This window comes from Arvicola amphibius, chromosome 5, assembly GCF_903992535.2.
Source record: "Arvicola amphibius chromosome 5, mArvAmp1.2, whole genome shotgun sequence".
NCBI classification, from domain to species: Eukaryota; Metazoa; Chordata; class Mammalia; order Rodentia; family Cricetidae; genus Arvicola; species Arvicola amphibius.
Window position 1 is genome coordinate 37,850,922 of NC_052051.1, and position 72,089 is coordinate 37,923,010.

General features: G+C 40.8%; 1 protein-coding gene across 2 annotated transcripts; it reads right to left on the reverse strand.

Annotated features, from left to right (window-relative positions):
• Nucleotides 1–7,207: 7,207 nt before the first annotated feature.
• Nucleotides 7,208–37,325, reverse strand: Btbd3 (BTB domain containing 3). Of its 2 annotated transcripts, XM_038330137.1 has the most exons (5): nt 37,160–37,325; nt 15,372–15,669; nt 14,797–14,887; nt 14,135–14,253; nt 7,208–11,193 (listed from the first exon to the last, which is right to left on the reverse strand). In XM_038330137.1, the coding sequence occupies exons 2-5, from the start codon at nt 15,512–15,514 to the stop codon at nt 10,161–10,163; spliced, it is 1,386 nt and encodes a 461-aa protein (XP_038186065.1). In that variant the 5' UTR covers nt 15,515–15,669; nt 37,160–37,325; the 3' UTR covers nt 7,208–10,160. The 2 variants fall into 2 exon arrangements, with proteins under 2 accessions (XP_038186065.1, XP_038186064.1); XM_038330136.1 differs by lacking the exon at nt 37,160–37,325 and having other exon boundaries at nt 15,372–16,102.
• Between the last annotated feature and the right edge of the window lie 34,764 nt (nt 37,326–72,089).

Consider the following 72,089-nt stretch of genomic DNA (forward strand, 5'->3'; position numbering starts at 1 on the left):
AGAGCTGGAGGTCAGAGGTGGCTTGAGATGAAATCACCAAGGGAAAGTAATAATAAAAGATGTGGAGACACAAAAGGACATCTGGCTTCCTATGTGAGGCTGACTTCACTCAGCCTGGGGCAGAGTGTGTTGCAGGCAGTAAGGCTATTTCTCAGATCTTTTGGCCTCAGGGTTTGTTGGAGGCTGTCAGGGGCAAGACCTGACTCTTCCTGTTGAATGTTGAAGCTCACGTACTTTTTCAGCCTCAATAGGTCTCCAGGGCAGTGTTGTTGGAACTTGTCCGAAATTACCTAATTCCTTGCCTCATTTCTTGCCCCTGAATGGGTCAGGGGCCTGACTTGCACTTTAGGCTCCCTTTGGAAGCCCCGAAGGTGAAAAACACCAAGCAAGTCCTGAAAAGGTCATCGACCTCTAAGCAAAAAGCTTGGCAAATCCACAAAAAAATTCTTACAGGATCTGGGTGCCAGGACAAGAAGACCTAATAGAGCCACTTCTGCTGACCTTCAGAGCAGGGCACTATGCCATACCCCTCCCTCTCTGCCCCCAAAGGAGGCCAAGACTTTTCTTTCATGCTTCCAAGGAGGAAACTGTGTGCCATGCCATCTGACCTCTTCCCCAATTCCACTTTCTGCTCCTTTTCACTTTTCCTGATCTACACTTTGCATTAGTCTCCTAGAGATATACCTACTCATTTTTGGAACTTTGCTGCATCAGAGGCCAAAAAAAAGTTGCTTCTATGAATGACTTGAATACACGGAACTAGTGATCGTTTACCTGGAAAAGTGGCATTTCTTTTGAGCTCTGTACCGTTCTTGGGTATCCTGCCTCAAAAATGAAACATTAAAGAACGGAGAGAAAACCCACTACAAGTGATTAAACAAATCAATCACCCTTAAGTAGCTTTCTTGTACGTCTAAGTAATTTGCATATTGGAATATTAGCATACCCATTAGAGCCTGGTGTATGGGGGCATGCCTTTAATTCCAGCACTCAGGAGGCAGAGGCAGGCTGGTCTACATACTGAGTTCCAGGACAGTAAGATTTACATAGTGAGACCCTGCCTTCAAATAATAAATAAATAAATAGTATCTATGATATGAATAGATGTAGCTTCCTCTGCTTGACTAGACTTTTTTTTTTTTTTGAGGCATTGTCTTTCTAGAGAGACATTTTCTTCCTGTGCAGAGAACAAGGGGGAAAAGGAGATAGGCGCTTTAACATTCTTCAACTAGGAAGAAGTTCAACCTGGAAGGTGTTCACCTCAGCCCCAGATTTTCTGTCACCAGTGAATAACTTTAGGAAGTCACTGGCTATGTGGCTCTCATTCACACCAAATGCTATTACCAACCTAAATAACACCTACAGCCATGGACTTCTAACAAAGAGCAACAGCACTAATTAAACATGGACACCCTTTAACTGTATCTTCACTGTTACATTTTGGTGTGGAATATGACCCTAAATACCTAACCACTGAGCTTTCCATGTTGGACACTGTGAGTCAGGCAGGGCATCCTTAGGAAATAAAGAGCTAAGTGCAAGAAGCCCTAGATAAGTATCAATCCAAGGTTTCTTGGCAACTAGAGTCCCTAACATCTCTCTCCCCACGCCAACACTTTACCCACTCCCTCTTACAGAAACGACTAAGTGGGCTGTTAGACTGAAGCACAATATTTTTCCGATTCCGACTCTCGGAGTCAGAACTCAGTGTGTCCCTGTCATCCTGCACCTGGACCATCTAAGGTCTTCAGGGAACAACGCTATAAATAAAAATGGACAGAAACGCAAACACTTATTTGTCTTCACAACGCCTTGCTTTGCTAGGGTCTGGCTTCTTGAGTAAGACTGAACGGTGAGGTCAACAGGGTCACACTTGAAAGTGAAGTGGTGACTAGAAAAAAAAAATTAATACCTCTAAAGTGTGCACTGACTCCTGGGAAAACAGGGATCTGACTGCGGAAAACTTCACCTGAAGAGCAAGGGCCGAGAAGAGTCTCTTCTTAGCCATGTAGAGGAAAACATGCCACACTGGGATTTGGGGAACTGATGTCATGAGTGTGGTGGAAACATCACCTTTCCCCCCTCAGTTCTTCAGGATTACTGAAAATTTTAGTGCAAATAATGTCTGTGTAGGTAATTCTGTGTGGCTATTAGTTCTGGGACCAGAAGGACTATCAAATCCACTGAAAGGCTTATGACCTAGGTCAAATGCTGTATCCCCCATGGCCCAACAGGTCAGCCTGTTCTTTTTTTTTCGTTTTTTTTTTTTTGTTTTTTTCGAGACAGGGTTTCCCTGTAGTTTCTAGAGCCTGTCCTGGAACTAGCTCTTGTAGACTAGGCTGGCCTCGAACTCAGAGATCCGCCTGCCTCTGCCTCTCGAGTGCTGGGATTAAAGGTGTGCGCCACCACCGCCCGGCTAGGTCAGCCTGTTCTTAATCCACAACCCTGGTCTCTTCTCTCTGAGGCATTCAGCAGTAAGGGGTAAGGTGCTTAATTCCCCACATGCATCTGAATGGCCGTGTGAGCAGCTCTGACCAGTGGAATGCTGGGTGATGGAGCACAAGCTGTGACCCACGTTTTGAAATATCAGGCATGCTTCTTGTTGTTGTGTCTCATTTTCTTGGGCCACGAGAATGAGCCCGGTGGGATGCAAGAGGATGAGAAAGAAAGCAGAGCTGCCTCAGCACAATCAGGCCCCTCTCAGCTTGCCAGGAGCTTTGGAATTCTGACTACTCCTCTCAGTACCCCATAAATCAGAACCCCTTTCCACTACCTAATGCAAATCTCTGTAGAATGAATTCCTTAGAGGATCCTTCTACAAAAGAGCAGAGAATCTAATCCTTGAGGCACAAAACGGGGAGAGGGATTCACTTGCAGATCTTAGTGCCCCTGGGAAAGAGGTCCTGGCACTGGCTGAGGGCCAGCTGAGATGTAGAAGGATGGAGGCAATCCCGAGCAAGGCAGAGGTGATTGCCAACAACTGTGGGGCCAGGCTAGAAGCACCAGTACCACCAGGACACCAGGGTTTACCTAAAATGTAACCCACCATTCAAACATTCCCCATACAATTCACATCACTCAGAGTAACACACTTGCTGCCAACAACCACTTCGATGCTAAAACTAGTTTTAATCATAAAACATTTGCAGGAGGTACATCCTAAATCACCTAAGACCACCATACAATAAGAAGTTATTTTAACATTGAAATTAATAGATTTTTTTCAAAATCCTTCAAAATGATGGACTTCTGTTGGAAAAATGTCTGAAGAATCTTTATTGCATCCTCCTCCAGTTTTTAGTCATCTGAAAAATCCTGCAGTGAAGGCATCTGATGTGCCAGAAACATCCAGACCATAATAAATCATTTCTGTATCTCATTAACATGATAAAATTAAATCTCTTATTAGAAATCTAATTAAAGTATGACAATTCCTCAACAATACAGGCCTTTGTAGCTTTACAAACTAGATGGCTATTGAGTGTGAGGACGTAAAAGAACAGCACCAAGGCCTTCTCCCACTGTCTCCATTGACAACTTGCTACAGAATGTGTAAGTTGAAAGTACATATGCTCAGGTGAGGAACGTTTATGGTTTACTTGGTGATTCTCCATCTCTGTTCCGCTTAGCACTTATAGGGGCATTTTCTGTTCTCCAAGCATTGTCATAAGTGCTTTGGAATATTAATTGTTGTCACCTAACTTCTAGAAAGGCATTTTCACCTCTTCCCTGGAAAATGGGAGGTTCAGAGGCAAAGCAACTTGCTTTGGGTCTCACGAAGATTGAATCAAGGTTTAAAAGTAGCTGGCAGGCCAGCTCCAGGTTGAGCCATTAGCCACTGTGTCTATATTTTATTTTAGCTTATTCTTTAAAGAAAGCAAAGGGAGAATCTTGAAGGGTTTCTATAACACAACTACTTAGGTCAGACAAAACTCCCTAAAAATCAAGAGAAAGGCGAGAGGTTTCGCCATCTTTGCTAAAACCCTTTAAGATGGGGTATTTCAAAACTCAACCATACTCTGGGGATCTCCTCTCTCCACTTCTATAATCTGCATCCTTTTAAGCATTTCTGAGCTGCATTAGTCTCCCAACCCAATGTTCTCTCGGCCTCCAGCCTGATCCAGCCTATTCTGCCCAGAGGTCAGTATTTAAAACACAAATTTGTCTTGTCTGTTCTGAAATCCCTTATGTGTGACTGCCTTATTTTGTGCTTAAAAGCCAGATAAATGAGCCTGATACATGGAATACTTGCTTCCTGTTCCTGCTAAGTCAGTATTCTATTCTAAACCCAGCACACAGGATGCGTCTTCATTCTACATGGACCCCTTACTGGGGCCATACTGGGATGTCTCCATCTATTTGTTCTGGGATTTTCTTCTGGGCTCCACACTATGATCTGCCCATCTATGCCAGCAATCATTCATCTCCCCTCTTGAAGCTGATGTACACATTGCTAACGATCTACCAGAAGCGCTAGCCTTCCTCTTCTACCTTTCAGCTCTGCAGATTTGTATCCGAAGCCTTTTCTTCTACACTTTCTGGGTCAGTGATACTGTGTGATCTGCAGACAGCAGCACTGACTCACGAGGAAGTCTGTTGGATATAGTTACTAGGCTCCATTTAAGACCTACACCAGAACTTCTGGGCAACAGGGCTCAGTCACTTATGATTGATTCTTCTGTATCTAACATTAAAGCATCCTGGACCTTGGCCACAATCTCCCAAAACTATAGCATACATCTTCCTGGCCTGTCTCCCAGCACCTCTGACTGCTCGTGATGAAGCACAGCACCAATGAAAGATCAATGAATGAACGAGCAGTGGGTTAATCCTCTGAATGACTCATTAAACCTTCTGCGTCATGCTGGAGTCAGACATTGATCTCCATCCACTACTATCTAGAAATATTCTTAGAAATGCAATTTTTCTTTAAGAGTAAAGATTGATGGCAACTTTCAATTTTGAATTAGTTAAGGGTTCATGCAGTTTCAACAATGTAGTAAGAGATGCTGAAGAAATTTAAAATTTAGTTTGGAAGGCACTAAAATGAGAATTCTCTAAGATGCACAGAATGTCTCCAAACATTTTCATGCATTCTACAGGGTAAGGTAGTACTCACTACTTCAAGCTTTGAAATATTATTCATGGGCTTTTAAATAGTCATTACCATTCTTTTGATAGGAAAGAAAATGCAAATTGTACAGTCCCGGTGAAGAGGGCCACATACAAAAACATCTCAGATTATTCTGTTTCACACAAAACATCTTCATGTTAAAATTAACAAGGTCACTCATATGACTTGTTCTTATTAGCTTTTGTCTGGCATAATCTCTCTTCTATAATAACAAATGAAATAATGGGCATAAAAGAAACAGTCTATTAAGTACAAAACAGCTCCCAATGTAATAAAAACCAAGTATGTCCTTCTTTAGGTAACTTTTTATACTGCTATGGCCTTAGTGAAGACTGCCTCACAGAAACCTTTAACGTACAACCACTCTGTCTGTCACCAGCAGCTTAAAGGGGTGTGTAATGAGTAACTAATAGTCCTGCAGACGGACTTACCTTGAGGTTAGGGGCTTTTAAGACATTAAGAGTATAAAATAGTATCTGCTAGCAAAAATGCTTTCCTCTGAACATTTCAGCAGACAGGCAACTAAACCGTAATTGTAAGGACAGAACTGCATAATGGAAACCACCTCTGCTGCCCTAGGAAAGTATAGAAGACAAGAGGGGGGAAAGGTTGATGGGAAGAAAATGTGACTAAACATTCCTCAGAAGCCAGACGATGGCAGCCAGAGTCACATGCTCGGCACTGTGACGTCCTCAGTGGCAGCTATCCCTTCCCACAAACATTTTCATCTCACCCGATGCTGGCAAATTCTCAACTGGGAAACTTCCCACCCACCAATGTTAATGAAACTAAATGTATAAATTCTATTTTGAAAGAAAATTCTCCAGAAGTGGTTTTGTTAGAATATGTATTTAAAAAAAAGTAGAGGGTAAAGTTTAGAACAAGAAAAAGAACTGGTCAGTAAGTGGAAGGCACTCCCTGTGGTAAGAACGTATCACCTGGGAATTCTACGGAAGCTTCTTCAAGACTCAACAGACACTTTCAGCACACGTACTTCTTGGGGCCCCCCACATTTTATACCAGTTGGTTTCCACTTTCCAGTTTTCTCTGAAGTTTTGGTCCACAGTCTTCACAGGCAAGCCAGTCAACCAGGAAGGTATAACTTCTGTGAGATGCTAATCTTTGGTTCCAACAAAGGAGTTGGATCATTCCCAACTGTCTTGGGATAATGAAAACAAACGTGCAGATTAACTGGAAATAGCAGCAAAGAAGAGATAAAAGCTGAGACCTTGGTGGATTAAAGATCTTTGCAATTCAGGTTCTATCTGTCCTTAGCTGATGAGGATATGGGTGGGGGGATTCCAGTTCTCATGCTTAGGAATAATTCCAGAAACCCTTTGAGCCAGTAAACAGTAGAGTCTGAAGCTAGATAGGTGAAATGGCTCAACAAACATACAGGATTCACAATAAAGTCTAGCAGAAAAGTATTGGAGAGGTGCAACGAAAAAGTATGTATGGATGCACAACTATATATGTATGATTATAAATACATGTTTATATTTATATTTATAAGTACATAGGTGTGTTATGTGCAATATGTACATGACACAGGGAGATACACCTGATTGTTATCCAAAAGACCAACAAGCAGGAACAGTGGGGAGCAGAATGGGAAATGAACTGATTATATAACAACTCCACTAAAATTCTTATTTGGCAGTTTATTTCTAGATCCAATTAAGATCTTGGGAAACAGCAATACAGGTCCCATCAGAACCCAGATGCTGTTCAGCGCAATACCCGCTTAGCACGGGGAGATAGACATTTAAACAACTATGGCAACTATAGCTTGGAATGCCAGCCAACCACAAATTCCATAACAGGAATATAAATGCATCCATTCACTCACTCTCATTAAGTGAACAGTCAGGCTTTGAACAATGCAACTGATTAACATACTCATTGTTCTCTTATGCTTTTACCTCAAATTTCATGATCTTCAGGAATGACAGATACTGAAAACTTCACGTATAAAGGCTCCTGTGAAATGACCACTGTAAAAGGCAGTGGGACCCAAAGTGACAAATTTCTTACCACTTCAAGGGAGAAACAAAAATGCTAAGAAAGCAAATCTATGAACCAGTTTTATTTTATTTGCATTTAACATGATTATACACATTCATGTGTCTAACAAGATCTGCACTGTTACATTAAAAATACAGTACAATAACATTCAACATGAGGTACTTCATATTTATATATTTTCCTTCATAAATAATGCTGTAAGCTGCTAAAGTCAAGCACACTGATGCACAGTGGCCTACAGTGTACTGAATTAGCTAGCTTATTTAAACACCTTAAAAAAAAAGACAGTTCAGTGCAATAATTATGTAGAAATGAGACCGTTTACTTAAATACTATCTTACGATAGGGTTAAAGAATGCTGCATTAGAACTGCTAGCCTAGTTACCCTTATCCCCAGTATGAACAATGATGAAGACTTCCAGGTATGCAGGGAAAAGCATCTACAGCGTTTTCAGCTTAATAAAGTTGTGTTTTACACTACAGCTGCCAGCCCTGTCAGAACAATGGTTCCTATTTTTACAAACTACAGAGTTCAAAATTACCAAAGCAAACCAAAGCAAGCACAATATCTTTCATTTTGCTGAAAATGCAGGTAAGAGAACAGGCTCTGAACATAAAATTTCTTAGTTTAGGTCCAGCTTTCCAATCTTACTCACAGTTCTTAGCAGAGGTCAGAAAAGTGGACATGTCCTTTTTTGAAACATAAAAATAACTAATATAAAGTTATGTTCTCCCATCCTCAGTGAACTGCATTTGCCAAGCTACATGGAGGGCAGCTAAGTCACAGTAAGAGTTGGGGTGGATGCTGCCCCTTTAAGGCTATCACACCCAGCCCGACTGTCTGACAGGACTCGATTAGATTAGTGCTAAACAAAAATCCTTCTCCTCTGGCTTAACAGTAAGTGCCTTCTGGTCAGGCTTACCAATTTGTATGGTAGCTATGAGTTACTGAAATGTTTAACCCTAATTTTTAAAACAAAAGCCTTTGTAGAAGTAATTTTAATTGACAATGTACCTTTATTTTATTGATGCTTTGCCAAAACTACTACCTGTCATCTCTTTATTAGGAAGCCATTGAGAGATCATTCGTAAAGTAGTCCTAGGAATATTCATCTTGTCACCAATAACAGCTTTTGGCCACCTATGTCAACAGATGTAAGTAATGGCAACATGATTAAAACATTTCCCATAATCCATTGCTCTCCTCCACCAGGGAAGCTGGCCAAAGGCCACAAGCCCATATCTACAGGGAAGAAGTGGCCCAGAAGCACAGTGAGTGGGTCAGTCACTCATTGGGCCTTGCTGGCACCAGCAGGGGGGGTGGGAGGCATTTCTGACACACCCACCACCAGCCAGGCAGGGAGGAGGCAGTTCCTGAGTTGGCAAGCACTCTTTCATGTGCATATTGCATGCGCAGACAGACAGACACACACACCCCAGGACTAGCTCCTGCTCCAGGGAAGCCAACTTGGGCTTGCAGAGCAGGAGAAGGAGGCGGCCAGGGACCACACTCTGGGTGGCGGGGAGCCATCTCAGGATCACGCTGAGCAGAAAAGCTGCCCAGAGATACATGGACATTTCAGTTTCTCGTGACCACACTGGGCACTAACTACCAAGGTCACAGGCACTAAGCCAGCACAAGCCATCATGGGAGGAGAAGTTGTCTGTGAGCTCTTCCCTCTTTGCTGACGTTATCATGGACAAATAAGAGCGGCATGGGATGCTGATGAGGTGAGTACTCGGTATAACCCAGTGTCACTCCGAACCATTTTTCAAAAACCCTGCAGGCTTATATTGGCACTTTAAGATGGCCAGAGGCCAGGTTCTAGCAGTCCAGAAACTTCTCATAATCAACAAATAAGATCGTCTATGGTCAAAGATCAGAGAAAGAATGTTCCAATTTAAAAAAAAAAGCATAAAAAGCACTTCATCACATTGACAAGTAGTGCTACCATTACTCCATACCTCCACTGTTTGGTCCTCTTCTAACAAGGGAGGGAGCGGGGAGTAACGCAAGTCCTATGCAGTAAGACTTAACAAGCAGAGAGAGAGAGAGAGAGAGAGAGAGAGAGAGAGAGAGAAAGAGAGAGCACGCTGGGGGCTGTCGAAAACTACCAGGCAAGAGTGGCTTTTTCAAATTGTGTATGAGTCTCACTAAAAAATGGAACTATTCATTGTATAGGACAATTTCAGGCTTCCCTTTTACCCGTTGTAGTATAAATTAGCAGGTTTGCAACTTTTTTGTCTGTTGACAACAAAATTTTCTAACTCGATTAATTCTCAATGAAGTAGCTGCACTCTGATATCTTGTCTTCTAAACTGAAAAGAACATAAGTCTGCTTTGCAGCAGAAGTCAAGGCCTAAACAAAAGCCAATTCCTTATACCAAGAGTGGGAACTGCTTAGTATGAAACACATATATGAACTTAACATATAAAGAATATAAAAGCAAGGACCAGAAGCAACAAATGTAAAAGAACAGAGTCAAACATGACTATTGGCCTGTTTACTTTCTAAGTTTACTTGTTATAAAGCAAATATTCTTTCAAAATTGTACACTGAGGTTACCTGTTTTTTTTTGTTTTTTTGTTTTATTTATTTTGAGAGGAAGGGAAGGGTTTCGTTGAAAAATAACTTGATGATATTACTTTAGAATACATACTTCCACTCATCAATGGAAATTCAAGTCGGTCCAAAATCTTCTTGAGAGGTACAAAAGTGGAGGTTGGTGGGCACTTGGAGAAGCACATGATTTCTCTAGGCCTACAGACGCAACTAAGACCACAAAGCCTGAGGAAGAACTTGGCTCTTCTAAGCATATAGTTAAAAGCGGAATGTTGCATTTTAGCCTGTACATAATTAAAAGGTTCAAAGACATTAGAAACTGCCTACTGCTTCATTCATTACAAATTACCTGTGCTGACCACACATCTGGAGATGAGCTAAGCGTCAGGCAAGGAGGGCCCATGTGGGTGCCTCATGATGCGCAAGGAAAGGAAGGCTCAAGCATAGAATATGAGTTCGGGGATCTGCCCTCCCTGTACCCCAGTGCCGTTGGTGCTGTCTGAGGAGCACTGAAACTGGACAGTCACCTTGCCACACTGAACTTCCGTCATGCCTTCTTGTCCAAAGTAGCTGAGTTCGTTGCCATCCAGCACCACGCTGGCTGTGTAGAAGGTGTCTGGCTCAATCTGCACGGGATATTCAAACCACACAGGGAAGGTATTGCTGGATCCATCTGAGAAGTACTTGCTCAAGTTCTGACCCAGGACAACGCCCTGCCGTTTGAGTTCAATCTTGGCGCTGTACTCTGCAGAGCCACAGCTGGAGCCATACAGCCCAAAGCCTGCGATGAACACCCTCTTATCAACTGCAAACTGGATGCTGTCACAGCGACCCCGATAGCGCCACTGGTTGCTCCGGTAGGCACATGACTGGAATCGGTGACAACGCTGGGGGACCAGGCCTTTGCGGGCTTTACTCACAAACTGCAGCTCCGGTTTTTTGGATGCAGTGTACCAGAGGAAGATGTCATTGGTCTCGTTGAGAGTTAATACCCCGGACTGCGCAGCACCATTTGCAAAGTCATCCAAGGCCATGGTGGGGATGCGGATCAAGTACAGAGCCTTTCCTAGGACCTTGCGTTTATTTTCAATGCTCAAGGCCAGATCTTGCCGCTGGCATTCTACTTCAGCCCAGTTTAGGGCTGCCTCAAAAACCACTATTTCTTTGGCATTCAGCGTTTCCCTGCGGAGGATACTTTCGAGTGTCTGGAAGTCGATGTCACAGAACCCCTCAGACTTGAGTGCTAACTCGGCTTGAGCATCAATCACCTCCCAGCAACGCTGTGTCAGGTCTGGCTCCTCAAACAGGCAGCTCTGAGACAGGAGCACACAGGCGTTCTTGGCGCTCAGGCTGGTCTCCAGGAAATTAACACAGGCTCTGGCAAGGTGAGGAACTATGTACTTTTTGGCAGCATACAGTGTGGCCAGCACTGTGTCCGCAGCCAAGTCAATTTCATCACAATAGATGTATCTGAAAGAAAGCATCCAACGTGTAAGCGGATTTCCACAGAATGAGCATGTGTGGTAAGGAAGGAAGCCTTCAAGCCTGTCCAAGAATAGGATTTCATGTGACAGCTACTACAAGCATGTTAGAAAGACATCTGAAACATATTCATAAGGTACTAATATTTCAGCTCAGCACTACGCTTATATAATCAAAGGGATTAACTCTGTTATCATTCATCCTCTATCCTATATATTTTCTGTATATTTTCAACAAAACAGGAGTTACTGCAATTATCTAAAGGTTGCCTATATATCAGATAAGATTATGAAAACAGCAAAATTCTATTATACTCTATTAAGTTAAAGCATTGCCATTCCCAATCCCACAGTTTAGCACAATATTTATTATATATTGTTGTATGTGCATGTGTGTATGTTTGTGCACCTCGATACTCCTGGAGACCAGAGGAGGGCACTGGATCCCCTGGAACTGGAGTTGTAGGCAGTTATGCGCTATCTGATAGGGTTCTAGAACCTGAACTCTGGTCCTCTGCAATAGTAGTACCCTTAACCTCAGAGTTATCAAGGTTTAAAGTATAACATATCTAGTTTTATTCCAACTGTTTTTTTGCGCATTCAAATAAAAACTTAGTCTTTTGGCACTAAGGTCAAAAATTACACTTGAAAGATGTTGGACTTTTCTAAAATATAAAATAAAATCTGATATTAAATATTTCTGAAGTGGTTCTAAGCTCAATGAATCATCAAATTCAAACTTCAATATTACCTTTTCAGTTAACGTCACAAAATCTTTTGAGTTCTAACTTTCTAAACACATGTCTCCCATATATTCCTCCTACTTTCAGAACTGAAAAATACATTGCTTTCACATGCATCTATTAAAAGTTAAAGCAAAGAGCTTCAATGTACATTAATTCTGTGATTTGGTGAGCTGTACCTATCTCAAGAGATGAAATACTTCTTGCTGTTTGGGGGATGGTAGCAGTTTCTCACAACAGTATGGAAAGGTGGAGACCACCTGCTATCTTGTGTTACAGGACAAAAACAAAATAGTCAATAAGAACTCTACCAGTGAACAACACTGAGAAAATTTATCCTTTTAAGTTTTCCACTAAAGCTTAGAATACTTTAACTGATGGGTTTTTGTGATAGTTATTTTATTTCATGTTTGTAAAACATACCTAAGTTAGGAAATCAAAAATAGCTTTTCCAAGAAAAAAATATAAACATACACACAGAAGCCAAAGTTTGCACAGTCACACACAGAAGGGCCTTTAGCTTCCAGGAAACGCTCTTCTCTAAACGGCTAAGCCGGTTACACTGGCAAGACCACTCAACAACACAGCTGTAGTACAGCTGCTTTGCCCAGAGGCTAGACTAGGGGAGATCCAGGAATTGGGCTGGATTTGCAGTCTCACCCTGGAATTCACAGGAGCTAACACACCTTTTCTAAACACACTGCTACTCACCCAGGATGCAGAAGGCGGAAACCTCAGTTACTGTCTCAACTACAGTACACCAGCAAGGCAAAGGGAGCCCACTGCAGTGCTATTCTGACCCTCCATCTGATCCCACAGATAATTTTTAAAAACTGTACTAGTACGACTTGGGGAAGATGCAACCTTCTGCCATTCTTGCTCATGTTTCCTGGATTGTGCACATGTCTAGGATACAACACTCTACTTGACTTCGGAGAGGCCAAAACGTTAACTAGGGCGGCATCCCACTCAACAACAGACTGGCACTGTCACATAGAGCTGACGTCACAGGCAGGTGAAGAGGCTCCTGGACGACTGTGTCTAATGGACTCCAAAGGCTAAAAGGTGATGGAGCAGTTACTGTTACTATACCTCACATACTCACTTGCCTTTAATCCCCCTGCTTCCCACTGCTAAAGTTCTAGTCCAATCAGATTTCAAGGCTATAACAGGACCAAGGAATGAAGTACCTACAGACACTAGAACTGACTGTAACTTATTTTTCAGCAGGCAGAAAATAATAAACACTAATTATGTTAACAGTTTGTGAGACTATTGTCAAACTGGTTGACCCTCTGAGCAACTTCTCTTCAAAAACTTTTTTAAAAAATTTATTCCAGTGAACTTAAATCCCCAGACCAGCAGATAACCTTGAACTCATTTTAGTGTGTTGAAAATACAGTTTGTTTTTTTTTTTTTAAAAAAAAAACCTTATAACTATAACTTCCAGTAACTGGGCTTAATCATATGGTAAACTATTCTATTGTCTAGCATCAAACATCGGTAAAGATGATTCTTAGTACCTGATTAAAATGCAAGAGTTTGCAAAGGACCTATAAAATACGGAACATTTTACGTAAATATGTAACTAGTCTACCTAATCCTTTTTAGACTGCTATATTACTAATTGAAGACTGCTTGAATAAATCTATAGGAAACTACCATTCAAAATTCTCTTCACCATAAACATGTCCAATTTTGTGTGTGAAATATGTGTGGGCAAAGATCAGTTAACAAGTTCCACTTCTGGCAGCACGAGACAGCTCAGCAGACATGCATCTCCCCAATGCTGCTAACCAAACAAGGTACATAATTTCTACAATTTTGAAGTGAAGGTATATTTCTCTAAAGCCTTCTTAACACACATTGCTTTCTGGAGAACACGCCTATTAAATAACGCCTGTACCAGAGAGCTGTGTTTCTTCTAAAATGTCGTTAAAGAGCAGTTCACTACATAAGCTATTTGCCCCTAGGCTCTAGGCTAAGACAAGACTCTAAATGCCTACAACACTCCATATGACTTCCGTGGAAAAATGAAGAGCAGTTTCCTCCAACCCATTTACAAGGCAAGCAGCACCCTCTCTCTTCAGACTCGTTCCTCTCCCGGAGAACTTCCATCTGACTTTGAAGCCAGCAGGGCACAAACAGCACAAGTAAACTCTTCCCAAACAGACAAACAATGCTTACTTCAGCATGGCGAGGAAAGCAGCAGGTTCGACGTCCGGTATTCGGATTTCATCTTTGTCCTCAGCAAGTTCTCCATAAAACATTGCATGGAACACTGAGCTCCCAACAGCTAAGACATACTGTGGAGAAAAGGAAATCTCATTTCACGCACTAAACTGAAAGCATTTTCAGCAAGTCAATCCCGAAAACAACTAGCAAATCAGGGGTGGGGGATGTAAAGTCCCTAACCTGCTTCTCTGCAGCAGCCAGGGTACGTGCACCCTGGCAGGGAGCATAAGATTGCCACACAGGAGGTGATCTCTATTAATATCTCAAAGCCTTGACATTAATAAACCCCGCACTGTGAAATAAGTAAAACCAAAGCTTATTTATCTGCTATCTATAGGAACAGCAAACAGCAAGCAGACTTTTCAAACCTGTTACAATGCTTCCTATCACTGGAGAGTGAAAAGGGCATGCTCTGTGTGATATATATAACCACACAGAAGGAAACAAAGACAAAATTAAGTGTGCCTAAAGCCCTTGGAAAGGGTCTGCTTTCTCTGTAATCCAGGGAAATGTGCATTGCCTGCCATCGGCAAGCTGCCCACACCAAGCTCCGGGCTGTGAGGGTCTCTCTACATAAATCTCAAGACTAAACCGGTAATGCAGCTGTTGCTTACTTTGTGTCCTGGCAACCGCTGAGTCCCACCTGGTGGTCCAACCACAAAATGTACATCTGCCATCAAGTCATTATTGAACATCACCGCATTTCTACAAACAGAGGCGATTCATTAATTCACAGCAGTCTGCATTCTTACCATCCCTTTCCCCAACATGCAAAACTTAAAGAAGCTACTCAAGCTAAGAACAACAGTTCAGTGACTTCACAGCAAAAAAGCAAATAAAGGGTCCAGCCGCACAACTGTCTGAGAACACCGCAGACACATAGGAAGTAACTAAAGTTTCAAAAGTTAGCCAAACTTTCACATGGCTTAGGACAAATGAAGGGTTTCTCTTCCGTGTTCCACAGACACACACCTGCTGCTTAAATGTTACAGCTTGCAAAAACATTTTTTATCTAAGAGGAAAACAGCTGTACTGTTTTGGAAAAGATACAAGGTGGCTTTCCATTACCAGCAAAGGTTCTGGGAAAAGAGGAAAACGGGGATTCATATTAAAATGCACTATAGGTCATGCAAAAGTAGAAACTTCAGCACTGGCAAACTTTGAAAGTAAACACCCGGCCAGCACTTACCTTTCTCTGATGGTGGGATAAAGACCCTGCCAGTTGGGGGCTGGGATAAGGTTGTTGTTACAGAGATTGTGCTGGTGGTGCTGCTGGACAGTGGTGCTGCTGGAGCTGGCTGGTTTCTTGCGGGGGAATATATCAGCAGCCATCTTCTTCTTCTTCTTAGTCTTCAAGGTAATTATTTCATAACAAACTGGGGGCAACTTGCTGCCACTGCCACTGCTGCCACCGCCGCTGCCGCCGCTGCCGCCGCTGCTGCTGTTTGCTTTCTTTGAACCTTTCCTGGACCTGTTCTTTACCGTCTCTGGAAGCATCAAGAAGAAGGTGAGACATTTCATGTTCTTTTCTTTATCATCTACCATGAGTACAGGATGTCTCTCTTTAGAGCTAGATATCCCAAATCTGCTCGAACATCCGAGTAGAGAGGCTAGCCAGAGCTAAGATGATAAAAGAAACAGTCAAGCTGGGATTTTGCTGCTTTTCTCAGCCAGGCAAGGTGACCTTTTCACTATGTTGAAGAGGAACTGGCTTTAAGTTTTATCCAGGACCGGATCTGTTAAATACATTCCCATCATGATTCCTGTTTTTCTTATCTGCTCATAAAAACAGCCGTTTTCTGGATCACCTGAAAAGGCTGTGCTGAGCAAAGGCGGCAGGCAGAGAGAGCTGTGGCGCTTGCTTTCTGAATTAGGTTAGCAAGATGTGCCGAGCCCAGCGAGTCTGTTCGGCCGGCGAAGTTGTGTGGTGAATGGATCGGAGAGAGGAGAGTAGGTATTACAGCCCTGCAGCCGGAGTCAGACAGCCAGCGCTCCGAGCCAATAGCTGAAGCCACCAATCGGGATTGGACCAAGCCAAACAGTGACACCTATTGTAGCATGCACAGCTCTGATATTAAAGGAACAGCAGTTACATTTTCTGTTCTACTGTATATTTAAATAAGATAAACAGCAAATGAAGTACATTTGCAAACAGGAAGGGAGGGGTTTATTTCGCTTTAGTACAGGAACATTTTCACTTCAACCCAAACAAGCAAATCCCATTAACAAAGAACGGGAACACATATGTCTAATCTCTCCTTCTGGCAAAAATCTTCCTCTTAGCAGCATTTACTTGCAACTATTTTGAACAGGATTCTCTAGTCTCTAAAGCCGAAGGGAATCAGTGTACTAAAACCAAACCAAACACATTTAAGTACAGTTTTGCTGGAGTGGGGAGGTCTTTTTCCAGTCTTTACGAATGTCATGCATTTAGCTTACTTTCCAATTTTTTCTAGCTATGCAGTGATCTTTGGACACGAGTCCCAGGTCACAAAAGCCTGTTAATTACGATGAGCTTATACCAGCACGCTTAGCTGAGCTGAATGGAGCACAGGACAAATTCTAGATATGAAAATAGCATTCAAATGAGACAAATCTGGTAATCAGTGTTTAGACACTGTAATTTCCTAAAAATATGTCAGAGGGGGCCCTGTTCAGATCTCAAAATCCACTCAATTCTCATGGCTAAACTTAATCTTGTTATACAAATTTTAAATAAAATAATCCACAAGCTCTAACACAGCACCAGTAACAGGGCTATTTAAAATGATCAAAGGCAAAAGGACTGCTTTAGATGGGAATCAGGCTCCCCCAGCAGTGGCTAGTAACACAGCACCCACTGGAGCTGCTACACAGCTTACTGATTTATAAGGAGGGTCTCTTACTTCTATCCACAGGAAGACTCTCATGTGCTCAAAGCACAGAGGCTACTGGCTACCCCTCCATGAAGTACGCTCCAGGGCCATTCACCTGCACAGTGACTTCTTGGCAAGGTAAGGGTTTAGCAAATGAGAACCAGCTGTCACCATAACTAACACAGTACATACCAAGAATGGGTCTTTCAATCCCTAGCATCCTTATCCTTAAGTCAGTCAGAAGATCATCCTCTGTGCTGTCACTATTATTAAAACTCACTGGCAAATCCACTACAGGCACAGTGTGTAAGAGACAAGGTTACCTATCCCTGTTCTAGGTGGAGCCCGAGTAACGCTTATTTGTCACAACTACTGGAATAGCAACTGCAGGCTAAGACACCAAGCATCAGTACCTTACAAACCACTTTCAGCTGTACTTTGAGCATAATGTTAGAGAAATAATAACCTGCTGAAAAGTATCTAGAAAGGCTGGGGAGATGGTGACTAAAGTACTTGCCAGAGAGAGAGACAGAGACAGAAAGGGAAGGAAAACCAAAGCTATGCACAATATCACAATATCACAATAGCATGTCCCTGTAACACTAGTTTAACACTAGCTCTACCAGTGGGTGAGGGGTTAAGTGAGGCTCACCAGCAAGCTAACCTAGCCAATAGATGAGTTACAGTCAAATGAATAGACTTTCTCAAAAAATAAGGCAATAAGTGATGGGAGACACGCTATATCAAACTCTAGCCTACACACAGTTAAAACCATACACACATACACACTACACACAAATATATCACTCATCACACAAGCACCCACACCCACTACAGATAAACAAAGAAAATTCACACCCACCACACACACCACATACAAACACCGCACATGATACCACGAAACACACAGCACACAAACACCCACACCCACCACCACACAATACGATACACACACACACCAAAACACCCCACACATTATATACATTCACAACACACACACCACAAAACACACACACACACAAGTCCCATACGCACCACAAATACACCACACCAGACACACAAACATCCCATACCATACAAACTCAGCACAAATTACACATACACACACAATCGCTCAAAGACACACCCACACACATATTCACAGACAGACACACTCACACACTCACAGGGAACCAAGGAAAAGGCACTAGGCAAACAAGTAGCTGCTGCATGAGCTGCCTATCAGGAGAGGTGGAACAAAGGGTCTCTCTACTGGAGGCTCTTTTACATCTGCCTTGAAAGTCCTTCTGAGAGGCAGGTCCTTCTGAGCATAAACCCCAAACATATTTCTTACAAACCCAGTGTCTAGCCTCTCAGGTCAGAACTAATCAATTAAAATGGAAAGGGAAAAGCAGCCGCTTTGAGACAGTCATTACTATTTGTCAATGGGAAAAGACAAAACACAAGAAACAGAAGAACAACACGTGAGGCTTTGAGGTCATTATTTGTTTTACATACAGCTAGCTCAACATCCATCCCAAAGAAAGCCTCCAGAACGACGGTTTTGCCCTCAAGAGGAGAAGAGGAAAGTTGGGTCAGTTGTTTGAGAAAGGGAATTATGTAACGCTTTAGAAAGGAACTCTTTTTAAAAGTAAAGATCCCAGGTATTTGGAAAATCAAGCTTTGTAGAAAAGCTTGAAAAATGCAAGTTCAGTGAAAGGCGACTGAGTGCAGACACCAGGACTGCAGCTGCTGCAGAAGGCCTCTCTGTCACTCTGGCTGGGGAGGTGGCTGTAAAATGGCGGGCAATAGGAAAGGCACACACAGCTGCCTTTCCTGCTACAGTGACAAGGCTGGCCAAACACTGCTGCTAAACCTGAAATCCCAGGGCCAGAGGCAGAACGCGCCAGGAATCTTTAGGGAATGCAGAATCTCAACTGGATCAAACCAGAATTTTCACAAGGACTTTCCCAGGATATTCAAGTTTGAGAAAGAATTCACCAAATATCTAAGTTCAACACCCACCACCACAAGGTGCCTTCAATTCAAATGAATCAGCAAACAACTCAAGATATATTAGTTTGGACAAGAACTTAACCCCTTATATCTTGTTCTGAAGCGCTTCTGTTCTGATTAATGGTGTGGTTCTAGGATCTAGGTGAGCAGTCAGCCAAATCAGAAGGCCTAAGACATGGTGTGGCTCTCTGGAAAACCCACATCAGATTCTCAGAGGTCAACAGTGAGGGTTCAAAAAAAGGCAGATGAACCAGCCAAACCTTAACCAAGCAACATGTCCACAATTCTGTCTCAGAAAGCTAGAGGTGTACATTGTCAACATCTGCAACCAACATCAGTTCCCTTTCAGCTATGCCACTTAACTACATTGGGCTGGGGGTGCGGCTCTGAAATCAAGTCCGTCTTTAAAGGACTCAGTTTTCTCAGCACAACAGTGAGGTTGTTTGGAAGGGCACTTCTCCAGCTGACACTTAATCCAACAGAATCACATCTTATGTCTGACTCTGAACAGAGCACATATCTGAAGAGATCAAGTACACAGTTCAAGCTGACGGTTTCTATTTTATTCTTTGTACTTTGCCGTGGCCAGATACAGTCAATCGTATGTGATGACTAGTTTAGGAAAGAGCTGGTTATTTTGTGAGCCACCTAAAGTCTAACACCCAAGGCTCTCCTCCATCAGGAACCTCGGTGAGGGACCATCAGAAGAAAAGGAAGGCAAGACCCCATGTACTCAACAGAGTGTCCGCGAAATCCCTCAAATTTCATGCACAACAGGCAGTGTCCAATGTTGTTTCTGGAAAGAGAAACAATAACTTTCATATGTCTTTCTGAGTAACACATGATCCAGAACATTCAGTTCTCAACCTCCCTAATGCTATACTGCCCTTTAATACAGTTCCTCACGTTGTGGTGACCCCCTAATCTATAAAATCATTTTGTTGCTTCTTTATAATTGTAACCATGCCACTGTTAGGAATTGTAATGTAAGTATCTAGGTTTTCTAAAGGCCTGAGGTGAGTAATCCCTTAAAAGGTCATCTGACCCCCAAAGGGGTCATGCCCCAAAAGTTGAAAACTGCTACAGTAAATATGGAAAACAAACAAACCAAGTATTAATTTGAGTATCTTTATCCTCCGCTTTTCTACTTTATTACATTTTTTCTACTTTATTACATTAAATACAGTCTACCTCCTTTATTTAAACATAAACAGAACCCCTCTACACACTCTCCAGCACAGATATAGCACCTTCTGTTGGGAAGGATCACCTAAAACCTCCCAGCTACCATTTCTCACTTGCTCCTGGACTGCCTCCATTTCAGAGCTTTTAAAGACATAGTTAATCGGCCTTAATGAAGTAACTGGGCCAAGAAGGTCTTCAGCCCTTAAAGAAACCATTCCCAAAATAAACGCTGGGAACACAGTAGCTCTCTATTGGCTTTCTAATAGTCAGAATTGCAACTTAAGTAAACAGTTTGGGGAAGGAAATCTTGGAAGTCTAAAAACATCAGTCTGAGAGGCCACTAGCCAGACGTATGAGGGGGTTGTGAAGAAAAGTCCACAGTAAAATAGGAGGGTGACACATGAACTGGGGGGCGGGGAGTAGGGAGACAGGTGAACTGGGGGGCGGGGAGTAGGGAGACAGGTGAACTGGGGGGCAGGTACTAGGGCGACACGTGAACGGGGGGAGGCAGAGAATTGGGCAACAGGTGAACTGGGGGGGCAGGGAGGAGGGCGACAGGTGAACTGGGGGACAGGGAGGAGGGCGACAGGTGAACTGGGGGGCAGGTAGTAGGGCGACACGTGAAGGGGGGGCAGATGTGCTTGCCATGTTTTGTTTTTCCCATTCAGTCTGGTGTGTCACTCACAACAATCACACCACATATAATCCTCTATTTATATTTCTAATCTATTCTAAAATATATAAATATGTGCAGAGTTCACAAAGACAAAAGCCATGCAGACACACGGTCCACACCCCTGCTGGGCCATATCAGGAAAGACTGCTCAAAGGACAGGATCTAGAAAGCCCTCCTATGGAAGGAACAGCCATGGAGAGGTTACTGAAGTCCAGGAAGCTCTCAGAGTGGATCTAAAGTCAGAAAACCAGCTATTCCTGGTTAACATGGAGTTCTGTGACCGCAACAGCAACGCTGGCAACTCTTGTTTTGCTTGTTCTACTCCAGGCTCCTGTCTAGACTTGTATATGGCTTACTACAAGATACCTAAAAGCCAAGGCAGTGAGATCGACTGAGAGAGCCACAGAACCTAAGAGCAAAACAGTTCAACCTGATGAGTTGTGATACACTGCTGTTTGGGTTTTGCTTATTTTTCCTTTCAGCACCAAGCAAATGTTATGCTTGTGATCTGGGAGGCAGAGATAAGTGACAAAATGCTGGCAGTCCCTAAAAATAGCAGCAGCTGCTGGAAAAAACATGCTACATGCTTGCTAAATCTGGAGATAAACGAAGAGCCAAACACCACACATGTACAGTGAAAAAGGCACGAGCCAGTAACAAGTGACTTTAGATTGGTTTCTTAGCATCTAGGAGCCTCATTTTCCTCATCTGCCAAACAGAATAATTTCACACAGTTCAGTCCTCTCACGTTTACTGTGAAGCCAAAATTACATGTTTGTGAAAGCTCTTTGATAAATGTTGAAAATGGTCTACAAAGGTAAGTTCACACTATGAGTAGCAATTGGACTCAAGCGGAAGAAACATCACTTATGATGAACTCAACCAAAACACAGAAGCAATGGCACTCTGCCTTCCCAGCCTTGCACCATCTTCATGCAGCACAGCTGCTGACGCTGCATCTCTCCAGGCTCTCTGGCCCCACCTGTGGACCACAGGAGTGCCAGGTTACTTTGCAGCTTGCTCTGATTCTTCAAGTCTCTGAACTATGTATTTTGAGCAGAGCCACAGCAATGTCAGAATCCCGCACTGTTCCTGCCAAATCTACACCTGGAGCCAACATTGCAGGCCACATGTCTGGAGACTTTAATCAGAGGCAAGTGCTGCAGTGCCCCACAGTACCTACGACAAAGCCTGAAGCTGCAAGCAGCCATTTAGTCACCTGACAATGCTCACACTAACCAATGAGCCACTGTGAACTCTATCACCAAGGGTTAGGATACCTAATACAAGCCTTTAAGTGAAGTGTGCCTCAGCTGCCTAGGAGGGTGAGGCAGATGCAGGGTTTGTTTAGTAAGTCACCTCCTTTAGAAAGAATTCAACTAACCTTGAAATCTGGGTGCAGAGGACAGCATCCAATGTTAGAGTGCACCAATTCTCAGAAAATAGAAGCAATTCTTTTAAAAATCCTAAACAGCATTTAACATACCCAATAATTCCAGCCCTGAAACATATTGTATCGCAGTACATACCTTGCTAGAATACTAAACAACTCATTTAAATCTGAAATTACTCAGTCATACATTAAATGAAATAATGTTGAAAATGAGTATTTAAGATGTATTATATGATACTCTGTAGAGAGCTATTTAAAGGAGTATCAACATATATTATTTTGTAAAGGTTAAGAAATTTTGATAGAAAGGTAATCTATCACCAGGTTTACATACTCTAAATAATCTTTAGAGTATGTAAATCTCTGTATTTCTAGATTTTTTTTTAAATCTACTTATTGACGGAAGAAATGGCTTAGTGGCTAAGAGCACTTGTTAGTCTAGTCCTCTTGAAGAAGACTAGAATTTGGTTCCCAGCACCCACTCTGAGTGGTTCCAGGGGATCTGATGTCCCTTTCTGGCCATCTATAGGCACCTACAAAGACATGTACATATATACATACATACATACATACATACATACATACATACATATAGAGATATCTGCACATAAGCAAAACATTTATATATGGCAGAAATAATTATTACCAGACATAGTTTCCTTTTTATTTATTTATTTCAATAAAATTAAGTGTAAATACATGTGCAATGTTTCACTAAGTTCTCCCAAAAACATACATACACTTTAATCTGGATTGTAATGATTAAAAGACAGCATCTAGTGATTATAACCACTAAGCCTTTTCTCTTGTGCTATATATTTTATAATTCATGGTACCCTGAAGTCAGTGAAATAATGTAACATTTATACAACTCAACAGAACTATATGCCCTTAAACAGACCAGATGAGGGCTTAGAATGCTGGCTGACCTACATTAGAACAATTGTACTTTCATCATGCAGGCATTTGATAAAGTATATAATCACAATTCTCAACTATGATGGAAAACATAGACGGAATCCTGAAGTAAGAACTTCCATTGCCAGGCATGGTAAACATCCCTGCATGAAAGTAAAAGAAGTTAGCAGAAACCAACCACTCACTGGGTAACAGTTGCTAGAGATAGTTATCAATTGAAGATTAACCACTGTATAAAGTAAAAGCTGGGGGTGAAATGAGTCCTTAAAAGATGCTGCATATATTCAAATAAACAGACTCTGCATTAACAGGTTAAAAGGGAGAAACATTATTATAATAACCACATACCCCTCCCCTATACGACTCTTACTATGTACTTGAAAACAATTTATCCAAAGAAAGTTTAGGGCCTAAGATCTCTTTAATTAAAAAAAGAAAATGAGCTTATCACCAAGATGGTTGTTTACTTTGACGGATTTAATCTCCACCATGTGTCAGGAGAATCACAACGAACATCACAATCAGATCACTTCATGAGGGAAGCCCACATCACTCACAAACTAGAGAAAGTGTGACTGCACTGGGAGAGACACGCTGCTCCAATGAGCACATGAATGCTATCAGAATACAGACGATTCCCGAACCACCGGATAGTTATTTTGTGCCAGTAGTGATTAATACTGGGATTCCAAATCTGTCACAAACTCTACTTGGTTAAAAAATCCTAAAACACGAGAATCCTAAAAACAACTCACCCCAAATGTGTGCTATTCCCCTACTCACTCAAGGCACAGAAACAGGCGGCACTCTATCCCTTCCATTTACCCTCTCCCATCACACGGAAGCACCAAGCAAAACATTACCTTACACTTGACACTGTTTGAAGCAACACCAGGAAGACCTTTGAAATTTTATTTTTTAGCAAACCACATAGAAAGGACTAGTTAAAATCCCATGTTTGCATTACCACACTACACACATTCACATGGTGTCAATCTACTAGTTCTTAATAATATGTCTTCCTTCCTTTTTGTAACATATATGATCTGAATAAAATATCATTTCTGGTAAATAATAATGATACAAAAAGATAGGTTGGTTACTCAGGGAAAGAGAACTAGAAAACAACAGTAACTGAGATGAAAATGCACCTTCACTGGTTTTTGTTGTTGTTGTTTTTTAATAAACAGGGTTTTGTGATATGGTTCCGGCTTGCCTCAAATTCAGAGAAATCCCCTTGCCTCAGTTTTCCGGGTACTAGGATCTGAGGCTTGCAGCCCTGCACATGCTTCCAACACACCATATCTCTGAAATACACATGTTCAAATGAAGTAAAAAAAGATATATGCATTACCAAAAGAAGCCTATCATCGATGAGGTACTGTAGAAACTAATTTCTAGTAAAAGCTCAAAGTAAAATCTCTTCCAAGTTCAAATTAAAAGTGGTTTATGCTACTTTTAATTAATTTTAAGATCTCTGTGTGGACGTGTATGTGCGCACACGCATGTGCCTGTATTAAGTTTCTGTGTCCCACATGCATGCAGGTATCCACAGATACCAGAAGGTGGCACTGGATCTTCTGGAACTAAGTAAGTTGCTATATGGTTGCAGGAAACTGAACCCAGGCCTCCGGCAAAAGCAAAGAGCACACACCTAATCACTAAGGCATCTGCCCTGCCCAGATGACCTTTTGATTATAAAAAGTGCAGTTCCTCAGGTGTGTTGCTAAAGACACGCCCCGAAGGTACAGGGTACTGTAAACGTCCCTGCAACCTTATCAACACCAAGGAACATTCAGAAAGCCTCCATTTGCCACGGGAAATAAGGTGCACTGGTGATGCACCCTCTGCTGCTCCCACCTCACTTGCTGTTGTAAAGTGAATGGACGCTGAGGAGTTTCTATACTTAATTTGATTTCCTATATTAGAACCAGAAAATAAGGTATTTGGAACAAAAGCGCAATTCTAATAATATACTCAGTGAGTTCTGTTTTTTGTGATAAGGATACTAGTTAAGTGGGTCAGTTCTTCTACTACACAGAGTTAAAGATAAAATAACCTAATTGCTCTTAAAATATGTCTCACTTGCTGAGCTGTGGTGGCACACACCTTTAATCCCAGCATTCAGGAAGCAGAGGCAGGCAGATCTCTGTGAGTTTGAGGCCAGCCTGGTCTACAGAGTGAGTGAGTTCCAGGACAGGAATCAAAGGAGAAACCATGTCTCAAAAAAAGGGGGGGGGGGTCTCACTTCCCAAAGTCAAGAATCTGAAGAATCTGTTTTTAAGTCTGGGTTTTCCCAATCTACATCACACAACCCTCAGGCAGAAGCATGTGTTACGGCCCTTACCTGCCACTGAAGTTAACATACATCTTCAAAAGGGGGAACTCTTAATTTTTCCTAACAATACACTGAGAAACACTTTACCATACTTTACAGCTGCATGGGCTAATAGGAGATCATGCCAGTGTAGAGACAACTGCGATCAGACCAAAGCCAAGCCTAGGCTCAAGACAGAACAAAATTTCTAACTCAGTGAACTCTCTTTGCTCAGGCAGCTGTGGGCAAGTCACGGAACTACTAAGGATTCACTATTTGCTTATACTAATATCCTCTAGTAAAATTTAAAATAACATCAACAATGGACAAAAAAAGAGATGTTTATTAAATGGCAGGTGGCCAAATCTCAGTTGTACTGGGATGGTCTTCACAAAGACAATCAGAACACAGTGAAAATGGACTCGCCTGCACACCAGGAGCACACAGCAAGCATGCACCGAAGCCGTACGACCTCCAGTGTGCTCTGGATCCCTCGACCCACTCTGACTCACTCACTGTAGCTCTGGTGACTTGTTCTTTTCTTTATTCACAGTACAAATGACGCTGCTGCATCCTGCCATCTTCAAAGCCCCATTTTTCTATAAACAGATCAGAGGCTCACCCCATCCTTCACCCTGCAGTTCGGAGGATACCTCAAGTCCGGGTCTCCTTGGCAGCTCCACTCTCCATATCCAACTGTACTACCCTGCTTATGTCACCAGATTAAAAAAGCCATTCTCTAGGGCTGCATCTCACAGCTCTATCTAGAGCTAACAGGTCACACCCACACACCTGGCATTCTCTGGTTACATAAGAGCAAAGTTCAGGCCCAACGTGTCCAAGTCCAATTAGCACTCTATATTAAATTTGTGCAGTGCAACTGATCTTGCGGTAAAATGGCCTGAGACTGCGGTCTAAGTGTTTCCAATTGTCTGTTGCAAGCTTAAACTAGGCACAGCGGTAAAGAACACAGAGAGCTATTAAATGTATCCTGAGGCTCTCCCAGACATGTCCAAGCACAACTGCAGCTTATAATACTATATCAGCTTGTAGCTAATGCAACTGAAAATGACAGAGCTCAACCTAAAGCAAGCCCCTGCATGTGCTTAAAGTAAGACTCTGGTTTATTGGAAGTCTAACATTTAACGCAATGCAGACATTCAAGGAGAAGTGTGGGTTAACCGGAATCACTTACAGGGACAAGCTGCTTTCAACCAAACCCGATTCATGGTCAAGCATATTTATTTATAGCACAGTAGAGAATTTTAGTGATTTAATGAACTGGAAAGGATGATAAATTCTGTAATTCACATGAAAGGAGGGAAGCAGTCATGAATAGTCCAAAAAATGATAATCATGACTTTTTGTGGCTCTGAAATGTGTTTCATCTGTATTTAACACTGAATGGATGAATTTCCACTATATTAGACACACCCAATCTTCAAACAAATCTTCGAACAAAGCAATAAAATAGGCTTGTGTGAATAGGGCAGTTCAAAACTCATGCCTCCGCAGCAGTAAACAACCACCCTCGCAAGGTCTCATGGAAGATTCTCTCCTAACACAAGCAGAAAAGTACAGTGCTGGCAATCTGGTCTTGCTCTGGGCACTTGTGTCAAGCAGTCAGGTATATGGAAGGAGGGGGAAGAAGGCAGCCATGCAGCTCAGCCCAGTCTACAAATTCCCTCCCAATACTGGGGGAATATGAACTTTATACTGGCAAAACCAACGAACAAAAAAAATGCTACTTGAATTTTCCAACAGAGTTTCCTGGCTATGAAAATATATTTCTGAGAGGTGGTAGAAGGTAAATATATTCCATATGCACCTGTTTTATTAAAAGTACCAAGTATCTTAAAGAATTTGAACTGCACTGGTTAGGGAAGTGTCGCAAGCGGGCACCAGCTACAGAGGGAGTCCCAGAGCAACATCTGGCAGCAGCGATGCAGAACTGAAAGTCTCCACAGGAGAGCTATCTATCACAGACAGAAAGAACAGGGAACTCCAAAGGAGAGGACTGGCCCACAGCCTGACTCTTCCTTTTCACTATCACGCGAAGCCTGTGGAAGGTCACCCCAGGGTACCCTAAAATGCAGAAGGGAAGACATACTGAAGGAGGACATAGTAAATCACTTTACCTTCTGCATTCTTCCCAGCCACACCAAACAGGGGGTATCTGGGCATGTGGTAAACAGCCTGGGTGAATGAAGATGAGCACAACTCTATATTCCTTAGCGATCATCAAAGTAGTATTTCATGGGGAAATGTGAAAGAAGGCACAGTAAAAATGGTTCATTTAATAAATCCAGCACTTGAGTATACAACTTTCTAAAGCCTGCACCAGGCGCTTCTGATGAACCTGAAAAAGAATAGTCACCTTGAGTGGAGCATCTTGAAACTTGTGCAAGTCTGCAGGCTTTGCTAGTCATGGTTACTGGAAAGTGAGGAACTGCTTATCAAGACTCTGGAAGAAAATTTCTCAAAAGAAATAAACCTGGCATTTCAAGAAAAAACTGACAATATTTATTGTTGATGGTAAAATTCAAGCCTCTGGGCAAAAATCAAATTTTGGAAACTATGATTCTGACACCAAGAATCTGAAAACTTCCCAGCACTTAACACTGCTACAATGAAGGCAGCTGTAGTATTATACGATCTCCTGAAACTACAGAATGAAAAGTGCCAGCATCTGAAAGATTTACATAAGTCAGTGAATTGGTGTTTTCTAACCACAATGCACAGATTAAAAAAGGGATGTCTATCAACGAAACCACATACTGATAAAAGATCCACACAAAGGACAAGAAGATCTAACAGCTTAGCATGACAGAGGCACAAAAGTTTACCAAAAGTTTTTGGAACTCTATATGGCAATCTAAAAAATAAATAAAACCAACAATGACCCTTTCACATAGTCAGGTATATCCTGCCCGGTGAGGACATGCCAGAGCCACTTGCTCAGGACTAAGGAAAGCTGTGGGGAGATTTTCATGATACGTGATACTTCAGGGATACATGAATGGATCCCACAGAAACGCTTACTGAATGGTAAGTAGTAAATTAACTGGAACTTCGGTTCAAATAAAGGAGATATAAACATTAATTATTATCCATGGATGTCATCTGGAGGGAATGGGAGGATGCCTTGACTATACACTCTTCTCTCCATCGCTGGCTACGTTCAGAACAGCCCACTTTCCAAAAGACACTCTCCAGCTTCAGGCACACAAGGGGCTTATGGCCCTAAGCTATCAGAGTGGGTGAGTGAAAGAGGCGGCCCTGTGCACACACCCCTGTCTACAGAGACAGGACAGGAAATGGGGAAGGGCCCTGTATGAGATCAGGCCAGCTGCCAGCAGCTCCCTGAAGTCTGAACTTCAGAGAGCTCCTTAAAAGGTGCTTCTCCTTAAAAGGTGCTTCTAGGAACCTTATTAGCATTTCTAATGCTGAGTAAGATTTGGGGAGAGTTGTCTACTGTATTCCCAGTTAAGAACTTAACGGATTTCCAGGCCATTTGGGCATGTTGATTATCCCAAGTCACATTAAACATATTTTGACTTTAAACTGCTTATATTTTACACTAACAAACATGAAAAATAGGTAGTGGTTGGCATCAAAAGTCCTTTATGCGGAGATTTAAAATATAGTTGCATCCAAGGGCTAAAGTTAGTCCTTCACTTATAAAAACTAGAGAAAAAAAAAAAACCAGACACAGAGAAATGAAGTGTAAATTTAAAACAAACAAAATAATAAAATAAGTAGATTAAAAAATAGTAATACCAAAATTTGCACAGGGCTGGAAAGAATGCTCAGTAGCAGAGTGCTTGCATAACAAGCAGGAGACCCCATGTTCAACCCCTTCCCAGTACAAAATAAATAAATAAATAAGTACAACCTTTCCCAAGAGCAGCAATTACCTGCATGACACCCTGAACAAAGTGTAGACCTGGCACAACAAGGAGTATTCTCTAACTGGACAACATTAATGAACCTACAGGAAACATGATTCATATCACAAAGATCTTTCCTTTCAGTTTTGGTCAATAGTGCTGATGATTCAGAATTCAATATAAAATGAGCTGTAACCTGTTAAGTTTTCTTAATAAGAAAATGTAGATCAAGCCAGTTTCAACAAAAAGGCAAAGTCATCGGAACAATGCTGCTCCAGCATGCTGTTTCTGTGCATAAAAATCATGGCTAAAATATTCACGCTATCTAATTGAATATGCAGATTACTCTTTCCCATAAAATCCACAGGGAAAAAAATTAAGCCTTAATACATATAAGAAATTAAATACATATTGAGAAAAAAATAAGGAATAGAAAAATTCTTTAACTTTGGATTTACATAACAGCTACTGGGCTCATGTATGTCTCAAGAGCATCACATCATGATTTAAAAACTGTACGACATTTAATTTAGTGTGTGTGTGTGTTTCACAGTACGAATGTGAAGGCCAGAGGACACTCTCTTGCCATATAAAAAGGAAAGAGAGAGTTTTGAAGACATTCTTATATCTGAAGAACCCAGACTGAGGCTACTGTCTAAGCAAACTAACGTAGTGACTACAATGACAAAAGCAAGGACAGCAACACCTTCTTCTCCGGGCAACCGGATGAGGCCGTGTGTCATGTTACAGGCAGAGAGAAAGCACTGCACACAGACTTAGCATGGGAATGTGCCTACTGTGTTCAAGGGTCAGCAAAGAAGGATGGACAGCTGGAGTGGAGAGTATGAGGAGAACGGGTCAGAGTTACTGGGAACCGAATTGTGGGAGCAATGTCAATCACAAAGAATCTGGCCTATGTGACAACAGGGCTCTGGAGGTTTTTAAGCCTGGTTGACTAAATTTGCAGAAGATCACTTTGGGGTGGAGGATGTGGATCAGTGGCAGAGCAGTTTCCTAGCATGTGCCAAGCCCCGGGTACAACCTTCAGGACTAAAGAGGAAAGGTAGAGGAGTAAGGACAGGAGAGGGCAAAAGAAATCATTCTGGGAGTTATGTTGATAAAGACAAGTCAACGAAAGCGGACTAGGTTTAACCTTGGAAGGCCACGGCAATAGTACCAGAAGAGCCCTCTGCACGTGTGTGACAGCTGGGTAGCTTGGTCTGTTCATAAGGCTCCTAACAGTGAGATCCCCTGGCACTTAGCTGGCTTCTGGGAAACCGTCACTCATGCTGGATTACCTCGGCCAGTCCTGATGCAGAAGGAGGTTGGTCCTACCTCAACTTGATGTGCCATGCTATAGTCAAGCCCATAGGAGGCTTGTCCCTTCTGAACGAAGATGGAGTAGGTGTGGATGGGGAGGGGGGCACATGGGAGGTGGAAGGGACAGGAGGAGAGGAGGGAGGGAAAACTGTGATCAGTATATAAAATAAATAAAAAAGTGCTAGTTAAATAAAATTAAATTAAAAAAAGAGTTGACAGGAAAGAGAAAAAGATGCTGACAAGAGAGGTGAGAAAAGGAGCTACATTCTGGTCTTGGCTGAAGGCAGAACATATTCTTGAAGACAGTAGCAGTAGATACACCAGAATAGAGTAGGAAAGAAAACTCAAGATAACATCAATGGTTTTAGAATGAACAGACCCAGAAAGGAAGTGGGATGCAGACAGACCAGGTTTACAGAGAAAGATGTTTCAAGGTTGGACTCGCTAAGACTGTCTTATTTAAGGCAATTAAGAAAAAAAAGTATGTGGGGCTGCCTGAGCAGGTAACAGCACACATTTGGAAATTGCACAGAAGTGTACTGTAATGTCTTAAAGTATTGCAAGTATTTGCATTGAGGTCGGTAGGAAGTGAGCCTTGACTCACTCCAAAGTTAGTAAAAAACTAGCATACATTAAAATATCTGAATGAGAAAACCAAAAGACCAAAGGTATAAGAGGAAATGAAGATGTGGAGAATCAACAAGAATCAAATGCGGAAGTGACTCAAGAAGAGATAGCCAATTATTTCAAAAGCTGTCAACAGATAAGGTGAAAATTTAGTAACCCAGAACACTTTCTAGCAAATAACCCCCAGTGACTGACTCATATCCCACATCAATGAAAACATGATTGAGATTGAATATGTTATATATCAGTATTCTGGTGAATATAATTTTCTAAAGAATTACCCCCAGAGACAAACTTGATTCAAACTATTAACAAGACTCAAATCACTTAGCTACTTTAAGAAAGGCCAATGACAAGTGACAGATGCTAATGGCCATTTGCTAACATTCAAATATCATCCTCTAAAATATTTGAAGGGATAAATTTTCCTTGTCCTGACATGGACCATGACAAACCAAAATTGTACTCCTCTTTTGTCTACCAAAATAAAGCACAAGTTCATACAGTAAGACTGTTATTGACAGTGCTTCAGAAGCATTTTACATGATTGCGAATGCTAACTCCAGTGCAACTTGCCATAAAGTCAAAATATAAAATGCAATTACTACAAGGAAGTAAATATAAGTGTCATTATCTGCAAATGCTTATGTAAGTGGGAAACCAAAGACAGTGAGCTGCATTGTTCTAAGAGTAAGAGGCAGTCATAAAACAAATACACAAAAGCACCATCCCTCAGATAGGCAAGTTAATTTGATAAACAAAGAACAAAAGCAACAAAAACATAAATCCCTAGGAAGAACCCCAGCCGAAGAAATTAGGGCCTTGATGAAGAAAGTGAGCTACTGAGCCAGGCGGGAGGTTTGAAGAACATTTCCTCTCACCCTACAGGAACACTGACCACCCTTCAAGACAGTATTTGGCAAGACAGTAGCTTGCCAAATGCGCAGTCTTCTAGTTCTAAAGATGCATGTTCACAGTCTTTAATATCCAATCACAGCCTTTCCACGTATTCCACTGAAGTAACAGCAGAGAGATCTTTCTACAAGGCACAGAGATCCACAGACCTAAAATGGCTGCACCAGAGACCAAAAGGAAATCAACACGGGGGGGAGGGGGGGCACATGGAGTTGGGCAACCGTCTGAGCCAACCTGAGAGGACCCTGCAGTGAGGAACATCAGGAAGCACTGTGATTCACAAAGAGGACAAGGCTGAGAAGAAACCCCGAACCCCTAGATGCCCTCTGCACCTTCTCACTGTCTGACGCTGACAGTTCCAGAACCCCACAAGACTGTAGCAATGCTCTTGTTAGACAAGTAAATTAAAAATGTAAGCTTAAGTAACTGCACAAAGAGGATGAGGAAAGCCAGGCAAATTCCTGCATGAATCCTGGACCCGCCCCCAGGGGAGAACACTGAAAGACCACTCCAGGCAGTCCAAGGAGAAAACCCCAAAAAGCAGAGTCAGTGAATCCACAGGACAAAGCCAACAGTACACACTGGTTACTGCTAGGTCTCTGGGACAAGTATCACTCAGTATGGTGGCAACTCCTCTTACTTCTCGCCCTGCCCCCACTCCAAACCTCTCCAGCCCAGTGACTAGGCTTCCCCCACCTCTGATCCCTGTATTACCTTGGCCATTTTGGCCACAGGGGGTTCCCATGTGCTTTCCTGGTCCCTCCCCTCCCTCCCTCCCTCCCTCCCTCCCTCCCTCCCTCCCTCCCTCCCTCCCTCCCTCCCTCCCTCCCTCCCTCCCTTCTAGATGCCTCTGTCTGTGCTCTCCCTCTGATGGACAATAAACCTTCTCCTCAGCCACACCTAGGAGCAGGCACGTCCTCGTCATCATTCATTTACCACACAGGAGACAGACTAGGGGACTGCGGACTGGCAGAGGAGGCCACTTATATTACAAGTTCGGGAGACATTTAAAACTTTGTACAGATTAATTTAAATCTAGCATCTTTATCTGAAAGAACAGATAAATGGAAAGATTTCTTGAATCATGTGATTTGATCTACCATATTTCTACGTATTCGAAATCAAAGACTTTGGCAATTAACATTTGGGATTGGTGTGTAGATGAGGAAAGGCTAATATTCAAACCTTCAACGTTTTTGAAGATTTATGTCACCCCTGGACATGTGAAACATAACTGTTTATAAGGAAAAAACATAAAGGGCAAAAAACATGGAAACATAAAATTGTGATAATAATGTGCAGTACATTATAAGTAGTAAAATGGGTTAAATATATTTTTAATGGAAGTATTTTGTTATCAGGAAAACACCGTAACATAAATTACCATGAGTAATGAAGTGACCCTTCTGAGAGAAGCCCACATTTACACTTCCAAATAGGACTTTTGAACATCTCTCCTCGTAAAACCCGTTCTTAACATCTATATGCAATTCTGCCTCAAAAAACCCAAAACCAAAATAATTTAAAAACTATATATATATATGAAACAGTCTCACAATATTTTTTAAATAAAACATGTCTATAACTCACTTTTTTTAAAAAAAAAATCACCATTTAAAAGCAGGAATGGAACTAGTGTAGACAACTCCCAAAGCAATAAATTACTAATTTCAATATTAAAACTAAGTGAATCTTTACAGAAAACCAGGGAGGAACAAACACTGGAGTGCTGGAACACCTGACTACAGAGTGGGTAAGGAAGGAACAGGTCAGCACAAAAACAAGCTAACAAGCTTCAGGAACCATAAAAGACTTCACCTGCTTCTTGGGCTGTAAATCTAGCCAAAGGAAATCACAGACGCCAAGACTTGCACACAGGGTATTGATTTGGGCTGGGCCTGTTTCTTAGGACTGCCCCGAGCGCATATTCTCTGCCATTCTGCTGGCCTTCTTCTGTCTGGTTCATTCCTTATCCCATGAAAGGAGATTTAAACACTAAGTAATTAAGGCCACCTAGCAAGGACAATCTAGGCTTTGCAACCTGAGAACCTAACAGCATATTCTCAAAGCTGAAAATGGAATTTAGTATTTAAAAACAAACAAAAACTCAAAATAAATAAAACTCAAGCAAATGGGCATATCCATCATAAAAATTTTATTTTCAAATAAGAGGAGACATTTGATATATTAAAACTAAATAAAAAGTTTTATTTAAAAGTGCTTAAGCCTGGAATGATGGCACATGCCTATAATCCCAGTACTCAAGAAGCTGAGGCAAGAGGATGCTTGGAATACACAATGTGTTCCAGGCAAGCCTGGGCTACACAGTGAGACCATTTCCACAGACAAACAGAAACGTTCACATGTCAACCTTGTCTCTGCAGGACAGCCAACTGGAAGGGAAAGCAGTTAATATCCGATGACTGCCAGGGGAAGGTGACTCCGATCTTACTTTCCTTATATTTGTTGCAGTATCTCCAAAAGTCGGAAATAAAGGTAAATGCTGTTTGCTTTAAGATGCTTAAGAAGCCCTGGAAGCAACAGAAATTCTCAGCTATGGTAGCAACTAACTTTTCAAAAGCATCTATCAATGACAGCACATGAATACCCGTGCTCAAGGATCTTTTACTGGACTACTGGAATAGGGTAGTAGTTCTTCAGTGTGTGGTGGAAAAGGATGTGATGGTTTAAAAACAAATCCTACTTCAGCACCATGAGGTTCCCGGGTCCAGATTACACAGTCTCATCACCAGTCCCTCTCACAGCTGAGCGGCAAATTTGCAGAATTTGGTTGATGGCAAGTTAACAGAAAGTGAATTAGCACGCACACAGAAACAAAAGAGAGGAGGATGCCCAAGACATGTTCAGAATCAACACAACCCCAGTGACACACAGGGGGGCCACTACACTCATTACATACAAAGAAGCTCCAAGGATTTCAAGACACCAAGTCTGAAATGCACAAGCAACGTATGTCTGTCCTGCTGTTATCACAAGTGGTTTTTCATTGACTCTGAACGCTGGAGAAGGAAGGAGTTCTGTGCCTCTCCCTCTGTCATTTTTAAAGGATAACATTACATAAGTGGTTTGAGATTCTGAAGCTCCTCTGGGGGAAACACCTAGGAATCAAACAACTTCAAACGCTGACAGCGCCATTTTTTTTTCTCACAAAATGTTGACTTCTATTTCTTTTTTTTTTTCTCGTTTCCTTTTTGTTTTGCATGGCTGTAGGATATTTCAGGTTTATAAACTGCTGAACATAAAAATGTCTTAGTGCTTTAAAAAAACACCGTTCACAATTCTCAACTTTGTGTGTGTGGAAGGAAGGGTATCAGGAACATGGAACTTTGCTAAACAAATCAAAGTGTGGACAGATGAGGTGAGTATTTGGGAAATGCATAAGGACTAGTGGACTCAGCAAGGAAAACGTAGCCCTGAGAAGTATCCTTTCATGCCAATCTGTAATTATCCTAGAAAGGAAGCCTAGAAGAGAAAACCTCCTCCTTTCCCTCACTGAGGTCTATGAACCAAAAACTTCAGAGAAATCCCTTTTAGACCCAATAGTATGAAGTCCCGCCCACTTCCCCTGGAGGACCCATTGCTATGGGAACCGACGGTAACCCTTTAGAGTCAACACCAGAAGCCTAAGGGATAATTTCCCAGAGACTGAGTTACATTAAACATCGGGCTCAGGCGTAGGGCTGGGAAGAATGATTAAAATGAGATAACCACGCAGCTGTAACAAGGGACCAAACGGATGCACCAGTAGTTCCAACAGGATTTCTAAACACCACAGTCAAATATTCTAGCTCAAGTTTGACCATTAGGGAAACTTTTCTCCCTTGCTGGTGGGAAACAAAATACAGTTGTGCGTTCCGGACAAGGAAGAATAAACTAGAGTTTTCAGCCCAGCAATTACAAACCGAATGCTACTACTTTTTAAAACTAGTCTTGACTTTCTCTTATTCGACCAGTGTCTCTGAACTCTACTATTCTCAGAATTGCAAGAGGATTTTTTACAAATAAATGCCTCGTGTATGAATTAGTCCAAGCTGCAATGGGAGCACGGTTAGTTTTAAAACTTGCCAGCCAATCTGCCGCACAGACAAGTTTGGGAACTATCCTAGGGCAGGATTTAGAGGTGGCGGGAGTATTTCAAAAAGAAAAAGCCTAATTATATCCATTGGCCTTCTTAAAAAATATAAATATAAAGAACTAGTTAGCCTTCTGCACCAGCACATGGGACAATAGACAGCTTGACACACAGACTAGGCAGCACTTCCTAACAATACTTTCTTTGAGATAAAGGCAGTAAGAATCTTTGCTTCCTAAGACAGCAAACAATCAAGCCAGCAAACTTCAACATCTATGTTAGGGCGAATGGGCCCTGCAAAGCACTCGGAACTTGGGAGGACCTACAGCACCAGCAACAGGACCACTCCAGGACGCACCTGCGGGGACCAGGGCGAAAAGGCAAGGCGCGGGTCCCCAGAATCCCAAGCCCGGGACTCGTCGGCCACGCCCCAATAAGTTTCTTGGGGGAAGTTTGCGCGGGCCCCTCGGTGCTCTCGGTCGACTCAGATCGGACTCCGCCCTGCACTGTGCAGGTGGCCGCCACCCTGTCCCGGACCTCCGCCCCCAACGAGGTCGTTTGGCCCACGGCGTCTGCTCGGTCGCGGCCCGGCTCGCCCCGCCCTCTGTGAAGTCGCCTCGGCCGCCCCGGTCTTGGCCATTGTCCCTGCACCCCACCCATAGCCCCGGGAGCTTGCACCCCGAGCCCGCCACCACCCGCGCCCCCAGCTCGGCCACTCCCGCCTCCGGGCGCGAGCCCCAGCCTGGGCCCACGCCGCGCACGCGCGCAGCCGCCGCCACTCGCCCGCACTCACCGTCCGCGGTCTGCGTGGCTTCGGACTCTATCGCCGCTCGCGGCTTCCACCAGGTGCCCACTCCGCAGGCCCGGCCGGGGCACTCAAGGATCCGGAGCCCGGCGGGCTAGGCGGGCACCCGCACGCAGGGCACGCTCCCCGGGACCGTGAACGAACGCACGCCCGAGCGCCAGGAGGGGCCGGGAGGCGCTCCCGGAGGCTGCCCTGGATACGGGGCATGCGCAGAGCCCTCCCTTTCCCAAGGCCCGTGAGGAGTGGGCGGGGATTCTGGACGGCAGGGTTTGAAGACTGAAGAGCAACTCCAGGACTAGGTAGTCACCATGAGACCTCCGTGTCCTTGCCCCAGAAACTGCGGTTTCCTTCCCTAGTTCATTCATTACATCAGATAGCAAACATTTATTGAGCATCTATGTTGCAGACTACAGAGCAGTCTTCCGGAGGAGTAGACATTTTGCCTTTGATTTTGGAACTCCCTTTTGACGGATGGGAGGAAGGCATAAATAAGGGATCATTCTGCATTGGAAAGAGCAAACATTAATTACACTCTTCAGTGACAGAGGGAAGGAGAATGGCTGGAGTGCTAATGAAAGCTTAGTTGAGAAATGGAGAAACAGGCAGAGCTGAAGGCAGAAAGAAGACAAACTAGCCTGTTGGGGAAGATAACCACAAGGGATTATCTTTGAAGGATTCTGAGCTCCTGCATGCTACCCTGACTGATGTTTAGAGGGCAGCTGGAAATGTAGTTGAAACTCTTCTGGAAATAATCTTTAATGCTTTTCCCAAGATTGCAACTCTATTTAGTGAATAAATGGGAAGTGCTTAAAATGGGCGAAAGAGGAATGCTGGATTGGCCTTTCAAAGCACAACGTCTGAAATGTTTAGCTACCTTCTAGGAAAGAAGTAGTGGAGTCTGAGTTCAAGAATATTAAGACAGAGTTTGGGGTGAGCCAACTCCGTAGTCAGAGAGGTCCCTGCGACACACAAATCAGTACAGACTATTACTGTTGCTGTTACTTTCTCCCTGGGGACACTATTGCTAAAGAAACCACACCTGCTTTGCTCTAAATCATCAAGCTGTGCAATATCAGAAGGTGCTGTATAGGCTGGGGAGGGGGGACACATGGGATGACTCTTATAAACGGTCTTATTTAGTTGAGTACCCTGCATGCTACATTACTAACTGCCCAGGGAAGATGAGCTCACTGGTGTAATAATGACAATTCTGTTATGGCTATAACCAATCTTTTTTTTTTTTTTTTTCAGGCTTGCTTCCCAGGAAGAAATCTTCATCTGGTACCATAGACTTGGACTGAAAGCTGTGGCTAGAAGGTCCTGGGCCCTAGTGGGATATCTACAGCTGTCATTTTGCTAACTGGTAATGACGTTCCTGTCAAGTTGCTTTCTACATATTTTTTCTTTATGTCCATAGATAAGGGCTGTTGTCAGCTTTGGTCAAAAGGGCTCATTTTGTTCAGTGAGTAGCAGTGACTGCAGCAACTCGTTTGTACAAAGTACTGAAAATAACTGTTGAAACCTGAGCCCTAAATAGAACATCGATTGTCATCCTCTACAGGGCTTAGGGAACATTGTGAAGAAAACCAAAAGGAATAAAAGAGGAAGAGGAAGGAGTTGTGGAACCCTTCCTTTGATGTGTGACACCGTCTCACATTCTTGAACTGTTAGTTGCTATGATTATCACCCTAAGGCCTGCTCAAGACTGGGCCATCATCCTTCTGCCATAAAGCAGGAAAGGGTTCAACAGGACTTACTCCTCCTTTAGGTTATAAATGCAGTTATGGTTGCCAGAAGATAAAGAGACCTTTCCTTTAGCAATAGTCACCAGTACCAGGTTCCAGTGAATAGTCCCTCATACTCATGTGAACAACTCTAAACTTCAGAAATCACAAGGAAAAAGGAAAAGAGAAAAGAAAGGGACATGCAATAGAAGATAAGAAAGGAAGGAAGGGTGTGTCAATGGGAGCATTTATCCAAGATGGGGTTTTGGCTGCAAAGATGATCAAAATGCATTATGTATGTATATGAAAAAGCCATACCTATTATTATACATAATTAGTATAGGATTTAAAAATTAATAGAAAGAATGTAAAGAATGAATAGAGAAATTACAGAGATTTTTAAGAGAAAGAATGTCTCCCAGCTTTGCTCGATACTGCTTTGAAGTAGAACAAGGTTTATCGCGGTAGACATCTTCCACATGGTACTGATCATCATTTTTGGTAAAAGTTTATCAGTAGACAAAGACACCAATAAAACACACAGCCATGACCACTAAATATTTATTCTAGTGTAAATTTGGTTATGTAAGAATATGTCTCTGTGTATTTGAAAAAAACATTAATATAAAAATGACGTATAAATGAAAAACACTTAGGATTTCTAAATCAAAACCCATTAGATAGAATGCACATACCCTATAACAAAAAATCTGCTAGTGCCCCATTAATGACTCTGAGCCTTACCATGTCCTTCTGTGATATGGAATCATAATATTTACCTGAACAGTGATTAGTTTTATGGTGGACTTTCTTGGCATAATTTCTAGATTGTGGTTTTTATTCTAGGTGGTTCATTTAAGGTATGTTTGAGATGTCATTAGCACATCTGTAGCTCTGAGAAAAGCGCTCTGCACTGTTTGTGAGTCTCATCCAATCAGCTGAAAATTTCAATACAAAATAATCTGAGCAAAAATAGTTTTGCCACCAGTCTGCCTCAGACAGCTCTTCCCAGGTTCTCCAGGCTGACACCCCAACCCTGCTTAATCTCTCTCTCTCTCTCTCTCTCTCTCTCTCTCTCTCTCTCTCTCTCTCTCTCTCTCTCTCGTCCCTCTGTCTCTCACTCTCTCCTCTTGCTCTATATCATACTTAAGTATATGTATGTGTGTATATATGTACATTATTTAACATGCACACATATATGCTGCATGGTAACAACAACAAATACATATAAATTAAGTAAAAATACATTAAAAGTTGAGTCATTCATAAATGTGTTTCACATCACCAAATCAAAAGTAGACAGAGTTCTTTAAATGCAAGATCACATCTTTTGGAAAACAGGCATGGAAATGATGGTCAAACCCTAGTAAACTAACAAAACTGTGTTGTAATGTTACATGTTGTCTTAGTTAGGGTTTTATTGCTGTGAAGATACACCATGACTATGGCAGCTCTTATAAAGGAAAGCATTTAACTTAGGGGGTCATGTATAATTTCAGAAGTTTAGTCCATTATTATCATGGCCGGGAGCATGGTGTCCTGCACACAGACATGATGCTGGAGAAGGAGCTGCTATATGTTGGTATACAGGCAAGAGGAAGTCGACTGAGACATAGGATGTAACCTAAGCATATATAAGACCCCAAAGCCTGCCTTCATAGTGGCATACTTCTTCCAACAAGATCACACCTACTCCAACAAGGCCACACCTCCTGATATTGCCACTCCTTTTGGGATCTATTTTCTTTCAAACTAACACATATATGTTATGATGAATGTAATCTTGAAACAACCAAGCCTATATTTGTTCCTTGGCCCTTGTTTCCTTGATTTCTTATGTCTGTAAAACTTACCTTCTCTGTTTAACTCATAGGAGCAACTTTCTGTTTCATAGACTGGGTGCGTCTTGTTTCGTAGACCACTAACAAGAGCCAATAGAATCTTGTACATTCATTTCAAGTTTTGTGCTTTGAGTTATATATGTCATTTTTATTTATATATAAAATATCATCATATTGGTTCTGTTTCTTGGGACAACTCTGGGTAATACATCTTGTAACTTTATGAAGAATATAATGTAACTTCTCAATTGAAAAACTAAACATAATCTTTAACTTACTACCTCTTAAAATATCCGATTCAAGTATGAAAAAAGTTTCAGTACATAATAGAAACTGAAAATAGATAAAGGGCAAATACTATCAGCTGTGAGTGAACACCAAAGGCAAAATAAAAGAGGGAAGTTGATATTTGCACTGTGACAGCACTTTTCTCAGACTTCTAGGTAATAATGTAAAAACCAGATTTATGGAGTAAAAGGAAAAAATTGATGTTCGTCACTACAACATAGAAAAGGTAACAAGTGTATATGTTTTAGTTGTTTATAAATGAATGTCCTAAATAGAATCTAATTAGGAATAGATATGAGGTATATGCTAAAACACCAAACTTACAAAGGCAGATATATAAGACCACTTCTGTATATTTTATCCCCATTTCTGTTCTGGTTCTGTTCATTCTATTTGCTTCCAGGATGGGAGAAACCTAGGAGCTTACTTCTGACAAAATCCCAAACCTCCCAGAGTGGCTGCATGCTGCAGCATTCAGTCTGAATTAGCGTTTTTTATTGATTTCTTTCTGGAGAGTCCAATAGCTAAGGGGAGTATGCAAAAGTGGTTAAAATATTCCATTTATTCTACAAATATCACAATATGTTATTCTAGGCAATGCCTCTATCTTGAGGGAATTTATTAAATCGTCCAAGAAATAGATTCCTGACTATAATTTAGAAGAATGTGACATGTACCTTAAGAGGAAATGAATGATTTGGCCAATTATACTTCATCAGCTAGTTAATGCCAGAGGCTTTCCTTCCTCATGGTGATGTCACCATGGTTCCTAACTTTCCATTTTAGTTTGGTAAGAGCCAATAAGGTATGACAGAACTTTTAAATAGGTTTCATTTGAGGTTAGTAACTACTAGATAACAACATTCTCATTCCACTGATTCTTGATTTCTCAGATGACAGGACTCTGGAAGGTTAGGAATTTCGAAAGTACAGTTCATTGAAGGCTAACACTTTCTTAGCTTCTCTTGTTGTCTTGGTTATTTTATTTAAAGGAGAACTGAAATTAAAGTATAAAATAATAATTCTCCTGGCATAGTAGAAATTTGTAACAAAAGTACATAAAGAATACCATAGCAAAATTTTTGGTTTGGACTGCTAAGTGGATGAGGAATTGGAAGCTATTGCCATGTGGAGCATGATCAGTCCTGTTTTAATCCTGTGACCAGCTCCAGTATATGAAGTACTCCGACACCAGAACTAACAAAAACAAATGGTTAAGGGGAAATATATAGCATTTTAGTCATCTTTAAATCTTCAGGATGTTTCATTTTGATAATTTGTGAATATCTTCATTTTGTGAGCTTACCACGGTAACTGGAAAATAATCTGGGAAATTTATCCAAGAAATGGAAGAATTGTAATACAATTGATGGGAATGACCTCAAACCTTAGATGAAAATTTTCATTCAATAAATATTAGTGGTGATAATAGAAGCTGTGAAATAATATACATATATAAATAATATATATTCAATTATATAGAAGATGGAGAGACAGACAGACAGATAGATGACAGAGATATATGTCCTAAGCCAGAGTTGTTCAAAGATTTTGAACATTAGAATGTCAGCACAATGTTAGACAATGTGCTAGCTATTAACGCATCATTTTTCCATGCAACCTCCCTTTATTTTAATCAATCATTACTACCTGGATTACAATAATACATTATCCAGGTCCAAATTACAGTAGAATGTTGTCTTTTTTACTTAGCATACAAAGGCACTGTAGATTTTCTTCATGTGAGAGTATTTGATCTTGAAATGATTAAAATTTAACAAAAGGGCCAACAAACATGGTAGTAATTATTAATTATGAATTCAGTCTTTCTCTATTCTGTTAAGATTTTATCCCATTGACAAATAAACATGACGGAAAGAGTATTTTAACAAGATGAAACCAGGCTTGGCGACACGTCCTATAATCCCACCTCTTGGGAGGCTGAGATAAAAGGATCCAGACTTGAAGTCAAAACTTGACTACATAGCAGAATCCCCATCTCAGAAAGATGAAAAACAAAATCCCCCAGAAGCAAAACAAACAAAGCAACCCAGAGCAACTATGTGACTTTTTCACATATTAATTATTTCTGTATCTCAAATGCCACTTAAACTTTGTGTGATGGGTTGAATAAAAATGACTACCAGAGACTTATAGGGAGTAGCATTATTGGAGGTGTGGCCTTGTTGGAGAAGGTGTGGCCTCATTGGAGGAAGTGTGTCGTAGGGACAGGGTTTTGAGGTTTCAGAAGCTCAGATTCTGGACCAGTGTTACCCTCTCTCCTTCCTCTCAGCAGATCCACGGTGTAAAGCTCTCAGCTTAAGCTTTTCGTTCCCATTCTTGTCAGCATATTGCCATTAGCTGAAAATTTTTAAGTTTTTCTTATGTCTGTGTCATACTCGCATAATTGTGGATATCTAGTCAGGATATCACCTAGACATTTAGATTTTTATAAACTCTTTCATGTGATTCTAATATATGAAAAATTGAGATAAATCTCGTTTATATGCACTTTGAAATCAATTTAAAATTTTAAATTGGTATGAAATGCATAGCAGTTTTTTCTTAAGTTTTCTTATGTTTATTCACATTTATTGGTTCATAAAATTATGCTTAAATATACTAAGAACATAGTATATCTAATATTCTTTGTAAATGAACATCATTAGTATATCTTAAGAATACTTGCTAATAAAAGTCTGATGCTTGGTTAATGTCATATGTAACCTGGCCTATTCTAGGTTGCAATTTAATCCTACTAGAATTTGATGTAAACTGCTGACCAGTGACCCTTCTGTAGGTGATCTGGCCAGAAGGAAAATGTCTTTCTCTACTATAATTTATTCTTAATGTTATTTTACTTAGTATTTAATTATTGAGACAGGATCCTGCTATGTATCCCATGCTATACTCTTAACTCCTGTGTTCAAGTGATGCTCCTGCCTCAGCCTCTCAAATAACTGGGATAACAGCTATATGTCACTGGGCACGGCCAATAAGAAGTACAGGTTCGTGATACTGTCTCGTTTACCAAGGAGGTGTTTTTTTCCATATTTTCACGAAGTCAAAACTCTTCTGTTTTAAATCAATCACTGTCAGCATAACAGGCAAGTTAAGCCATGATACCAAGTCTAAGAACAAAGAGTTTATTCACACAAAAATGAGAAATGTCATCAGGAAGAAAACAATAATTCTCATTGTCTAGAAAAAGTGCTTCCAAAATGGGTCCAAAGGCTCTTGAAGTTTATAGATTAATAAAATAGAAGAAGAAGGATGACCTACAACAAAACACTTAGTATTGCAGCATTGGTCAGCAGGAACAGCACAGGACATCCTTGGTTGCTTATGCTCCACGTTCCAGGGTAGAAATGTAACAAACAGGAAAAGATTTCCACATGGAAGTTCTTTATTATCTTATAGCATCACAGAGTTCACAGACACACACTCTGGTAGGTCAGGATGACCTGAATGACCATGACCGCATGCTTCACATTTATCCCAAGGCTAAAGAATTTGTGATCTCATTGCTATACCATTTGAAGCCTTTCCGCAACTTTTATTAACTTCCTAGTCTATTGGTCTGTTGGGTGATTCTGCTCCTAGGAAGGCTCCCACTAACTCCTGGATTTTTTCAAGCAACTCCTCTTGAGTTGGTGGGTTGCTAGAGGCCAGGAATTCTAGAAAAGCCTTAAATAAGACCACTCAGCTCTGCTCCTGGTGGTCTTAAAATCCAGTCTCAGGACCTAGAGCTGACAATAAGAGACTGCGTAAGACAAAAGCACAAGCCCCTTTTAAAGACGTTGCATGAAGTTGTCACGGTATCTGTGGCCAAAGCTAGTTACATGGGTGAGACCCACATTACGATGAGACAGGTTGTGAATTCAGGTATCAGTGCATCAGGCTACATGTACAGCATATAGGAACAGTGTATATTTAATTTTCCTGTCATGTTTTAATGAGTTCCTTTTCATCATTCTCTTTCTGTGATGTTGCTATAATTATTGCATTTTTAAAAATTAATCTCTCCTTCAAATTTATTGTATCCTTTTTAAAAAGGATTTTTCTTTATATTTCAATCATTTTTACAATTTAAAAAACCTCTTCTTAAAATGATTTTGTGATAAATAATAAAAATGAATATAATTTTTTATCAGCAAACCATAAAGGGCTGCAAAAGAATGTGAAGGTTTCATAAGTTCTCTTGATTCTATAAAAGGCTGCAAATACCGTATCTTTTGTCAGAATTTTTACTTGATTTCAAAATAATTATATAAGCAAGTGTTTGAATGTGATATTGACCAACATACCCTTTCTCTCTGCTTGCTGACCCTTAAAACCTTTGTTTTTCTCTGCAATCCTTAGCAATTGATAGCTCGGTCCATTATGTAAAACTGTTCTTGCTTGTGTATTGAGGCAAATATACATAGATTCAAGCATTACAGTAGAAGGCATTGTATTTTACTAGTTGACAATATGATGAAGATTTTGTTTAAAACTGAAAACCAGTGTGTTTTCTTCTCTAGGATAACTTATTTGGTACCACTCAAGTTTCAGACTATTATAGAATATTGTAATTGTTTTGTTTTGTAATTAAACCTTATACCAGTAAATTATATACTCCATACAGATTTGAATTGCCATGGAAAATTTTTGCCAATATGAATCAATAACAAAAAAATGGGCTAATAAAATGCCATCAGGATGTGCTATGCTGTTTGCCCTTTGAAAAGGTTTACCACTCTTTGCATGCTTATGATAAAGAAAAGACTCAGTCTTCTTGTGTGTAGCTGGAGAAGGCATTCTTCCCCATCATACAACTTGAACTTGACTCCCTGTGGTTCCCATTCTTCTAAGGTTACCTTTCTAGAATCTTACATGACAAAAAAACAGCATATACTACTAGACCTCTTTGCTTTGGTTTTCTTCAGAAACAAATAGAATTCAAATGAAAGTGGTTTCTTTGGCAGTGGTTTGTGGGAAAGCTGGTGGTAACGGAGGAGGGAATTGAAACAATGAAGGAGAAGCAGCCAAGTAGGGCTGCAGGCAGCTGGAATTGCAGAATGCTGAGGACTCTGAAAGCTGGCATAGAGCACACACACACACACACACACACACACACACACACACACACATATCCCAATGAAGGGCCAGGAATTCATAGCTCATTACTGACTACCTTCTGCTGAACAAGTCACAAGAGAGTAGAATTATTAATAAGTAGTTCTCATCTATCAGTGATTTGGGGTGTTCTCAGTGAAACTATTTCCCTGGCACCTCCCTTCAGTTCCTGTTCATGAGCTTAACAAGAATCTGTGGCCAGGAAAAAGTCAATGAAATTCAGTAGCTCATAATTGTAGTTTAATGTTTTTGCACTTGTATGAGCAGAGCAGTATGAGGATGTCCAAGGCACATGGAGATACAGAAACATCACACAGTCCCTTCAGAAGCGTATCTGAACATGACCTTCATTCTCCTGAGGGATTAGCACCATTCTCATGTTAACTTTTACTGCCTTCTCTGCTTCTTTCAAAATTCAAAATCCTTCTTGCAGGCATGTTCTAATGATGCATACAGCAGATAGCAACTCTCACGCCAACGTGACAGCAAGCCCAACTAGCTAGCTGCACACTCTGTGAAAGATGCTTTTCATTCAGGCTCTTTCCAAGAAAGTCTAGAAGTTGTTTAATGAAGGTACAGACGTCTCAAAAAAGTCCTGAAGCCAAAATTGCCAGCAGTTCTCTAATGGTCTACCTTAGAAGGAAAATTTACACTGTTTCACTTCCTTTCTTCCTCCAAGTTGATATTTGATTCTAGCTGAAGGCAACTGAGTTTAGGTGGTCACAGATGATCTAGTCACGGGCTAGAACCTACGAGACGGCATCACGACAAACATTTTTTCTAGGGAGTTGATTATCATAGGTGTCTGTTTTAAGGGCACAGGGCTGACTAGCATACTGCTAACCATCTTCTAATAAACAAAGTATTGGTCCTAACCCCTCAATTATAATTATATATCCCCCAAAGTCAGACAGAGATCATATTAAAAAAAACTGTGATACAAAGAAACTATATTAATGGGAGAAGAGGATTCTCCAGGTCCGGCATCTCAATTTCCTCTGCAAATTTCCTCTGTACTTCCAACTCAATCTAACAAGCAAACTTTCTGTTGATTTCTAAAGGTGATTCTAAGCAAGTTAGCAGGCACAACAAGGAAGCTCATTAAGGTTTTTGAAACTTTACTCCATCGAAGAAGGGAGTGGCGACCTGACCTTTTCAACTGTTTCCAGATGCTGAGCGCTGGATTGAAATGCTGAATGGAAACAACCAAGTGTTACAGATTAGCAGCTATGGCAAAAGGACCGGGTTTCTTTTGACATCTGAGTCATGGAGGATAGAAAGATACTGACACTCAGTGTTTAATTTCTAAAAATGTGGTTGAATGAATCAAATTATGTATCATTTGATGCTATTAAATGCGAGTTCCCGCACTGCATGTAGACCTTCGCCTGGGAAATTAAATGTGCCATTTGCAAGCTATCATGCAATTTCCTGTTTTCTGAAACAAAAGCAACAATCTGGGCACATTAAAGGCCGTTATATAATTGACAAACCTGCTTTTATAAAACTTGATCTGAAACACTTAAATGACTATCATTTGCACAGGGAAACTCATTAAAAGTGCAAAATCATTTAAAAACTAGAATGAGAACCAAACTTGTTTTTGTTCCCCTGGAATCCTTCCAAGTGTACATTCTTATAGTTTACAAGGTTTCTTTCTCTTGGCTCAATTGCCACACTTGATTTCTTAACTCAGTCCAATAAGGAGACAGAAGAGATGTCTGTGTCTCCATTTTTAAATAACAACTAAAGGAGAATTTTCTAGTTCAGCAACTGCAAGGCAGCTACATTTTTGTCACATCACAATAGTTTGACTTGTAGCTTAGTTTCAATTTTTAAATCACTTATTGAGAAGGCACGTGTAGAAGGATGGACCCAAGTCGCCAGTGTAAAACTGAGCGAATCTTCACAAACTAAAGACATCTGGGATGCTGGTGATCAGGAAGAGCAGCAGTGTAAGACCACTACCTCCCACCCCCACCAAGCCTTGAAACCGCTGTCCATTTCCACAGGAGAACCAAGGATCTCCCCGCTCACAGTGTGGATTCACTTGGACTGAATTTGAATTAGATATAGAGGAACTCTTTTTGACCCCTTTTGCTCTGTTAATTTGTGAGCATAATTGTATATTTTATTTTATCATTGTATACTATTTCAATCTGGTATTTAAAAACAACCATCAGTTTGATTATTGATGGAAAGTTTATTTCTATTTTTTCTATTATAAATATTGATCCTGTGAACCTCTCTATACACAGTGAACATAAATATGGATTTATGTTGAGTTTATATCTAGGAGTAAAGGTGCTTGGGTAAAAGATATACTCTGCCTTAGTTGATTTTCTCCAGTGCTCTTTGGGAAACTTACAGTCCTAAAGCATTGTCAGAGAGTTATTATTACTTAGTGTTATCTATTCTTTGAATTATCTGTCATTCCACCACGGTCATTCTATGATGTATGAAATTATTTAATTAGTGCTATTCTGTTTTAATTTTAATTTTAACAATTGGAAGCTAAGTCTCTTAGTATCATTAGCTTGTAAGTTAAACAGTGATTTTAAAAAGATCTCTTGTTTCTCTGTTTGTGGCCCCCACCTACATAAATGCAGGAACTTCAGTCTGTCTTATTTAAGCCACCTGTTTATTTCCTATTATCCGTGAGGAATACTGAAGCCTTGAGATTATCTCTGTTTACTTCAGTGGAATTTGAAGCCCATGAAGCAGAGGAGCAATTGATTATAGCAGAGTAATGGGGGTGAAGCCCACTGATTCAATGTTATGTTCACACCAAAAGAGTTCTGACCAATATACCACAGTCCCGACTAAGTGCGAGGCCACTGAAGAATACCGCATGGGTTCAACCTGACATAACCACAGCCATCTCAAATCATCACTGCCATGATTGCTCCTGAGTAACCCTAGGCAGTTTTCCCTACGTAGTTTGCCAACACACTGCAAGTAAACAAAACAATTAGAGAGGTGTGTGGAGCTTTATGACCATAGCTTGGTGCTAGGAATGTGGCCTACCCTGGCAGCAGCTTGAGATAAGTCGGGTACATTCTAGTGTCGATCAAGTATTTTTTTTTGTCCTGTCCAGTTTATAATACCTACATTATTCTGACACTTTGATGCTTTCTCAGCAAGACCCCCATCAAATTACATTAAATGCAACCCTGTAGTTTTTTATTTCTTTCTTCAGCTTCACAGCACCAAGGGGCCTTTCTCATGAACTGGGACCAGCTTGCTCTGGTACAAACATTGTGTTTTCATTTCATGAGAGTTATGTACATGCTGTTATAATTTTTGTTATTTAATATGTAAAATATTATATCTCCCTCTATTTATTTTCCCAAACCCTGATTCTGCTGCCTAAATTGCATCCAATTCTATATTTTTAGTTCATGCCTCTGGCCTTGTGACGTTTTTAGGGGTGGCTAATCATCTGTAATTGTTTCTGATTTCTCTATCCATCTCTTCTCTTCTGCCATTTCTGACCCACAAACTTCCATCTAACCTCCCTTGAGTAGTTTCTTTCATCTGTACATAATGAACATTATGAACATTTCTGAACTCTCAATGGGTAACAGTTATTATGATGGGCAATCCCCAGAAAATAGATGGAAGCGAGAACAATTTCAGTTGATATGTTCAACTCTTGGTGCTTAATGTGTGTGCTTAGTGTGGAATACACCTCTTCAGTATAGCCAGTATCTACTGCAAGGAGAAATTTAGCAATACTTTGCTCAGGGGAGGTGCTTAGTCCTACTGCAACTTGATATGCCATGATTTGTTGATATCCATGACATGCCTCCCCTGTTCTGAGTAGAAACATAAAGGAAGAGTGAATTGGGGGCCATGCAAAGGGGAAGTGGGGAGAGGGACTGGGAAGAGAGGAGGGAGGGGAAACTGCGATCAGGCTGTAAAATAATTAATTAAAAAAGAGAATACGTTGCTCATCATCTTCTTTATATCTAGCTTTGATTTTGTACACTGTTAGATTACTGAAATAACACTCTATAACACTTTCCAGATTCAGTGGCTTAAGAACATAAGCATATGGTCATCTCATAAGTCTGAAGATTGGGACTTTAGTCAGGCCTAAGTTGGGCAAGTTTTCCAGTCTTGGTTGGGATTTTCCTACATGTTTGTTTCCTAGCTGTTTACAAAACCTTGACTGGAATGACAGAAATGGCTAGTATCTGTTCTAAGTGTTTCTTTCTCCTGTTTCTGGGGCAGCAGTCTAGCCTAGACAAGTCTTTTCTGTGGCAATGGTAAAGACAAGGGGACAAGTGTGAGCAGGTCCCACTGTTTGAGGCCTTGCCCTACTCTCAGTATCTTGGACCCTCTTACATCCCATTAACCAAAACAAGTCATGTGGCTGGTGACACAGTCGGACTGGGAGGTGCAGCAAAGTGTATGGCTAGAGGCGTGGAATGGGTAAGTAAGAGGCAGGGTGTTTTTGAGCTCTATCGTGACAGGTCATCTCAGGCAAGTTACCTAATCCTCCCAAACCTCAGTTCTGTTGTCAATAATTAAGGGATGATTATAACCCAGGAGACTCTCCCAAAATTTTATAATGATTTAAAATTTGATGTAAGTATTATAAAATCATAGGTGCTTCAAAAGTGGTTAAGTGATGACTATGTGAGATGACATTATCATTTTTATTATTATGTTTACCTGGTTGGTCTTAAGCAGAATGCTGAGGTGAGTGAGCCTGGCTTTCAGCACCTCTGGCCTCACAGGCTGCTTCAGGTCTTCCTAGGCTCCCTATTACAGTAACTCATTATAGTACGGTACCCATATTTAGGAAGCATGTAATCAGTGACTGAGCGAATGAATTAATTTGTTAAGGAAATGGCTATTTGACTCTCATCTTATCTTGCATTCAACCAGAATAAACTATGACATACCTGCACAAAGTTTCCTCCACCTGTTGTGATCAAGTTTCAGAGATGCAAAGAAAAACAGAGTGGCAGAGAAAGTCACGGTTTAGAGGTAAATAAATACAAGATGAAACGTTGTTTCCACATCTAAGTCAACATACACAGGCAGCTGAAGCGGGGTGACACCCCAACCTTTCACAGGAGGCTTTAGAGGAAATGCTTTGAGAGTGGGAGGTAGGTGAGAGCTGCGGAAACATGCTGGCGTTTGTGAGAGGGACGGTCCAGACTGAGGCAGTAGACTATGTAAAGAAATGGAGACCTGTCGTATTCGGTCACTGCTTATTAATGCTGGGATATATAATAGCATCATAAGTGTGTGAGGAAATGAAGTTGGGGAGGTGGGAATGTGAGCACAACAATTTGAATGATTGAGTGGAATGCTCAGAGTCTGAGTGTCAGGAGGACCAGAGTGGGGAGAATAGACTGACATTGGCCGAGGTCAATGGTAGACAAGAGTTTGGTACTGCAAAAGTTTAAGCAAGAGGTGGTGTGTCCTTTATCCTGAGGTGCATCAGGAGACTGAGGAGGAAAGGGTAAATATGGCAGCCACTCACTGATATTCATAGGACTTTGTCATGAACTTGATGGATGACAGAGGTATGCCCACCCACACTGAGAACATAAACAGAGTATCCAGTTTATCACCATCCAAGTCAATCAACAGATGATTATTCGCCGAGAGGTTACTTTGGGCAGACCAAGGCAAGATGATAAAGGCACAGTGGTCTGGTAATTAGTAAACAAGTAGTTGAACTAAGTCACTAATTTAGAATAAAAGCCTCTGCCAAGGAATGAATACACAATTAGATTATTGAGAAGGGGTAACTGAACTTGTTAATAAGCTTTCTTGTCATGGACCTGGGAGATATTATTCTAAGTCTATATTGTTCTTGTCTTCATTAATTGTCATAATAGAGTCTATTTCCTTAATAGAAAAGAAGCCCAGTTCTCTTTCTAATCTTTATAAAATGAATGAGACTCAAAAATTAGAGTTCTTCTAGAATTTTCTTACAAAATGCCTGGGCCAGCATTGAATAAATAACTGTCTTTGCTTACAGATGGTCGTCTCCCTGTCCTAGCTTGGTTTCTGTTGTTGTGAGAAAACATTGAACAAAGGAAGCTTACAGAAGAAAGAGTTCATTTCATCTTACACCTCCAGGTAACAGTTCATCATGGAAGGAAGTTGGAGTAGGAACTGGAGCAGAGACCATAGAGGATTTCTGCTTACACTCTTGCTCCCAGGCTCATGTTCGGCTGCCTTTCTTCTATCTCCCAGGACAACCTGCCCCAGTGTGCTACCACCATGATAGGCTGGGTCTTCCCACATCCATCAATAATTAAGAAAAAAAATGCCACACAGACATACCTATATGTTAAGTTGACTGTGACATTTATTCAATTGAGGTTTTCTCGTTCTTTTCACATGACTGTAGCTTGTGTTCCCTTGACAAAACTAGACAGCACATACCCAGTGGCTCTTCCATCAAGACTGTAGGGCTATATACTTCACTCTGGGCAGCTGTTTCTGGCGAAGCATGAGATAAGAACTCAGATGCCCATTCTTAATTTTACACAGGACCATTCCTCAGAGAGGTGGCAAGGGCAGGGAGTCTGGAAAGCCTTCTCACAGTCTTACCAACAGTGTTCAGCAGATGGGACTGCTTGCTTTTCTTTTTCTAACAACTTAGGTTGGATGCTGTAGAAGCAGACACTATAATGATTAATCTTGTACCAGTTGATAAACAGGTGAGTTCTTAGGAGACAGCAAAACAAGTGGAGAGGAGAACAAGCCACAGCCGTAATGGTTTGCTCTAACACGGCTAACACAAAAGAACCAACGGCAGCAACTGATGGGAGGAAGGATTTATTTTGGCTTAGGACTTTAGAAATTTCAGTTTATCATGTGGAATTGTAAGTGGTCATCTCGTGGTGGCTCTCCTGGCATTAGTGGGATGCATGGAACTCACCCGTGACACCAGAAAGAACTTCCAAAGACTTCCAGGGACCTGACTTTGCCAGCCATTTCCCAAATGATATGGGCTCTACAGCCTCTGAAATAGCACCATAGACTGAAAATTAATAGCCTATGTGTATGAATGGGATGGAGTGAGGGTAACAGTGGAATTCAGATAAAAACAATAACATTCTGCCTCTGTACTAAAAAAAAAATGTAAGAACATGGACAGAATATAGCCAGACCTTATTTAATTTTTTAACTTAAATTTTTTTTTTTTTAGAATTCCAAATGTTAAGTACTGTCTTTCCACCATTTAAAGCCCTCTCCCAACTTCTCCATGTCTCTTCTCCACTCCCCGTGAAATTCATGACCTCTTGTTCTATGATTATTATTGTTACACATGGGGGTGGAGCATTGTGAAATTTCCTCTATCAGTGTTGGAATGTTGATTGGTGTGGTGATCATGTGGGTCTTATTTAAGCAACTACATTGTTGATATTTCATATATGTAATTTACCTGTGCTATATAGAAGACACTATCTCAAAACAGGCTGTTCTGTCCTGTGGCTCTTACCATCTTTCTACCATCCTTTTCCACCATGTTCCCTGAGCCTTATATATAGGGGTTGCTTTGTAGATGTACCAGTTACAGTTGGAGCTCCCACAATCACTTAGTCTGTTTTTTTGCCCAGTTGTGGATCTTTATAGTAATCCCTATCTGTTGAAAAATAATAATAATAATTATTATTATTATTATTATTATTATTTTGGTGAGGGATGAGAGCTATACTTACCTATGGGTGTAAGAATAAGTATTTAGAATACAGTTAGGAACAATACTGCTTTAGGATCATGGCAGTGGCAGGTTCTCCACTAAGGTCTATGAAATCTATAGCTATGGGTAGTTGGCAAGATTTGCAGGATCAGGTATTGATTCCCTCCCACTGAGTGGGACTTAAGTTCAATTAGACAACTCTTCATTTGTCCCAAACATAAAAGTGGCACTGTTGCACCTTTGGGGGAAGTCTTGCCAAACAGATCACTGCTGTGATTCATAAACTTTACAGCTAGATATGATTACTGATAGCTTTTCTCCCTTTGAAACATTAGCCAGATTATCTGTCAGAGTGCAGCACGAATTGTTGCTGGAGGTTTCTGTCCCGCCCAGTCCCTCAGCCATTCAGTCCCAAAGAAATACACAGAGGCCTACATTAATTATAAACTGGTTGGCCTATTAGCTCAGGCTTTCTTATTAACTAATTCTTACATCTTACATTAACCCATAATTCTTGTCTGTGTTAGCCACATGACTTGGTACCTTTTTCAGTGAGGTAGTCTCATCTTGCTTCCTCTGCGTCTGGGTGATGACTGCAGACTGAGCCTTTCATCTTCCCAGAATTCTCCTATTCTGGTCACCCCGCCTAGACTTCCTGCCTGATTACTCGCCAATCAGTGTTTTATTAAATGAATACAAGTGACAAATCTTTACAGGGTACAAGACCATTGTCCCACAGCAATCCCCTCCTTTTGTTTCAAAACAAAAACTCTGAATCTGATCTCCTTTGTTTAGCTTTCTTCCTGACCATTATCCATAACAACTTGTAACCAACAAGTTTCTAAACAAAGAAAAACATCCATAATCCATATTTTGGGAATTGAGCATAGTTTTCTAAGCTACTTCCTGCTGATTGGGGTACTAATAATCTTGTGGTGACCCAAAGAAAATTTGAGATTACCATCAAGTCCTGACTGGAATATTCTGTGAGGCTTGATCATCTCAGCCAGTAGTTGAGGCTGTTCTGGATGTAGAACTCAGAGAAAACTCCAACAGAGGTCTTCTGAAATGTATCATCTGGGCCAACCACTCCTATTGGAGAATTTTCAGGGGGCTTTCCTTGGTCAAACCTGATTTTTCTTAATCCAGACTGAATCCACAGCCTCTCATTTCCTGTGGAAACAAAAGCAAAACCTCTTCTCCAAAGTAACATATCTTTTGACTTAAATTTGAAGTCAAGGCATTTTCAAAATATACATGTTGTATTAATCCAGCAGCATTTATAATCAAATGTCCTTTTGCAGCTGTTGCTCCTTCCTCAGCAGTCAAACAATTTAAAGACAAAACAATAATATACAGTATCCAGACTTTCTGTGTATTTTCTATCTTTACATGGCTTTAATTTTAAAACTCTATTTTTTTAATTTTTATTTTTAATTTTTGGTTTTTGGAGACAGGATTTCTCTGTATATCTTTGGTTGTACTGTAACTCACTCTGTAGATGAGGCTATCTTGGAACTCATAGAGATCTGTCTGTCTCTGCCTCCCAAGTACTGGGATTAAAGGTGTGTGCCACCACATCCAACTACTCTCTTTTTCTTTTTTTAAGGACTTTATCCTTTTTCTTTTTTCTCCCAAGCCTACAATGTATTTTTAAATACACTGTAAACTGTTTAGAGTTTGTTTTTCAATCTGAATCTATCTTTACTGTATATCTCTCTTTTTCTGACCACATGAGCTTTGCTAAGCGATGTGCCTAGGATTAAAGCCATGGCTTTGACAGCTAGATCCACTGCATTCCTTAGCTTTCTGAGTGTCTAGCTTCATGAGATTGGTACTTGTAGGAGCCATGTTTATTGCCACAACTCTATGGAATTTCAAAGTCTCTGCCACCACCAAAAAGCATGTTTAATATCACATGAAAACTCATGAAAAATGTATTCACTATCTGGATTTCTATTGGCATTTTTGTCTTCTACACTCCTACCGTTATCACCCAACAAAGCTCTGATGACAGCATCCTAGGGTTTGTTGTCTACCTCTTCAAAGCCTTCTACATTCTTCCTGAAAACCTGAAAAGGCTTAATAGCAATGTGATGAAGCTTAACCATAGCAATGGCCCCACTCTTGATGTCAATTTACCATCTTGACTTGTTTCTGCTTGTAATAAGTTCTGCTAGGGGTATTTGTACAACAAATGTTATGACATTAAATTTTTAGTGTGTGTGTGTATGTATAAATACAGGAATGAACTTATGCTGTCTTTATTTCATTTAAAAATAGAAGAAGAGGAAACTGAAGGATGAAAGAGGATCCTGGGAAATCAGGGCATGGCTCTAACATTATCTTACATGTTTGGCGATTTCAGTGTCCCATCTTAGCAAGATAAAGTGAATAGTTTGATGACAATGATTCTCCTAACACTATGATGCATAAAAATAAATACCATAAATATATTTTTGTTATTGGTTATTGAATCCAAAACTTGATGCATTCTGAGATAGCGTCTTTATCACTAAACTATATATACAGGCCCTAGCTATGTATGTTTTTAATATAAAAAATTCATTTTTTAGAAATTCCATGGATACCTTTTGAGTAGAAAGGAATAAGTGGCACAACTTTATTTACTTTTATTCACTTATTTAAAGCATATATTTTAAGATTTTGCTTAGTGATAAGTCAATTCCAAGCCAGAACTTTATAATTGGAGGTGAGGTGCAGAACCCTTCCCAGGAGAAGCCGATATTTGTCTAGAAATATTGAGAGTGACTTCAGATAAACTGAATACTTTCTTAGAGAAAAGTGATCTGATACTTGTGTGGTTCACAAAAGTACTAAATTCTTAAATTTAAACTGCTTTAAATTCTTAAAGCCATTTCTGCCAAGACCATGTCTGTTGAAGTGTTTCTTTTAGAACTATGGAAAACTCTGTGGAAATCAACACCACCTCTAAATCATGGTTTTACTCAGAATGGTTCAACATTACATCATCTTTGGGCAGGCAGTCAGAAAGAATTAGGTAGAAAAATGCTAAAGAGAAAAATTTCATTTCCTGAAATATTATGTCCAAAGATCACAATAAACTTATTTGCTGTCCCTTTGAAGTATAATTGATGTATTAATCAGGTTATATAATGAGCTTTCATTTCTTTCACCGTGTAATATAAAATTTAAGGAAATTCAAGACTGATTTATTTTCTTAGGCACAGGGCAGACAGGCAATAACAAATGAGGAGATGAGGAGTCTGGGATGTCTGCCTTTTGTAAAGGGAACAGCTACTGTTCTGTTCCTTTCTGTAGCTGCCTTCTGGGAATGGAAGGGCTAAGTTTATCAGACCTTCTGAAGATCTGGAAAAATTGAAAATGTAATACTCTCTCAGTATTAAAATTTTCTCCAATTACTAAATTAAAAACTGTGACACCCAAATCTCACAAATAGCAAGATGCCATTCCAAAAATAAACTATGAAGTTCTTACTCAAAATTGAAGGTACTATTGAGTTAAAGTTATGACTTTTAACTGACTTTGAAATAAGTTTGATTTATTCTTTATTTTAACTTATTAAGATTGCTTATACATTTTTCTCCCCAGCACCCATACTCACTTATGATGTATATTTACTACAAGTCCCACTCCTCAGTAAATATTTGTCAGTTCCTGCTCTGTCTTCTGGAGTTTCAATAGTGGAGGCACATTTAGCACAGAGTTTATTATGACCATCTGAACATCTATGGCAAAACAGGAAGAGAGTCTAGAGCCTCTGCCCCACTTCTGCTATAGTCCCTGCTTTCTATTCTTTAAGACCCCATATTGTTTCTATAAAGCATTATCTCTAAACTAGATATCCTTAATTTTGCTATGGTCTCCTACTGTACCAGTACAAACTCAGTTCAGTTCAATAATTCAATTAAAAATGCAAAAGGTATACTTGTTACATTAACAAAAAGGAACATACCAAAAATGTCCACTTCTGATGTTCATTCTGAGCACTGAGGTCTCTTTAGCCACAGGAAAAAGAGTAAATTGGTGGAACTTTTGGAAGCCCAACTCTTCATGAATACATTCAGTCATATGTACCAAGTTTAACAGTATTCATATATAGCCCGTGATTCTACAATTCAGTTCTGAGGAATCTTATTGCAACAAAACAACTGAAATATTGAAGGGGGCTGCAGCTTGAATGAATGTCAGCATAGCCATAATGAAATAGTTTTCACTCACTAAATATCAATCAAGGTATAATTATGTTTGTGACATGAAAGTAATGCATCAAATATGCATTAGAAGGAAAGATTATGTTTTCATTATGGTTCTATTTTTTGTTAAAATGTCTAGGTGGATATGAATGCGACAGGAAATGGAAAAGAGGGAGAAGAGAGATTAAAAGATGAGAGGGAGAGGGGAAAACACCATGTGATGGTAGTCTTTTCGTCACGTTTAGAATGGGACTGAAGATGCCCTTGCAAGCTGTTTCTTAATAGCAATTAATACCTTTTAGTATCCCCTAATATTAAATCACTTAAAACACTGGGAATCAGATGTCTTCATTTTTGAAGAAAAGTATCCGTGAGAGCACTTTGACTGGTGTGCCATCCTTCTCATTGTTGTACCTTGAAGCAAATGGTTGGTTTTGCTATGTCTTGACAAATTGTCAAACTCCCTTCAAAATGTAGATTGGCTTCTGTCACAATATCTTTTGTATTTTCAATACCAGAAAACACATCTTTGAAAGTTTCCTTAACGGGAGGATTTCTATTGGCCTCACTTTCCGTCGGACATTTTCATCCTCTCATTCTAGAATTTCTTCTTTACACCAGCGTCTGTATTCCCCACACTCCCGCGCAATGGCAGTCACTTTATCATTCCTGCGGTGGGTGGGCTCTTTCTTCCTTGACTTAATTTACAATCTCTTTGAATCTCACTTCAAAAGAACCTGCTCGCCGGACGGTGGTGGCGCACACCTTTAATTCTAGCACTCAGGAGGCAGACACAGGCAGATCTTTGTGAGTTCCAAGCTAGCCTGGTCTACAAAGTGAGTTCCAGGACAACCAGGACTGTTTCACAGAGAAACCCCATCTCAAAAGAAACAGGAAAAAGGGAGGAGAGAAAGAGGGAGGGGGGAGGGAGAAAGAGAAAGGAGGAGAGAAAACGTGCTCACTCCATCTTCATTTTTCTTCAGAAATGTTACTTCCCCCCTCCCCCCGCCCGCAAATTCATTTTTTTTCCCTTTGTGATTATGGGTCATCAGTAGGATTTAACGTAGCAACACCATCATCAGGTTCACGGTCTGTGTGTGAACTGAGTAACAAATACGCGGTCACTCACAGCTGGGCCATAGGTCTCCACACACCTGTATTATTAGCAAAGATGAGCAAAGGAGCTAAGGCAATTTCTTTTAGTTTTCATAACTGCAGTTAATAGCACTTGGTAACTAAAAACTGAATCACCTTGTTTGGGAACAAAGGCTAACTAAACTCTGTATCTAAAATTTTTGCATATCACATTCACCAACTCAAATAAACTTAGCATAAAAAGAATGGAAGAATATTGCTATCATCTACTAGTGAATGGCTATCTTTGGAGAGTTGTAGTTATGCTTTTAAAATTTTCATTATGTATGTTCTGAACTTCCCTACAATTAATGTTTATTGCTTTGTAAGAAAATGAGAAATATTGAGAAAACATGGTATCTACTTTTTAAAATCATTCTCTGCCATTTGTTGTTATTTATTTTATTTTATTTTGATATGGTGCTGGAGAACTAACCCAGGGCTTTCAACATGCTAAGCAAGCATTTTATTTGAATTTTTTACTACTGCTAAATCTAATTAGATTTTGGTCTAAATCAATAAATTTAATTTGATTCAGGTAACTTGGGGATTCTTTAGCTAAGGAAAGGTTTTTCTTTTAGTTATTCTTTGAAATTCCCTCCCTCTAAAATCAGTTTTTATTTGAACAAGTAACCTTGATTAAATTACTTTCAGGAAAATGCTCCATTATAATATTTGTCTTTATCCCAAGAACATTGATTGATGTGTTTTTTCTCTTATGCTTGTCTATTTTGTGCTGGAAAGTGATATTTTATAGTGGTTTCCAATAAAATCTTTCATATTTCATATATATTTAGAGCTAGGAATATCTCACATGGACATTACATGCGATGTCTCTGAAATAGGGAAGCTATTTATTCTTTATATTTAATAATATTGCTTCTAATCATAGTGAACTCTTGTCAGTGGAACATATGATGGGCCACTTTCAGGTTTTTGTTTCTGCTCTACATTGAGTTCTCTTCCTCCTGTTTCCCACCGTCTTACATGACTGTATTTTTCTCTCCTTACTGTCCTATTCATATAATCATCCATACACCCTGTAATCTCACTCCTACTAAAAATAACACAGTATATTCCCTCCACCTGTCATATGATTTCTCTTATTCCCTTTATTGCTAAGTTAGTGAAAGTCATGATCTTCGCTTGCTGGCTATTTTCCCCGTGCAGCCCAGAGGTGCCATAGTTGGCCTGATTTCTGAAGGCCGCCTCTTCAGAGTAAGGGAAACTTCAGAAAGCGTCACCATTAAGTGTGAGTCACCACTAAACTGTTCACAAATAAAATTGGTGTTGAGTGCTGGAGCCTTCATATGCACCAGGCAGAAGCTGCCTACATGGTTGGGCTCCAGCGAAAGTCCTGAGTTCTAAGGCTCTCATGAGTTTGGCAGGATGTCTTACAGCCTCTTGGCGGATTGAGTATGTGCTGTGTGAACCCAAATGGAAAGACTTGGAAACTTTCAGTGGGCTTTCCCTATACCTCTCCCTTTGTACATTGTCATGCAGTTAATTCAGCTGTGTATCCATTTAGCACAGTTAAGTCACAGCTGCGTATTTAACTCAAGAAGTCCTTAAAGCTTCGCAGACAAGAACTGACCAAGAGGTGGGCACAGGTACCACGCTGCAATCCTCACTCACAAATCTCGTTTGATGGTCTCTATGAAGGTTTTTATTCTACCGTTCCCATGGAGCCCACCCTTGCCAAGCAACCCAGTGAATCCTTTGATGCCATTTCCCAGTCCTCATTTTATTCTGTTCTCAATGGCTTATGAGTCAGGTTATCATGTTTTTTCTTCCAAATTGCTTCCTTCCTTGGTCTCGAGGACAATAGACTTTCCTGGAATTTCTCCTACATCATTGACGCATTTTCCATCTTCTTTCCTGGATGTTGTCTCATTCCTGAGCTCCATAGTATAAATAATTTACATAATAACAATTTGCTGGCATTGTGTGTGTGTGTGTGTGTGTGTGTGTGTGTGTGTGTGTGTGTGTGTGTGATGGGGAGGGGAAATATCTATATCTGATGGCTGAAAAGAAAGGAGAAGAGGAATTGGAGGCAGTGCAAGAGACAGGAGGAAATAGCTTTCTCTCACATAGCTTTACCATGGAGGGTAAGAGAACTAAGATGCATCCTAAAGCAAAAAATAGAGCCGGTACAGTATTTTCAAGGTACCGTAAATGACTACTGAATGATTTGAATGCTGAAGAGAGTGACCCATTATTGGTAGGAAGTAGGAGACAGGTGTATACAGGGAGCAGAGTAAAGGTTGTGGGCATCTGTTGAGCAAGTAGAGGTCTCATGTTAGCCTAGAAATAGAAGAAGCATCGTCTGTAACTAAGAGAAGATAAACCAGTAAGTATGTCGTCATTTGCTTAGAGACTTGGGGAAGTGAGCATGGAAAGAATACTCCAGGGAGTTTTGATTTTCACATCAAAAGAAGTCAACTTTGAACTGCAGTGCAATGAGAGGCATTTGAAAATCTGAAGAAAAAGATGCTGATGTATGTGAGAAAAGCTGTGGAATATGATGATGGATAAAACCTGAGGAGTAAGGACTGTCAGGTTTCTATTGACCTTGTACGTAGTTCTCAAGAACCTCTTCATCCTCTGACAGAGTTCCTTCCAGGCTTGATGGTAGAGGGATTTGCTCTGTAGTGGAGACATTTCGTAAAATAATTCTTAAATATGACTAGGACTGTACTAATAGTCTCTAAGATTTGTGGCTCACAATCTACCTGAAGGCCTTTGTGATACTGCCTTTACCACCCTCAGAAGGGTTGCGTCCTTGCAGTGTGTCCTTTGATTTAGAACTCAGTTGATGTGGAATCACGAGAAAGACCTCTTTGGTCATTGTCTGGTACCTGGTAACATATTTCTAACACTCATGATTTTCTGAGCAATGGGATGCTATTAACCTCATTTGCTATAACTCTGCTTCTTACAGAGGACCCTTGTTGGTGGGATGTTTAGAATATCTTCTATATTTGATTAGATAACTGGTGGCTGGGATTTCTAGGCAGCTTCCAGATGGGCTATGTCACCAGAAAGATTAGGCACGATTAGAACCATGCCTGAACTCTGGGGGTGGGAAACAAAGTACATATTAGCTAAATCATCAAAGGTCAACAACCAGATTCATCTTGTCTGTGTAACTAAACCTCCACAAAATCCGAAACACATGGAGTGCAGAAAACATCCAGGTAGGCACAAAATATCCATGTCAGAAGTGGCACGTGCAACTGCACAGAGACAGGAGCTCCTGCTCTCAGGAGTGTTCCAGATCTCTCATTATACACCTCTTCTGCTCGTTCATTGCATCCTTAGAACATTTTCTATACTGAGCTGGCAAATATGTACAAATGTTTTGTTGAGGTTTGTGAGACCTGAGGCAGAACTAGTAGGGACCCAATTGGCAAGCTCATCAGAGGCACAGGTGACTTGTACTCAGTGTCTAATGAAATCAGCCTTATAGCACCAACCTCCTCACCTATGGGGTCTCTGAGCTAACTCCAGGTTAGTAGTATCAAAATTTAAAGCCAATTCTTATCAAAACAGTCAGAGGGCTGGTTAGTATCTTCGTCTGTTTATGCTTGTATAACAAAATACCACAGCTCAAATGACATAAACAACAGAAATTCATTTCTCTAGTTCTGGAGTCGTGGAATTCCAGGATCAAGATATTGTTTGGTCTGGTGTGTGATGGGGGCCCAGATTCATCCTCCAAGATGGCTGCACGCTCAGAGGAGACAAACTCGTTTTTCTTCTATGACAGCGGAATAAGATGGCCGCCTGCAGTCTAACCTTCATGTAAAGGTGCCAGTTTATGATACTATAAACCTCAGAATTCAGAATTTAATCACTTTTAAAGGTCCACCTCTTTTTTTTAAACTTTCTTTTCATTTATTCTTTGTGTCTTTCACATCATGCCTTCCAATCCCATACATCTGCCCCAAACTATAGCAAAATAAAACTTAAGGAAAAAAAAAAAGGAAAAAAGGGAAAGCTTCATCGTGGAAGCTGCAGTGTGAAACAAAGAGTCATGCAGTATACTCCTTTATCTGTACATTTTGCACGAAAAAGTCCATTGCAAAGAATGATTGTTCTAGTTCAAGGCCCCTGGTCTCTGCTACACCATCGATGCTTGGCTGTCACTGGGACACTTCCTGGAAATCCTGCTCTCTGTCAGGGAGATCCTGCAGCCCCGGGTTCACAGGACCGAAATCCCCACCCCCTCACCATGCTCCAGCAGATCCCAGTGGGGTGGATGTTGGGCTGAGCTAACACATGGCCTTGGGCAGATGCTGGGTTGGTCAGCCTGCCAGCTCGCCCCTGTCTTCACCACCAGGGTGAACTCTCCAGCATTGCCCTGGTTAGTTCACCTCTTGCAGCAGTGAGCAGTGGGTGGGGCCAATTCTTTGGCTTCCATATTCTCAGAGTTGATCTCCCATACCTACGCCTTCAGGGCCAGCTCTACTGTGCTGCCCAAGTGAGGTGTAGGGGTCACTCTCAGGAGTTCTGCAGCTGATGAGGGACAGGGACAGCTCTCCTGCTCTTGTGACCTCTGGTCCAGCCCTTCCACCTTCCTCAGCCATTGATGGGTGGGCAGGGGCAGGGAAGACACCCCCACCCCTGTCCCACTCACGCCTCCGTGTAACAGATGAGTAATGAAGACAGCTCTCCCATGCTCACAACATCGGGACTGCCTCAGTTCCACCTCTAACAACAGAGTCACCTCTACTGTGCTGCCCAGGCTAGGTGCAGGGTCCACTTTCCCTGTAGCTGGTAAGGGGGGAGGGTCAGCTACCTTGTTCATCACAGGTGGCAGAGTCAAGGGGTAGGGAGGGCATCTTTCCCACATCCTCACCGCCATATGGAAGACAAGGGGAGTGTGGTGAGCTATTCCACTCTCACACCCTCAGGGTTATCTCCCCATACCCCTGTTGACAGGGTCAGCTCTACTGTATGTACTACTCAGGTGAGGAGCAGAGCCCGCTTTCCTGAATACTGCAGCTCAGAAGGAGGAAGGTCAGCCCATTTGTCTGTCTTAGATGGTAAGGGGCCAAGAACAGGGTAAGGAAGTTTTCGCCTCTTAATATCGTTTCACTGGGGGTTAAGTGTGAGTATAAATTTTGGAAGGAGCTACTATCATCCTGTCCACAGCAGGAATCTCGTTAGTCACTCCCTACTAACAGGTGAGAAGACACAAACCTGTTAGGAAGTCCGTTCTATGTAGATATTGCAACTAGCTGTTTTTATAGGAATTTATAATCCGGTATCAAATTTTATTTCATGTGATTTTAAAAGTAAGCATGGTTTTTATTCACTGTTGATATTTTATGGGAACATAATTAAATTTCCTATATTTATTTTGTTTCAGAATTATTTGCTAACCTCTGTTATCTGATTTTGTAATGTGCCTATAGATTTGGGGAGCATTTACTAAGAACAATTACATCTGGTCTGAATTATGGGAGCTTTCCACCCTTCCTTCAGATCTTTATGCCTTAACATTCTCTTTCTTACTTTAGTTCCTTGGATAATATTGGAGGAAAAGTGATAACAGAATTTCTCTGATCCTTAAAGGCTTTAAAATCTGCACATGAAATTATATGCATGCCATAATCCTTCCTTCCTTCCTCTTTAAAGAATATTAATGAATTAATTAAGCTGATGCATATTTGTACATCATTTACAGCATCATATTCCATATGCTAATGAAAATGGAGAGAAAGGAGAACTCTCAGATCATCAATGGGAGTAAAATATCATGGAAAATGGTATGGTTGTTCTTTAAACAGCTGGCAACAGATGTGTTCATTCCTCTACCACCTTCCTTTGTTTCACTTCTTTTGTTATTTTCCATTTTTATTTCTCTTAATATATTATCTAGAAAATTAACATTTTTTCTCTTTTTAATTTGTTCACACTTTGAAAATAATATAACAAAAGTATCTCAAAATTGAGTTGGCATCTTTTTTATTTAAGGGAATTTTAATATTTCCTCTCTTCGTCTTTTTTCTCATGCTCTTCTTCATTTATTTGCGTGTGTACATGTGGGTCAAATATGTGCAAACATATGATATGTGTCTAAATGCACGTTTGTGTCCCCACTTCACATTTTGTCTCTTGAGAACTGTGATTACATATTGCCACCAATCCTTGCTTTTGGTGGGTTCTGGGTAGTCAGACTCAAGCCCACACGCTTGGGCAACAATCCCAGTTCTCATTGTGCCATCTCCAGCCTAAATCTAAATTTTTAACAGTTTTTCTCTCTCTGAAGAACTACTTTTTCATTTACACATTTATTTTGTATGTGAAGAGTGTGTGTGCATGTGTGTATGCACACGTGTGCATGCATATAATTTTCAGAACTTGATACTTTCATTTTACCCTATGGTTCCCAGGGATCAATCCCAGGTCTTCAGACTCAGTGGCAAACACCTTCATGAGCCATCTTGCCAGTCCCAAAGAACCACTTTTAACACTTCTTTCAAGGCATGTTGAGTTTGCCTTCAAGTAATGTCTATTTACTTCATATGGCTCTAAAGACAGTAAAGTCATGATCACACACAGGTTCAACTTAGTGAAAGAATGAGTTCATCAGTATTGTTCACAGGAAGATGGATGACTGCCCGATAGCTGTATCCACTGAAGAGTCTGGTATGTGATGCCCTTCCCAATGCTTTCAGCTACCCTTTCACTTCCTAAAACCTTATCATCTCTCATGACCAGATACAGGGTGTGGAGGGAAGGCAGAGAGCAGCAATGGCTGGAATGTCAGGGGAGGATCCTGTGGCTGCCTGCTTTTCTCATTCTCCTCTATGGTGTCAACAGCTCTGCTGGCATTATGGTACACGGACTCTTTGCTTATTTCATTGCAGGGATGACAGGAACAAGGGTACCTCTCTGCTCAGTGATGGTGATGGGACAATCATGCTATATATAGAAGAGAAAGTTTTACTACAACAATTGGCAACAATTTTTCTCAATTTTATTTGCCAGAGAAAGTCTTTATTTCTCCTTAGTTTCAAAAAGCAGTTTGATATAATATAGAATTCCCTGTTGTGGACATTCCTCGACTCTTTAATTTTTTTTTTTCGAGATAGGGTTTCTCCGTAGTTTTTTTGGCGGGATGAGGGGGTCTGGTTTGTCCTGGAACTAGCTCTTGTGGACCAAGCTGGCCTCGAACTCAGAGATCTGCCTGCCTTTGCCTCCCTAGTGCTGGGTTTAAAGGCATGTGCCACCACTGCTCAGCAACACTTTAATATTCTAATTTACTTGCTGATACAATTTCTAAAATGTCAAATGTAAATTTTATCATTCTTGCTCTGTAGGTAGGAGGACCTCCTCCCAACTTTTGCCCTCTTTGATTTTTTTCTTTTATTTTGATTTTCTGCAGCTTCATTATGATTTGTGCAAGTTAGCTGGCTTTGTTTATTTGTTAGGAATTTATTATGTTTGCTGTTTTCTCCACTTCTGGTGCCAGTGGCTTACTACCAGACAGTGATTCTGCAATTCCTCAGTAATTGCTACTTTAAATATTTTCTTCCCCATTCTCCTCCAGCTATTCTCAGCACACACCCCTGAGATCTTTTGTAGTTGTCCAAAAGTTTTGTGATATTTTGTTGCATTACTTTATCATTCTTCTTAGTTTTTCAGTTTCAGAAGTTTATGCTGACATTTTCTTTCCACAGTAAAGTCTTACCACTAATGAAGATAGTCTTCATTGTAGTTAGTGGTTTTGATCCTAGGAGAACCCAGCCATGAAAGCTCAATAGAAGCCTGAGTCTCAGTAGTTTACCCCGAGGCAAGACATGGTTCTGTTAAAGACCACAAACAGGCTACCCAGGCACCACCCAGGAACAGACCATCCAAAGGAAATTCCTAATCTTCCAACTGTTGTAGATAGGATCACCTGCCAGCCCACACCCATCGCTTTTCACCAGGACACCCCTAGGCAAATGTCAGCCAATCAGCCAACCTTGGAAATCCCTCACCCCCAACTTTGCTACTATAAAAACCCAACTCTAACTGAGCTCAGGTCTCTCTGATCCTTCCAACATGTTGAATACAAGGAGAGACTGAGATTGCAAACTTGTGTAAGAATAAAGGTTCTTTGCTTTTACATAGAGGCCTGGGTCTCCTAGTTGGTCTTGGGGGAACTCCATGATCTGGGCATAACAATCCTAACCATTTCTTTTTGATTCTATCTGGGATTCTGTCCATCTGCTTACCCAGCCTATCTACATTAGAGCCCTTTAATGTTTCAATCCTAGTTGTTGAATATTGTTGATCTGAAGAGTTCAACGTCCCTGTTGCAGCTGGCTGCTTCCAGTGCCTTCTCTGATGCCTGAGAGTATTGCCCAGTAGCCTGGAGGATGATTTTCTGTTGAGACCAAACGTGATGCATTGGGTGAAGGAATCTGTAGCAGGAGGCCTTTAGTAATGGGACAGTAATGGGATCACAGAAAAGGATCCTGTGATTCCCTTCTTTGTGAAACCAAACCTTGTTCTTAGGACTTTCTAGACTATACAGAGACAGGATAGCCAGAGGAGGCTGAGTTTGGGTTTTTCCTTTGTCCCTTTGTCCCTTTGTCAGATAAGTGGGCTCTGATAAAACCTTTGTAAATTAGTGTTGGGCTAAAAGACATTCTGAAGGAAAGTTGAAAAAGGCACTCAAAAGTTTCTGTTTTTCCGAAAAGGCATTGATGTCATACTCGCCGTCAATGTAATCCAAGGCCATTAAAAACAGGATGTATTTTTAATGACTCTGCTTTCTGGTTGTGTTTTTCTCCATCGCTTTGGCATCTTAACAGCTCAGAGTATTTCAGTGACGTGGCTCATCTGTCCTCAAAGCTGAAAGTACAGAGATAGGTGTTTTCCTAAACCTGTACTCACTTCGGATTCCAGGAAGAGCAGCTTGAACCTCCATCTTCCCACCCTGCCTCGATAGGGGCAATTATCTCCAAAGGCAAGGCTGTGTCTTGGGTTCCAGATTGACCCACTCACATGATGACAATGATAATGACTTCTTCACACCATCCTGAAAAACCAGGATAGAGACAATGATTAAGCAGGTCAGTCTTGACCCAGTCAGTTTTTGCATACCTCTTGCCTCAACTCTTCATCGATTTAAACAGAAAGGCCTTGGCAGTACCCTGAAGGCTTACTTGAGGTTACTGGAGCCCTTTATTTCTTTTCCCATCATGACCAGGTTTAAATAATTCTCCCTTCTCTGCTTTTTACCATCGTCTCCTCAGCTGAGGACACATGACCAAGGATTGTTTACCGGACCACTGAGGCAAGGCTTTTGTTCTAAAAGTTCTAGTTACATGACCTGTGAAGACCAGAGACCACTGGTGTGTTTGTAGATGACTGGTTATTTTATTTCTGTACTGATTGCTGTGTTGTTCCCCTCCCCCCATTCTTTAATGACAAATCCTGGTATAATTTCTAAACATTAAGGTCTGAAGACCATCAAATCTCCAAAAAGCCCAAACCAAACCAAAACCAAACCAAACCAAACAACAATAACAACAAAAAAGTCTCTATAGAGTTTTAGTTCTGAGATGCATCTATGCCAACTCTACAATAATTTCAACCTTTCTTATTCTAATACAAGCACGTTTGTTTTTTCCTTGGCATATATTCCTTATACATAGTGGTAGGTCTCATCAAGGGCATTTCTTTTAAATCTATTAAGTATTTAGATCTTATTCATCTCTACATAATCCTGTATATTACCTGCTTGTCTCTTTCTTCCCTCTATCTTCTGCTGCCATGTCGTAGGTATAGATGGTTTTGTGTGTTTATAATCAATCATTCTCTAGGAGTTTGGCTTATTTCACTCCACACAATAATTTCCTTGCAGAGGTTTTAGCTTATTTATCTCTTCTCCAGACACTAAATCATTTTCTGTACCTCCTTACCTCTTAAGTTTGGGAGGGAGTGGTAGCAGCTTTCTCTATGTCTTCAGGTCTCTGATGAATATCATAATAACTTTTCATTGTTTAGCTTTTCTTATTATTAGGATAGATGGATAGCTTTCAAGCATTTTACATGTCAGAGAAAATACTTTAAAAAATCTGTTAAGACAGTGAATTTAATTACAGCTATGTGTATGTACATGCACTTGCAACCTTACCTTCCTGGAACCACCATAAGTTAATACTAATGTTTTCTCTTATGATCTGCTAAATTCACTTGGCTAAATTTCCTTTGCAGTTTGTATACATGTTTATTAGTGAAAATTTCTTATAAATTTCCATTACCCTGTCTTCTTGATTGGTTTCATATATCATGGTTCCTGAAGTCACACACTTACTAGAACATTCTTTCTTTTATTATTTTCTAGAACAGTGTGACTAATACTCAGATGATCTCTTCCTTGAACGTCTGTTAGAACTTGCTTGCAAATCTTATCACAATCTGAAATTTCTCTGGCAAAGAAACTTAAAAGTGCTGATTGCTTGTCTTTAAAATCTGCTCTAGATGGTCACTCAGATTTCCTCTTAATTTTGAGTCAGTATCGTGCATCAGATTTAGGGGACTCAGTCCATTTGCAACTTCTATCAGAATGTTGTTTATAAATGTTAAAGTACTTACACTATCTAGAATTATGCCTGCCTGTGTTTCATCAAACTTCATGCTTATTCTTTAAAGTAGGAAGGGAAGATAAAATCTTTCAGCTATTTGTCTATCCCTGTCCATTCTAAGGACTTAGGTCTAAGCAGAAGTGGGTTAGCTATCTGTTAACACATTTGCTTCTTCACTCTGGATTGTTATGGAGGTTGCACTCCCCAGCTTTCTCAGAGTTTGGTGGAACTTTGTGGCTGGGTTCTTTTCAGTATAGAGTTGAGTAATGAACCTGCTTCCAAATTCAACCTGTAAAAACAAGCCATGGAATTTCAGTTATTGCGGCACAAACATTTCCATGCCCTGGTAACTATGAGCATGCAATTTTTAAATTTATTTCAGTGGTCAGTTGGCTGGACAGTGCTGTGCTTTGCAGTCTTTCCTGGCTTCTGTCACATGATCGCATTAATGAGTGAGCTGTCGAGTCAAGGGAGCCTCAGAGGGTCTTTCTTCCATATTGTAGTCTTTGGTGGTCACTGCGAGTTAGAGTGCTGAAATTCTGTACCCTGTGGTCATTTGCTTTATTTGACATCTATTCTTGATGACCTCTTGGTGACCACTGTCTGGCAGAACTGAATGAATAGCATTACAACATACTGGCCAAATGCCAACAGGGAAAGTATAGATGCTACTGGCCCTCTTCAGCTCAGAAACCCCTCAGGGTTGATTTCAGTATCTTCTATTGGGCAATACTAGTCTTACATTCAACCCAGATCCAAGGTAAGAAGCAGATTGCCTTTCCAAAATGGCAGTGTAAAGGAGTTCAACCACAGAAAAATTAGATTCTTTCGGGGGGAGGGGGAGGGTACTCAGAGTCTGCGTATGGTAATTGCTGTGTTACTGATCTATGTACTCAGTCCCACAGGCCATTTTCAGTGCTTTAATACGTCACTTCCTGTTGTGGAATATTATTTTAAGATTTGTTGCATTTATTTATGCTGTGGAATATCTGTTTAATGATGCAAAGATGTGTTGCATCCTTTTATGTTGTATTTGTTTAACTCTGTGGAACTGTGTTACTTTACCTCTCTGAAACACCTGATTGGTCTAATGAAGAGCTGAACAACCAATAGCAAGGCAGAAGAAAGAATAGATAGTGCTGGTAGGCAGAGAGAATAAATAGAAGGAGAAATCTGGGAGGAGAGAGTGAGGCATGAGAAAGAGGAAGAGAGGAAGATTCCAGGGGCCAGCCACCCTGCTGCAGAGGAAGCCATGAAGAAAAAAATAAAGGTATACAGAAATAGAGAAATAAAAACCCATAGGCAAAAGATAGATGGGATAATTTAAGAAAAGCTGGTTAGAAATAAGTCAAGCTAAGACTGGGTATTTGTAAGTAAGAAAAAGCCTCCATGTGATTTATCTGATAGCTGAGTGGTGCCCCCCCAACAAAGAGCAAAGAGTAAAGAGCAAAAACAACCAACAGCAACTCTCTGACTATTCCTACATAGGATCCTTTCTTTTTTGCCCTAATGATAGATAGATAGATCATGGTTCAAGAGGCTTTACAAGCATTCAAAGAAGTCAAAAGGGCCTCTGTGAGAGAATTCATTCTCTATATTTACCACTCTGTAGCATTCAGTGTGTAGAAAAGGAATAAATGTGATCTGGATTAAACCACTGATATTTCAGGGTTGTTTATTAAAGCTAATCTTACTCTAAAAATAGACATTAAAGCTAACCTTTGAGAATGAACTTTCTCAAGCCATATAGGTAATGTGAACTGAATGCAAACTCCTGAAATGATTATTTTGTGAACATAATTTCTCAGGCGATGGCATTTTCTTTTCCACCAAATGTTAAAGTCAGAAATAGTCAGTTGTCCTTTTTGGTCTAGGTAGTGTGAATCATGGGAAGGAAGGTTTACAGAAGGTAGGTAGTGACTATTTCCTTTTTCTTTAAACATTATTCAGTGTTGTTCTGAGTGTATCCTGCTGTGAAGTCCATTTTATGTGGGTGAGGACTCCTCTCATCTCTGATCTCCCAACCAGTCTGTGAAAGTCAACAAATGCTGGCTTCACTTGATTTGGCAAATAACCCCAGTCTGAAGTTGGTCTTGACTTTCTGCTCACCTGTCTGGATTCTATATTTAAATCTGTGATGACCCATGAGAAACCCATACTTTCTGTCCACATGTGCTGACATTTAAAAAAATATGTTGTTTGTATGTTGACTAGTATTCTAAACTTATCAACAGAAGGGTAATTTGGTCCTCTGATTTTTGATACTTTCAGAAGAAGAACCAGGTATTTATATTGAAAACATTTATGTTAGTGATAAGTGTGTTTCTCATGACTGTCTACAGAT

Excerpts from the sequence above, each read along its gene's own strand:
- Btbd3 (XM_038330136.1), bottom strand. The coding sequence starts at position 15,727 with ATGGTAGATGATAAAGAAAAGAACATGAAATGTCTCACCTTCTTCTTG. Across the intron at positions 14,888-15,371 it reads TATCCCACCATCAGAGAAAG|AAATGCGGTGATGTTCAATA; the intron begins GTAAGTGCTGGC and ends CTCTGTTTGTAG. Across the intron at positions 14,254-14,796 it reads AGCGGTTGCCAGGACACAAA|TATGTCTTAGCTGTTGGGAG; the intron begins GTAAGCAACAGC and ends TTTTCTCCACAG.